This window comes from Gracilinanus agilis, chromosome 2 (genome assembly GCF_016433145.1).
Source record: "Gracilinanus agilis isolate LMUSP501 chromosome 2, AgileGrace, whole genome shotgun sequence".
NCBI lineage: Eukaryota > Metazoa > Chordata > Mammalia > Didelphimorphia > Didelphidae > Gracilinanus > Gracilinanus agilis.
The window spans coordinates 223338371-223410459 of NC_058131.1; the positions used below are offsets into that span (position 1 = coordinate 223338371).

At 36.1% G+C, this 72089-nt stretch overlaps 1 pseudogene; it reads right to left on the reverse strand.

The window, feature by feature from the left end:
* Positions 1-27189: 27189 nt before the first annotated feature.
* LOC123234963 lies at positions 27190-31381 on the reverse strand (annotated as a pseudogene).
* Between the last annotated feature and the right edge of the window lie 40708 nt (positions 31382-72089).

The following is a 72089-nucleotide window of genomic DNA, read 5'->3' on the forward strand; positions in this document are numbered from 1 at the left end:
TGCTTATTTTGCTCTGCATCAGTTCCTGCAGATCTTTCCAGCTTTTTCTGAAAAGACCTTGCTTATCATTTCTTATAGCATAATAGTATTCCATCACTAACACATACCACATTTGTTCAGTCAGTCCTCAATTGACAGACATCCTCTCAATTTCCAATTCTTTGCCACTACAAAAAGAGCTGCTATAAATATTTTTGTACAAGTAGGTCTTTCCTCCTTTTTTATTTTCACTTTGGGATAGTATTTGGGGATGGTGGTATTACTAGATCAAAGGATATACACAGTTTTATAGCTCCTTAGGCATAGTTCCAAATTGCCCTCCAAAATGGTTAGATCAGTCCACAACTCCACCAACAATGTATTAGTGCCCTAATTTTTCCACATGTGATGGTTTTTAAAGGATTTGAGATACCTAGGTATATTTGTAGGTAACAGGTAAGAAACAAGTAGAGAGTAAAAGGTAAGGAGATGATTATAGGAATACTACATCAAAAAAAGTAGGAAACTATAAAGGATGAGAGGGATTCTCCTATGCCGTAAGAAACTAAGAAGAAAGCACATTCAGGAAATAAGTGGGCATATTGTAGGAAGTAAGTGGAACTGGGAGAATAATCAATTGATAACACAATATTGTAAAAGTGAGTCATTTAGAAATATTTGTGTCAATATCCATTCATAGAGGTGATAGACAATATGCAGAATGAAATTTGAGCCATGGCCAGATGAAACTTTATATTGCTTGGCTATGCTTATTTGTTAAAAATGTTTTTTTTTCCTTTTTTTTCAATTAAGCTGGAGAGAAAGAAGAGGAAATAAATGTTCATTACAAAAAATTAATTTGATAAAAAGATTGAAAGGGCTAAGGATATAGGATAAAAGCAGAGAGGTTGACCTTGCTCAAGAAGAAAGTCTCCCTCTTCATCAGAGACTAGAATAAAGAAGACAAAGGTCTACTCCAATATTTCATTGTAGTATGGAGATGATCTTGGTTAGAGGAGGTCATACCAACACAGTGCTGGCTCAAACAGGTCATACTGAACTGAAAAGATATCATGCTCTATGCCTTCCTGAGGATCAACTTATATTAGGTGGGGAAGATTTCTGGTGTGGTAACTGAATGCTGAAATTTTTAATTATAGTATTTCCTATCACAGCAATTCACATGGTAAATTATGAGAATGGAGAAAACTATTACTAGAAGGAGGACCCATAGTTATGAAATTCTAGAGGCTCAAAAAAAGTGACTACCTCACAGTGCTATTATGAAAATCAACTGAGATAATAAACACAAACTGCTTTGTAAACCTGAAAGTTTTGTATAAATGTCAGATTTTATTACTGTTAAATATTGTTAGTTCCCAAACCTCTCATTATCTAATTTCCTTCTCTAATTAACAACCAGCTCTAATTGCTTTCAACTATATTCTGCTGGAGGCACAACTCCATAATTTCTTCACTTGATTGGTATCAAAAAGTTTCATCTTTTTTATGACTTTACTTCTCTGATTCATTTGTGTTAGTACTGATCCTATGTCTCTGGTCACTTTGAAGCTAATTTTTTCCTAGTGTTGTTGCTATGTTGTTTTAATCTCACATATTAAAATCTGACAGCCAGGGTCAGCTCAGTGGCTCAGTGAATTGAGAGTCAGGAGTAGAAGATGGAAAGTCTTAGATTCAAATCTGACCTGAGACACTTCCTAGCTATGTGACGATGGACAAGTCACATAAAACCAATTGTCTAGTCCTTACTGCTTTTATACATTAAAACCAATACTTAATATTGATTCTAAAATGGAAAATAAGGGCTTAAAAAACAACAACCTGACAGCCCAACACATAGAATAGTGTCAATAAATATCTGTTGGTTGGTTGATTTCAATAACTCACTCACCAAAATATTGAGGTGCTCAAATTTAAACCTACATATCAATCATGAGCCAATAGAAACTCGTTAGTCTAGCTGTCATCAGAATGTCCTGGGCAGAACTTAAAGGAGGAGCCAGTAGATGAAGATTAGATTATCAGCTCCAGGAACTAGCTAATAGCCATGTAACCTTAAGCAAAGTACTTATTTTCATTGAGAAGTACTTGCATTATTTGTTAAAAGGGCATAATATTATTTGTTTTTCATATCTATTCTGTAGGGACAAGGATAAAATAATACATGTAAACCAATTTACAACAAAAAGCATTATATAATTTTAAGTTGTTCTTGTCACGATAATAATTTTGATGATGAAAATAATGATAATTTTGGGATGAGGAAGAAGAAAGAAAACAAAGAAAGATGTAGCAGAGTTATACAAGTTCATCTATACTCACTTGTAGGTCAGCCTTCAACCTGTTACTTGACTTGTTTCATATTTAATTTCATAAACCTGAGCTCTAGAGAAATCCAGCAATAAGTGTGGATATTTCCTCACTAACTTGTAAACTAAAAAATAACTTTCAATTAATCAACTAAGCTCAGAGCACCCACCCCTAATTTATTAGATAAACAGGAAAAATCTCCTTCCCAATAGTACTTACTCATCTCTATATTAAATCTCTTAATCTGATAAAATTAAATAAATAAAAAGATTACCAAATACTCAATTTAGTAACCATAAAATTAGTAATAAAATATTGACGTACATATTTATAATGATAAAGTATTAGAAAAATCATAACAAGTCATCTCAAGTTTTCACCATAACAACAGATGACCTCTGCATTTCTGAGTACACACTCCATATCATTTAGCTCATTCAGAATAAACAACTAATATCTTCATCACAGTCCATCTCCATCCTCTTCTTGAGGTGATTATAAAAGCGTCATAAAGCTATATCAGTCTTCTTTCTATGTTCTCTAGTTTGCCTCTGTGATAAGAAAAACATTTCTTTGGGCTTTTACAAGCTTTCACTCAATATCTCTTCAGAAACATTCTTCATAAAAAATTTTTATGACATCTCTTCATGAAATAAGTTGTCGTTTCCAAATTTCCAAAGTTTTTACCTTCTTCCTCTCTGCCTTCTACCAATCCTATCTCTCTGCCTCCCTCTGTTCCTTCCTCCCTCCTTCCCTTCCCCCCCCTCTCTCTCTCTCTCTCTCTCACACACACACACACACACACACACACACACACACACACACACTCTTACATTTCCATCAAAGAAGTACCTCACAGAATGACAGTTATAACTATAACTCCTTTTTCTGTGTTCTCTGTTATATTCAATAATCTGGGAAGAGATGGATGCCACCTTGACTGACAGGTATGGCAGTTGAGAGACTCTGAATGTTCCCACATGCTGTGAGCCAGGGGCAAATGTTGGTTAGCCCTACCCTATATATACCCCTCACAGCTACATTGAAGGGAGTCTCTGGACTCAGAGGTCTCTGGATTCAGAGGCTGAGGATTGGAGATCACAGATCTCTGCAAGCATCTGTGGTTCTATCTGGGAGTGGGTGGCTGAAGGGTGGTAAAGGGAGGCCTGGAGGTAGAAGAAGAAGAGAGTAGGAATAAGCCTGAATCTATTTCCTGGCTGGACTGTGAGAGCTAGTGAACCATCAACACTAGTAGTGAGAGAGCTGAGAGAATAAAGACCATCAATACATCTGCAGCAATAGCCTTCCATATTCTTTGGCTTGGCTGTGGCCAGGTCTGGCCAGAGATAGAGGGAGAGAGTGAAATCTCAAGCCTCCACTAGATTAATAGCCTCCAGTCCTGATTGTTAATTAGTCTAATCAATAATAGGTCATTAGGGTTTCCAATCCCCAATCCTTGACCTTGTTATCCTTTCCCTACTTATAGATAAAAGAGTTTTCAACAAATACTTTCCTGAGTAGTCTTTCTATCAGGCCCTTGGGAAGGGAGTCAAATGCAGTGAGATCCTGAACGTTATCCAAGGTTGATCAATAGCCAAGTACCAATTTATCCAACCCCAGCTTGGACCTGGAAAGGTTACCCATCTATCTAACCTCTCAAGGGTCCTTACTTGGGCAACTGTTAAAGGAATTCTAACAGATTATCAACCAAACCTGTTAGAGAGAAGGGGATAAATTACAGAAGCAGCCAGGGTGATAGGTGTAGGTGTTCCTCCCACCAATTGCAGCTGAGGAGATCATAGGCAGATACACATCATCACCATCATTATACATATATCTCCATTACTCTCCACTTATTTCTTTAACACCATTTGACTCCTTGAGAGTAGAGACTATCTTACTTTTTTCTGTTAGTATCTTCAGCAATTAGCATAGTGCTTTGTATATTAATTAATGTTATTAATAAATGTTCTCTCTCTAATTTAGAGAATGAAGAAAAGAGAAAAGAATAGGGGGAAAGAATCCACGGAAGGGGAAGAAAGGAAAAAGAAACTGAAGGTCTGGATCCTGGTTCTAATACTTACTGGCTGTGTGACTTTTACTAATCACTTACATTCTCTCAGCTTGAGTTTCCTCATTTTTCAAATGAAGGTAACTATTCATGGAGTACCTACTTCAGAGGACTATTCTAGGAAAATCCCTTTGTCAACATTTTAAGATACTACAAAGATGTATATTTATTGCTACTATTATGTAACAGAAAGGGTAATACCTAAGAAAACTCAAATCTCTCCTTTGGGAGTAGTAAACAAAGTGCCAGAAGAAATAGGGGCTTTGCCCCTGGATAATAACAGCTCTGGAGTAGTGACTCTTCCTCTCAAAATATTTTCTATTTGCACAATCACTCTATTCCCTTCACTATTCCTTGGTTTCAACCCCCATCCTATGTAAGGATGGGTTTTTGTGCAGAAGAGAGGGAACAAAAGGGAGAAGAAGGTAGTTGTGGACAGTTGCTGACAGTTGAGGTGACCAGAAGGGATTCTGGGAATTTCTACAAGGAAGAGGAAGAAAAGAGGTCTTTGGTGGGAGGACTGGGAAGAGGGAGGAGGCGAACATCCCAACTTGTATCCAGTCCTGAGGGCTTCCTGAGGATCTTTCTTTTGGAAATTGAAACCCTGATTCCCTGATTAAAGCTATTCCATCACAACTTGCCCATCAAGACTTCAACCATAGAGTCAGCTAAGTTTTTGGACTCCATTTTGGGAGCAATCTTTTAGTCTCCTTTACCCATTACCCAATCTTGCTGAAAGACCCTTTTCAGTCAAAACTTAAAATTATAGAAAAGGATAGAAACAGAAAAATAGAAATAGAAGGAGAAGGGGTGAGGGGAGAAGCTTAGGAGTGGGAACCTTTAGCATTCCCACATAAGTGACGAACCCCATAGGAATAGCGAAGAGGACACCCCAAAATCCCTCTGCCCTTCACCCCTTTCCCCAATCCCTGATTTGCAAATAATAAAAAGTCATTCAAGAGTCAGATAGCCATTCCAGAGTACCTGGGTTACAACAAGGGAGAGGGAAACCACAGCTTGTTCTGGCTGCCTCCAGCTTGAAGCAAGATCACCTGCTGTGAATTTAACTGATTGGAGGGAGGTTTGTGTGAGCCTCATCCTTATTTAGGGTCAGATTGGGGTACCACATACCTCCTCTTATAGGGAAGCCTCACCCTCGACTCCTGTGGGGCAGCACAACCATTCAGGTCACCCAGTTTCAGGGTGACACCTCCTGAAAGTCTCCCAGTGTATATTTTCCCCCAGGGGAGTGCTGGAAGAGAGACTCACCACGTGGACTTTCTCTATCTCCCTTCTATCAAACATCCATTACTGGCCCTTTACATTGTTGCACCTATGACTCTTTAAAGCTCCTCTCTGTTTAAAAAAAAAACAAATAATGTGCACACATACACAATCCCCCTCCCTTCTAATGTAAGCCCCTTGGTGGGAGGGCTTATTCATTTTTTGCCTTTTCTCCCCAGAGCTTAGAGTAGAAGTAGAAGAGTTGAAGTCTTGAAGAAATTGGTAAGAGGAGATAGTACAATCAGCCTGCTTCCCTTTTTCCAATGATTCATATGTATAGGGTCCTCCAAGCCAGACTATTAAATCAATTAATAATCATTTATTACACTTCTGCTTACTTTATTGCTATTATCAATAGATTTCCAGATGACTTTCTCTTTTCCCAAATAAGTCCCATAACTAGATCACAGTATTCATCCCTATCTCAATTCCTATTCCCTATTGCAACATTGACGAAGAATATAATTAAACATGGGTGCCAGGCTGGCACAGAGGGAGCTGTTCTATTCCCCCTCCTCCCAGCGCCTAAGGACATTTTTTGCATGCCCTGCCCCTCAGCTCTCTGGGGTAGTGTGCGGAGCTCACAGGCAACTTGACATTGCAATTTTGGCACACAAACTTGAAAACACTTGCCAAAGCTGCTCTATTGTTACCTTCAACACCTTGTCCTCCAAGTTTTTCAACACCCATAGGTGCTCTGACTCCAACCTTCTTCAACCACACATGGGAGCACAGGAGTAAATCTGCCTTAGACTTCCCACCTTCCCTACATATGCGGTCAACTGAACTCATCCAAGATGCTGCAATTCCAGCACAATTCTGATATTAGCCACCATTAGCTTCAGCTCCCTGGGTCAGAAATAACTGTAAGTATCAGATCCTAGAAAAAACTGCTTCTACTTGTATGTGTATGTCTATGTTCCAACAGTAAATAGCTACCAACTAGAATGATGCCATTTGCATGAAAGAGAACAAGCATCATTAAATAAGGAATTTGTGAGATTAATTATATTCTGATTTGATTATCTGATGTAGTAGGGACATTTTTTAGGATTCAGGATCAAAATCTAGAGCTTCTATTTCCTTCTGCCCTATTGGATTAGGCTCAAGGGGCTAGATGGAATGAGCAGTCAACTATGCCTTTCCTTACCTCTTCTAATCCATTTTTTAAAAGGAGATGTTTCAGTGAGACACAAATATTCCCCCAGGGAAATATTCTGACACTCATTCTACTCAATTTGAATTAAGTGCCTTTTATGAGGAAACTTTCTGTTCTCAAGAAACTTACATTCTAATGAGGGAATAAAATGAGTATGCAAGTAGCAATGACAAAAAGTACAATATAATCAGTTCAAAGAAAAGATCAAAATTACTATTAAATTTTTAGAAAAGAGAGATCAATTAGCAGTTGGCAATTATCAATCTGAATTATGACAAGAGAGAAGGGAAAATTCCTGTCAGTGGAATAAAGAGGCAGAGCAACAGAGAATACTCTTCATTTATGCATCAGTATACCCAGTAGAGTATCATGGAGTTAACTTTGAAAAGTAAGGCAGGAAATAGAAACAAACAATGTTGCCAATACTAGCATAATTCCATCATTTATTAACCTAAGATCAGGAAGAAATGTGTCAAATTAATAGTAATTAACACCCCCTCCCGGAAAAGAAATCAGAAACACCTCCACAGAATGGAAATAATAGAAGAGGCAAACTATTCTCACTTCCTATCAACTCCCCCAGCTGGCCTGCCTACTAGACAATAACAACCTAAAAGGTTTGTGTGTCAAGCCCCAGCTTCAAAGCCAATATGAACACTTTAGAACTATTACACAACCAGAAGAAACCACGGGAGATTTTAGAATAGGATATTTCAAAAAGCAAAGTACCTCAGGATACTCCCCAGGACTACATCCCATGATAAAATGTCCTTTAAAGCTGAGCCTAATCATCAATAAATATTGAATTTCAACCAAAGAGAACTGCAAATCATTTCTCCAAAAGATACCAGATAGGAACAGAGCATCAGACTTGCAAACACAACACACAAGAAAAACAGAAGAAATACAAGAATACTCTAAGCTAACAAGAATACTCTAAGCAGAGAAATCAATCCTCTAGATCAAGATAAAGCTAGTTGGTTGTTGGGTTATTTTTTTTTCTTTTAAGTGTGATCAAGGGCTAAAGATAACTAAAAGGGATCATAATGAGAAAAGGTGTTCTACATAACTAAGGTTTTAAGAGGAATTTAAAGCATGAGGATGAAAGGAGAAAGAATTGAATTAAAATTTTATTCATTAAAATTGACTTCTCTCTATAGGTGAATGGACATTTTGGGGTTAGAAGGTTAAATAGAGGGAAGTCACTTAACTGGGGAGAAGAGAGGCAAGACACAGAGAAGAGTGAGATAATATCTCCCCTATTACCTTAATATGAGAAGAGAATAGATGGTGATTTTTTTTTCAGTCACTTGGTAAATGTGGAAGTGAGAAGAGAGTAGAATAAAAGTAGTAAAGGGGAAAGACTGCATCTAAGATCTTACCCTAGTGGCAAAATTATGGACTAGTATTGTAACATGATACCACAAGGAATTGGGGACTCTTAATAGAATCTCAAAAGTACTTTTGTTTATGGGAGACAGTATGGCATTAGGCACTGGGAACTGAATTTGGAGTCATGACAATCTGGGTTCAAATCCTACCAAAGACACTTTGTGGCACTAGATAAGTCATTTATTCTCTGTTCCTTAAGTTCGTCAATCCTAAAATCAGGGTTTAGACTCCATGGACTGACTCTAAGATTTCTTCCAGTTCCAAATCTATGAACCTATGACTTATGATCGATGAGTAGGAACCTTAGGAAAGTTTTTTCCAAGGACTGCATTGTACATTATGAGAGTGGGGAATAGGCTCTTGGGGATGGTAATTATGTAGAGGCAAAATAAAATTACAGAAGTAGGTTATATTGATCATAGGAAGGACAAGCAGTGACAGTAAGGGCAGACAATAAGTTTGGACCTCATGATTTTTACTCAAAATGATGATGCTCTGTGCACCATATGCCTCCTTTTCTTAACAGATATTTGTAAATTTAACAGAAGTTAACAATGAAAACAATTAAACAAAACATATAAAAAGGAAAATATGTATGAGATCCACAGATTCCCTTCTATAGGAAACAGAAAAGGAAACACAATTTTTGTTTTCTGAAAGCCTTACTTTTCATGAGAGATGGTTGGATAATAATGATGATGCATGAAAGTTAATAGTCCAAGAGTAGAAGAAAACTAGACTAGCCTGACTCTTTGGGCCCACATTCCTAAAACTTATAAGACTCCATGGGTTTGTTTCCATTTTATTTAATACTAGTAGAGAGTCACACCTATGAGGAGCATGTATGGCTGACAACTCATGCTTCTAATGATGCCAGGGCCTCAGTGTCCCTCCTTTTCTGGCTATCCTCATGTTTTTTCTCACTGGGTGCACTGTCCCTATTAAGATCACTCAGTTTGGCTTTCTAATACTGTTCCTCTCCAAAGCTTGACTCCCAACAGCCAGAGTTAAATCTCTCTTGACTCACAGATCTTTCTCATGTCTTAAATGACTAAAAGTGTTACATGCAGCATGAAGTATCTCTCACTGGAATAATGCCTTCTCAAGGTCTGAATCATTCATCCAAATCTGGCTCTTCTCTTGACTATCAGTATCTAGACTCCTGCCTGATACTCTCCAAAGAATTACTCAGATTCTCTTAAAGAGAATTACTCTTTAAATGGCACATGCATATGACCTACTTTGTCCAGCCAATGGCTAGCCACCCTCTAAATTTTTCAAGCTTGAGTGAAGAATTTCTTCACATCTCATAAAGAGATAACAAGGTTCATCTACTTCTTTCCACTTTCATATAAGACCTTAATACCTCATCTGCCTTCTGGCTTCTACAACTTCATAATCTGGGTTGAGGGAAACAAACTGATCAAAGATTTAATGTTCAACTCTTCCTATTATATATACATATATATGTAATAGTTCAATATATACACAAAATTCATTTGACGAATCATTTATGCTAAGAAAAAAACCTCATTAAATCCTGTCCAGGGAAGACTGTCAACCGAGTTGTCAGTAGTTACAAGTTCCAGAAGTAAACCTATAGGAAGCAATGATATAAGACATACAAATTCCAGGTTCTTATTCTTATTTCCCCCACTTTATTATTATTACTTCTTTATAAGTAAACAGAAGCCAAACTAACCAGAGTCTAGTCTAAATCTGGGCAGAAAGAGGAGTTCAAGGAACAATGTGACTGATAAAGCAGGAGACTGACTACCTTTAGACATTGGAAATTTAGAGCAAAAATAAATGCTTAAGATCCTCTAATTTTGGAAAATTTAATCTTAAAATGAAAACCACAGGAGAAAATGCAGAAAGATGCTGGTGCAATGAAAAGAGCACTACATTTAAGAATCAAAGGACTTGGATTCAAATCCCAATTTTATCACTTACTACCTTGGACAAATAACAGCCTCTCTAGAGATCAATTTCCTCATCTGTAAAAGAGAAAGGATTGCACCAGATAACTTCTAAGATCCCTTTGAGGTTTGAATCTACGATCCCGTAAAATTAGTTCTACCACCAACACTAATGGAGAGATAGAAAACCTCAAAGGCACACAGCAAGCAAGAGTTTTATAAGACGGTCAAACAGAAGCATGAAGAGAACTAAAATTCACTCTGCAGAATTACCCTTTGTTGGATTTGCAAGAAAGGCTCATGGAAAACTGGTGGGAGGGGAAAGAGAGAGAACACAGCTTTTGTATAGGGCTTTCTATCTTAATCAAAATCTGAGAAAGATCAGTTACTCTCTGAATTGTTGTTGTTTCAAATGTGACTCACCTTGAAGGTGTTACAAGGGCAGGTGAGCAAAAATACCATAATTCAAAAGCATTAAACTGGATTAGAAACACAAATAAGATATAGCCAAAGAAATTTCAGCAAGAAAAATTCAAACTCGTGATCGGGATGCTGATTATGGGCCACAAACCTAAGAAAACAGTACTGTTTCAGTAAAGAAAACCACTTAATGGTAAGAGATCCAGCCAAGACTCAGAGATGTTTATAATGCAAACTAGGTCATCTAATTTATATATCCACCATGGAACAAAATGTAAAGAAATTCGAGACAATAAAAATGATAAAGGAGATAATAAACTCATTTCTGAGGGGAAAAAATGAAAACATAATGGGAAAGGATAACAGAATCCCAGATTTTCAGGTGAGAAGAACCTAAAAGATCACAGAATTGGTGGTTGTGAAAGACCTTGGCTAACATCAAGTCCAATCTAAACAAGAAAAGAATCCCAACTAGAACATATCTGATAAATGTTCATTCATTCTATACTTTAGAGTCCTCCATTGAGAGGAACCCACTACCTCCTAACACTGACTATCTCACTTTGGTATAGGCTTAATAATCAGGAATCAGGACACCTCACAGCTTTCTCCCACTATTCCTGGCCCTGCCAAAAACAATGATTCTCATCACTCCTCCATATAACTGCTCATCAATTACTAGAAGGCAGCTGTCTTGTCACCCCAGTTCTTCTATTCTTCATGCTAAATATCCCCATTTCCTTCAACTAATCCCACTTCCAAGTTTATCAATGTCCTTCTTAAAGTGTGATGCTTAGAACTAAACACAAAATTCCATGATAAACCACAAAACCACATCTAAATCTTATCTGATCAGGGCAGAGTACAAAACAGTCTATTGCCTCCTTATTTCTGGAAGCTGTGCCTCTCAGTGAAGCTCAGGGCTGCATTCATTTTTTTTTTGACATTTGCATCACATTGCTGATTTATATTTTGCTTGTAATTCCCTAAGGCCAAGATATCTTTTACAAAAAATCTATCTAGCCAGGCCTCCTCCATCCTGTACTTATGAAGTTGTTTTGTTTAACTGTATGATAAAACTTTGCAATTTGATGTTTTCATCTTTTTAGCTTGACCTTGTGTCCTAGCCTGTGAAAATCTTCCTAGATCCTGAGTTTGTGATCCAGCATAGGCTATCCATCCTAGCTTTGGGTCATTTGCAAATCTGTTTAACATTACAAAAATGGCTTATCCAAATCATTGATAAAAATGTAAAGTAGGTTATCCAGTTCTGGCACCACAGAATTTAGAGTTGGAAGAGAATTGTAGGAAAATTCATTGAGTCCACATCATATCCAGAAGGATTTCTCACTATGACGTATTTGCCAAGCACTCAACCATTTCATTCTACAGATGAGGAAACTGAGACCCAGAGAGGTAAAGTGACTTGCCTAACTCAGACAGGTAGTAAGTGGCAGAACCAGGATTTGTCATCCAGCACCTCTGACTCTAAATACAATGCTAATTTCCAAGATATCCATATGTAGGGGCACAGGAGGGAAGAAATGGAGATTGATTTTGTCTTTGTGTTTGTGCCCCAAGAAGGAGTATAAGGGATACTTGTTGCCCATAATTGTGAAATTGAAATGGGAAGAGCTTAGTTAACAGTAAGGTTTCAAAGACAATAAAATGAGTCTATTGATATTTGAAAAAGAGGGAGTATTAATAAAAAAGGATATGAAGGAAGAGAAGGATCATTAAACAAAGGGAATATTAGTAAGGGGAAGGATAAATACAAATTAGGGGAAGATCTTGGGAAACAAAAACATGACAGAATCTATAATTTTGCTTACAGTTGGTTTATCTATCCATCAAGTTGGGATGCTGAGGCTGTACATGGAAAGCTTTTTTTTTTAACCCAAAACTACAACTACCAGAAGCTCTGTTTTCATGATTTATGAAGTTTAAAAAAACACCAGGGTGACTGCACATAAAAGAGCATAATTCCCAAAGGCTTCATTAACCCAGCTATCACAGTAATTGCATTCAGTCTTCCTGAGTTCTTCCTGAAGTTTCAGCTAAAAACAGTATTTTTCACTTTTTTCTCAAGCTATTGCACCATTTCTGTGGAATAACTATTACCTCAAAGAGAGAATTATGGCAGTAGACATAGTTACTGGTTCACTTCTAGTGTTATTTATCCTCTTCTAAAGGTTAACATCAGGAATAACTGAGGGAAGTGGTCTTCAGTTTTATTGAAAATGTGAAAAACACAATTGTGTACAAAAAAGTCTGCCTTCTGTAAATAATGAAATCATAAGCAAAATAGAATTGGGAAATACTTTAAATATTACCTCATCCACCTTTCCACTTAATCCGGAAATCTCTTCTACACAATCCCTGACAGGTAAATTTTACCTCTAATTCTTTCTCTGTTGATATGCCAAGGATGCTTATGGTGAGGAAGTGTTTCAGAAGAGACAGGCTTTCTTTAAAACCAGATAGAACTGGTACATTCTTTTTCAGACAAAGAAACAGCCAAATGGTACCTGCACTAACAGGGCTGGCAAATATCAGATACTGTGGGGCAATATTAAGAATTCTCCCCTGTGTTTTGTGTTGTGATGGTGCTTTGGTTCTAAAGACATACAGAGCTTTCAGATTTCTGTCTCACAGATTTGGTGTCACAGGCTAGTTTTCTCTTGTTTCTTCTACGTTTGGGGCCTGATTCTATCCATCCTAGATTCTATTTAATTGTTTAGAGTATATTATCCTGTTGGAAAGACAATAATTAATAAAATAAATCCACAATTAACACAAAGAAAAATAAATCAGGATTGGTCATTGTTTGGGATTGTTAATGTCCCTGATCCTTTCTTTGCTTAAGACTTCAAGGTATAATACAAGAAGCACTCATTGGCTGTATAATCAGAGGTTCAAATCCTACCACTGATAAGAACTTTCTGTGTGAATCTGGACAAGTTATTTAACCTCCTATAAAACAGTTTTCTCATTTATTAAATAAAGAGGTTAGTCTAGACTGCCTCCGGAAGTTACTTACAGTACTAGATCTATGAATTTGTAATAATGTTATTGGCCACTGAGGGTCCTGTCTTTGGAGTATGATCAAATTGGCCTATCCTTAATAGGGCCAGAAAGGTGATAAAATGAATAGAGCACTGAACCTGAGTTCAAATCCAGTCTCTGACACTAGCTGGGTGATTCTGGGCAAGTCATTTAAATTCTCTCTGCCTCAGTTTCTTCTACTGTAAAATGGGGATAAAGGTAGCCTATAACTGTCAGGGTTTTTAATGAAGATTAAAGAAAATAATATTGGTAAAATACTTAGCATAATTGGCACTAAGTAGGCCCTTAATAAATATTTGTTCCCTTTCTCTTTCTTTGCAGGTGGATTATAGATGATAGTCTTCCTTCCTGGTGCCAAAACAACACTTAAAACTTCAAAAGCTTATTTTGGTCATGATGGTGCAGGATTAGTACAATATAATGATGAAAATTCTGTCTATTTAAAGAGCCAGAAAGACTAATAATTCAGCATTGTTCAGGCCAAAATTAAATCTGTATACCAAAGCTTCTGGCACTTTGATTTTCATTCTCTTCCCTGGCAACTTTCAGGTAAGGAAGTCTTTTGTGGGCTGCCAAGTGGGAAAGAAGAAGACATATTTCTCCACATCTCATCCTGTGAGAATACCCTATAAATTCTCTTATAAATCTTCCATAGAGGTGGTAATCTCTCAATGATCTTTGGATCATCAATGATTTAAACTCTACAACTATGTTCCTGGTTGTGAATGACATCCTATTGATTACAGCAAGTTCCAGAAATCTACAGGTCCTCTTCAATGAGACTGAGGGCCACTCAAAAGAAATTGACTTACAATTCTGCACAGTACAAGCCAAATGAATGAAGTGTGTCAAACTTTCACATTCAGTTGAATGGGCAATTCATTGAATTAGAACATCAATAAGGGAATAGATAGATAGATAGATAGATAGATAGATAGATAGATAGATAGATAGATAGATAAAATATATACACAGTCTTACAGACCAGGATATATATATATATATGTGTGTGTGTGTGTGTGTGTATTCACATATACATTTATATTCATGATCTAGCTATTATAATTATGTAATTGTATTGTTAAGGTACTGACCCTTTCTTTATGAGCAGTTTGGTGGTTGAAGGTCAGAAATAGAACTTTGGAGCATGAAAAAATAGATAAAATTGTTTCATGGGGGAACAAACAACAGATTTTTAAAAATGAAAATAGAAAGGCATAGTTTGTTAGAACTGGATAGAGATATTTCCCTGAGATGAATGGACAGAGAGGCATCATTTGAGGGCAGAACATTTAAAGGGCATTTTAGTTTCTTACCTCATTTGCGTGTGGCTCTTTTTGGAGTTTGAGGGGATAAAATTCATAGAGTAGTAAATAAAATAAATGTTTGGACTCTGAGAAGTTGATAAGGACTGATGATTTTAATTGACAGAAAAGTGGATTCTATGAGTTTTACCTCATAACAGAAAAATTGGTCACTGACCACTAAGAGGTTCAGGTTTGAGGCATTAGCAGTAGAGGAAAAGCTAACAACTAACAAGAGGAAAATCAGACCATACCTGATTGATAAGCACACACACAAAAACTTTCAGCCTCTCTATTTTATAATCTGCTGACTAGAAACAATGCATTTCTTTGCCAGTTAGGTAAAGAAAAGTCTGGGAACTTGATCCCCAAAAGAGAGCTGAACCCTCCTACAGATGGAGCATTTGGCTATTGATCTTTACTATCCTTCTGTTTTGAGTATGAGAAATTAGCTTTACATTTGTTTTGCTGTAAGAAAGACCTTTGAATAAGATAGAACAGTATCCAATTGATTGAGAAGCTGGCCATTCTTATTTTGCACTGGCCAGAGTCAATCTGAGAATATATTTTGTAAGCGTCATGTTCCTGTAACAAAATACTGATTGCTAATCAGATGGCACCAGAATCCTACTGAATTAAGAGCTTCCCAGATTTATCTGCATTTCTCAGTAAACCAAAGGAGTTTTGCAGTTTTCTAAGCTAATGGAATTAGTTATCACTACAATAAAATAACACTTTCTTGATATCAATTTTTAAGAATAATTGTGAATTAAAAATTTTTACATCAAAATTTCTTGTCATTTTGAGAGTAAAGGAAGACTGCATTTGTCCTTCAGAAAAGTAATGATGATCAGGGAAAGAAGAAATTAGCAGAAAAATGTCTTGATGTGGTCCAGATTATTCCTCAAGATGCCAATAATACATAGGCCTAAAGTTCAACTTTATGAGTTGTTCTGAGCATATGAGTTTTTCTCACTTCTTCCTGCTAGGTTTCTGGTCCATTATTCCCCACAGACATTGAATACACTGATGGGAGAGTGTCACCCAGGTTTCTGTGTCAACTTTGACATTTTCATTATTATTATTTTGATTTATACTGAGTAATAGTGATGTTATGATTATTCTCGTTTTTGCTTATCATTAATTAAATGTTTTATGTATCACCTAATGATGCCATGGTGACCAATTTTATATTAAGCACATTGGTAGGACTTAATCAGCTCCAGTGGCAAGTGTACTAGTGGCACAGTGGATAGAGCTGAATTTGGAATTAGAAAAACCTGAATTCAAATCCAGCCTTAGACACTAATTGTATGACTCTGATAAAGTCACCTAATTCATGTTTGCCTCAGTTTCCTTAGCTATAAAATGGGAATAATAATATCATATAACTTGGAGGCTGTCATGAAGATCAAATTACTTACAAAAAGTTCTTAGTTCAGTGCCTGGCATATAGTAGATGATGTATAAATGCTTATTACCTTCCTTCCCCTTACTATTTTGCCATCACATACACACATATACAATAGTGTAATCCCAAGACCCAGAAAAAGTTTGAAATGAAGCTGCATATTAGCAGTCCATTTATGGAAATCCTAGAATTGCTAGTATAAGGACAGGCTGGGGTGAATAAACTGATCTAGAAACTAAGAATGCTCGGCCACTTCCATATAGGAGAAAAACGTTTTATCTTATCTTTTTTAGGTCAGAGAATGAACAGTAAGCTAGGCCCTTTATTAAAGAGAAGGAAGAACAATTTGTTTGAAACTGGTTTGCTTTTAATTATCCCCAAGCTTCTTCCCAAACTAGGGCTCATCTTTTTTAACCCCATAGTTCTTCTAGCAGTATTATATGGCTATGAGTCACAGAATAGTAGAGTCTACAAACAATTAAATTTGAGAATCACTCCAAGAGTCATGAAATTTATGCTTGGAAGACGTTAGTGGTTTATGACAATGAATTATACAATAGAAATAACATTAAAGAAGCAAACAAACAAATGCATAACTGACAAAAGCTGAGATATATGTATATACATATATATGCAAATATAGTATATATCTATAGATAGATAGACATAGAGAAAGAGAGAAAGAGAAAGAGAGAGAAAGAGGGAAAGAAAAATAAATTTCATGGTCTATTCATATGCTAACAATTTCAAGATAATATAAGGCAGGTTCTCATTTTGGGTCCAGCCCAGGCCCAGCATTTTGGGTGAATAAATTCTTATAAACTAATAGGAAGACATAGTCAAGAGGTTCATAGAATGAGCAGGACTAGATGGGCTGCCATCTGTATTGTTGGAGGGAATACTTGCTTTGATGAGAGCAGAGAGTCATTTGAGAATCCTCTCAATAATGCTACTTGGCTGCAATTCACAGAATATAATCTTTGAAGAACGAAAATTGCAGGCTTCCCTTTAGTAATTTGAATAATTAGGATAATTTTGAGTTCATAGGATCATAGGATTTAGAGTTGGAAGAAACCCAAAATCATCTAATTAGTTGACTGACCACATTTAATAAGTGTTATATTTCAGATCAGCAAGTACTATTTTGGCTGCTGATCAGGAAAAACTCTATATAAGAATATATAAAACTATATATAAATCTCAAGCAGGACATTTAAGGAAATTTGAGATTTGGGCTGATAGAGAGAAAAGAGAATGATATTCCAAGAGGAGAAAGCAGAATTTAGTTGAGAAAAGGGCATGGATGGGGGAATGAGAATAACTAGATACAGCTACAATTAGGAATTTTTCACCTGGGCAAAAACATTTTTATCAAGGGGAAAAAAGAACTAGAATAGGAGTGAGAGTTGCACAGAGGGACTAAACATGAGTATAATAGCAAGAGAGTGTCTCATTCAGCCTCCCACAATCCCAAAGACTCTCACTAAATCCTTCTATGAGATTTTTAGGGGAAAAGTAGTCCATAGAGAGCAGTACTGTGGGAACTTTGGGATTGGTAGGCTGGGCAGGTTGAAAGAATGAGGTCATGCCACTTAGCAAAAACAAGAGAAAAACCATGAGGCATAAGGATGTTTGTTTCTGTAGTGCCAAAAGGAGGAAGCTTACACTCCTGTCTGTATGTTCCCTGAAGCAAAGCCCCTGGCGTTCTTCCATAGTTACAGTTCTGTAAATAGTTGTCTATAGATTGTCTTAAAGAGGATAGTACAACTGGAGAAAAATTACTTTAGGGAATATTATAAAATCTCTAAATATGTGATTGCGATGAGTGATATATAGGGATAATGTAGAGCCAATTGATGGAAAGCCTTGACTTTCAATTCAATTTAATGAATGTTTATCTAAGCATGTATGATGAGCTAGGAGCAGACGATAGGGAATTTAATAATGAGTCACCCGAGGTGCTTATTATTTGGGGAATGTGGCGCATACAAAAGTGTGATATTATATATAATATAATGACGACAAAGGAGATATCAAAGCCAAATGCCCTTGGAAAATTAGAGATGAGAGATATCCATTTGAATCTCGGGATGATGCTGATATTTGCTAAAAGAAGTCATAAAGAGTCATCAGGAGATTCTTTTACAATAAGCATACATATATATATATATATATATATGTCTACCAAGTGCCAAGCCCTGAGCATATACAAGTAAAGATGAAACAGTTGAACAGTTGCTGGTCTCAAGAAGCTTGCATCCTACCTGGGAGAGTAGTGAGAGAACATGTACACAGAAAAGTAAACACAAAAAGTAAACATATTACAGAGTATTTTTGAGGAGAATATTGGGAGAATCAGGAAAGGTCTCTTCTAGGAGAAGTCATTTTACTGACCCCCAAAGTTGAGCGAGGGATCCCAAGATAAAAATGAGGAGGAAGTGTATTCCAGACATGACAAAGTCTATGCAAAGGCACAGACAGAGGAGAGGGAATGTCGTGTCTAGGAAACAGCAGCCTCAGGCAGGTCAGTCTGGCTGGAACAGAGGCGTGTATACTAAGGAGCAGGTAAATTCATTGAGAAAGAATAAATGGGATCTAGATTGAGAAGAGCTTTAAAGAACAAGCAGAGGGAGCTAGTGGAGCTTCCTGAGCAGGAAGGTGACAAGGGCAGAACTAGGCTCCAAGAATATCAATTTGTAAGAAAGTAAAGTTTAGGAGAGGAGAGAATCTGGAAATTACATAAGGAAAGGCATCAAATGTCAGAAAACTGGTAGATACAATAATCACAGAAAAAAGTCAAGAAATTTCAAGGTATAAAAACAGGATAAAACAAAAGTTAGAGTCGTTATGGCCAGACACGTGATAAAATATGTTAACCACCTCCAGTTAGAGAGCTGATGGATTCAAAGTTCCAACTGAAGGGAAAAGAGACAGAGACAGACAGATAGACACAGAGAGAAAAAGAAATACATATACATACACACAATCTCATATTAGAACATACGTACACATATGTGTTTATATACAAATATACATATACACATTATTCTTGTTCAGTCTATCTGTTGTATCTGATTTTTTGGGACCCTGTATGGGATTTCCTTGGCAACAATATTAGAGTGGTTTGTCATTTCTCTTTCCAATGGATTAAGGCAAACAGTGGTTAAATGACTAGACCAAGGTCACACAGTTACTGTCTGACACTATATTTGAGGTCAGTTTTCCCTGACCCATTCTATCCACTGAACCATCTAGCCACTTCCAAATACATATACACACACACAATACAAATGTATAGTATGAGTATATATAGAATTAAAAACAGTTATGCATAAATTTGTCTTGCTTCATTATACATTTAATAATAGGCCTGTTTCTCTTGCTTTATCAATAAGAAGAAGGTGGGAGAGAGAGAATTTGAAACTAATAGTGAAATAAAATTGAATTTTCAAAATAGCAAATGTAGTATAGGAGGAAAAAAAAAACAGGACTAGGAGTTGGGAAAATTCTATTCTTCTGCCAGATGTGCCATTAATTGGCTGGATGACTGGGGCAAATCATTTAACATTTCAGAGATTATTTAAGTTTCTTCACTGACTAAGAACTAGATGTCCTGCAAATTTCCTTTCAGCTCTCAAAATTCCAGAGCATCATCATGTGTATTAGAAAATCCAAGCAGTACGGTACTAAAGAAAAACTGCTGCATCTGACCAGAAGTTTATGGAGAGTAGAATTTAAGCCCTTTGGGCAAGGTCTGGCTTCTTTGCATGCCTTTTTCTGTGAGGCAATATGGTATAATGGCTAGAGAGTTGGCCTCTAAGTTTGGATTAGCTAAGTTCAAGTGTAACCTATAACGCATACTGGCTGTGTCACCTTGGACAAGTGATGTAACATCTTAATGCTTTTTACTGTCCCCTCAGTCAGATCTCTAAAAATAAAAGTTACAAAACAACTGTAGATCTAAACTAGTGATGGGTGTTTTTCCCCTAAGAATTCCCTATAAAATGAGATCACAGATCTAGTCCTAAGCCTAAAACTAAGTCAATAGATCCATGAATAGAAAGATACCCAGAGATATAACCCTGTCTAACTTAGTACGCTGCAAATAGTTGTTGCTTATTAAACATTGGTTGAATGTTTAATTATGGGTTTGATGATATTGGAAAGAGAAGTTTCAATGGAATGATGAAGCAGAAAATAATGGGAAAAGAGTTTACTTATTGCTTTTTACTTAGGATTTTAAAATTTGTGGTTAATACAAACAGCTGGTTAGAGAGTTTTTGGCGACACTCATCCAATGCAGTGCTGGTTTCATCTCGCTCTCTTGACTATTATACTGAGTGACTACCAAATGGCCAGATAGGAATGAACCATATTTTGCATTTATGTTGTTTTTACTCTCAAACCTAACCCTGCATTCCTTGCAATGGAGTCTAAACTGCTAAGAGTCTGAATAAAGCTCTTTTTGTCTTTGAATATTGTCTATCTGATATAATGCCTCTTATACAGTAGATAAGTGATTGTTGATTGAGATAGGATACTTGTTACAAGAAGTATCCTGTGATAATATTTATCTGCATGAGTGTTTTATTCTTCTATTAGACTCTAAGTTCCTTGAAAACAATAACCTCTGTATCTTGTCCTATGTCTAGCACAGGATTCTGCATACGTAAGTGCTCAATAAATATATTATTCACATATTGTATTTTAATAAAGTTAATATTGTAGATAACTGAAGTTTCATAGAACTTTAATGATTTGGCTAACTAAATTGAAGTTAAAATATTAATAAACAACTAAGATTTTTAAATTTCTTTTCCTACATTTCCACAATGGTAGAGTCAAATATATATCATTCATGGACCTTTATTAACTGTGTAATTGTGGCAAATCATTTAATTTATCTGAACCTCGGTTTCCTTTTCTTAAACATGGATAATAATGAACCAGTTCCATTATAGTATTATTGTTGAAGGAATGTGTTTTGTAGGCTATAAAACGCTTAAAATATGAACTATTTGCTTTTTTAAAGCAAATTCCTTCAAATATGGAAAGACAGGAGAGACACATTTTGCCCCTATTGTGATATAAAACAAACGAACCAAAAAACAATTGCTAAACTGACAGTTTCAAATTTTCCATTTCCATAAATTCAAACCAGAATTCATTGATGGGAAATGATAAAATGTAGCTCCATCCCAAGCAAAAGTTTTGGCCAAAATAATAAGAAAAACTGTAGGAAATAATAATCTAGGATACCAGGAGACATGAAAAATGACCAGAATTCTTTCAAAAAGTGAAAAATCTTGAGAACTGAAATCTTCACCTAGAATCTTTATTTTTTTCACTTAACTTCCCTGTATCAATATGTATAATCATAGGTATTGTGGCATAGCAGATAGAGTGCTGGACTTGGATTCATTAAGACTTGAGCAAATCAGTAAAATTTGAGCAAGTAAACCAGGAACAATTTACTTTAACATTTATGAACCTAAGGCAAATCTCTAAGCTTACAAATTGGAAACTTATAATGTTTGGCTTGGAGGAGACAGTCCTCAGTTCAAGAATTCCCATGCTGATGAAATTACATGCCTTTGAGAATTAAATGGCATCCCCTCAGTGATCTGGGAGGAATGAAAGGCACCTACCTTTCCTGAAATTCCTTGATTTCTTAGTAGAGTTAGACTAGGAGAAAAACTATGGTGATCTCAAACACTGATTTTACAATAATTTTTTAAAATGATAAATAGCAGTCCTTCTTTGATAAGTTCAATACATTCAAACTGTCATCATCATGATGTATATGGCCTAACCTGCATTCAAATCCAGTCTCAGATACTTATTAGTTCTGTAACATTGAGCTATTTATTTGGCTATGTTTATCTTAGTTTCCTCATCTGCAAAATAAGGATAATTGAGGTTAAGGGCCAACATAAAAGTAAACCAAGCTTGAGTTGGGATGTGGGAAAAAGAATCTAAAAGTTCAGTAAGGAAACTATCAGCATGCAGGTACAAAATATAATGCAAGGAATAGGCTCAGAAACCAGATAACCATTCATGGGTGAAAATCTAGGGCAATAGCACAAGGAAACATTAAGCTGAGGAAACCCCTTCTTGTTGCAAATACTTCTTTCTGGATTAGAAGCCAAAGACTAGATTCCCAAAGTGTGATCATCCATTACTCATTAAGAAAATAACTCACTAAAAAAAAGAATTTGACAAATGGAAAAAGAGTTACAAAATCTCAGTAAAGAAAATAATCCTTAAAAACTAGAAATTGTCCAAATGGAAGGCAATTACTCCATGAGACATCAACACACACAAACACACACACACACACACACACACACACAGAGAGAGAGAGAGAGAGAGAGAGAGAGAGAGAGAGAGAGAGAGAGAGAGAATTAAAAATAGGAGAAAATGGTAATTATCCAATCAGAAAAATACTGACCCAGAAAATAGATCAAGGAGAAGTGATTTAAAAATTATTGAACTATCTAAAAGGTATTATTAAAAAAGCCTAGATATCATATTTCAAGAAATTATAAATGACAATTGAACAGATATTATAGTACCAGAAAGTAAAGTAGAAATTGAAATAATTCACCAATAACTTCCTTAAAGAGATACCAAAATAAAAATTTCTAGAAATATTTTAGGCAAATCCTAGAGCTCCCAGGCCAAAATGAATATACCACAAGAAGCCAGAATGAAACAATTCCAAATGATATGAAACCACAGTCAGAATCACACAAGATTTAGTAGCTATCACAATATAGAGGAAGAAGGCATAGAATAAAATATTCTAGAAAGCAAAGATGTAATGATTACATAAAAACTACCCAGAAAATTATTATCCTATGAAAGAAAATGGGCACTTAGTGAAATAGAGGACTTCTAGGAATTTCTGGTGAAAAGATCAAAGCTAAATAGAAAATCTGGCATTCAAGCATAAGACTTGAGGGGAGGCATAAAAAGATAAACATGAGGGGAAAAAGCATGAGAAACTTAAAAATGTAAAACTGTTTGCATTCCCAAACTGGAAGATGGTACATGTAACTCTTAACAGCTTTATAATTATTAGGGATAGTTAAAAGGAGTCTACATAGATAGAGTTCATAGATGTAAACCTATTGACTTACTGATTTAATTATGTCCACGTATCCAAATGTTTATCAAATTCTATTCTAGTACTATATTTTTAGAAAAGAGAGAAAAATCAGAAGAACAATAGTTCTCTTAAGATTTTCGGAAGGGGTGTTATGTTGATCTTAACATAAATATTTGGGAATCTGAAGAGATGGCCAGATATTTATAGCAGCTGGACTCTCTCCTCCCCCACTGACAGGCTTGAGTGAGAAGGGAGGGGCTCAATCTAGCTCAGTGCTCCTTTCTCCCCCCTCCCAACAAGTAGTTAGAAATCAGTTGGAAATGGAGGCAGGATTGATAACTTCTGGCAAGACTCAGCAAGGCAATTCACTAATAATGTTGTCTTTCCTCAACTTATTTCCCCACAGGTTTGACTAGGGAAGACAGGAGAAGCTTGATGTCTAGTAGCTATCAGGAACAGAACAAGGATCTGACTTGTTGGGCTGGCAACTGAAAGGAACCAAGCTTTATGGAGGAAGTGAGTAGTCCCAAAATAATAGCCAGGCACAGCTACCTCAAAGATGAAGTTTTATTGATAAAAGAAGAAGGGGAAGAAAAGGAAGGGGTTTCAAGGATTTGGATAAGATCTGGGCAGCCCTGAAACTGTTAGATGAAAACAGCCCCTCCCCCCTCAGGAAGGAGTGGCAGACTTTATAACTAGCTTGCCCCCAAAGCCTATAATTATCACTTCTAATATCTAAAATAACTAAATGGTAACTATAATGCTATTGCAGGAAAAGGTCTAATTCAGCTAAAAAGGCAAACTGCAGAGAAGAACCAAAATGGCTCAATAACTGGGATCAGCAAGTAGAGAGATCTGCTCACCTCAACCCCCAAGAACCAACTGCCCCTCAACTGCTTTAAAGTGCCCCTCACCCAGAGTTCTCCAGGGTGGGGTCCCCTGGAACTCTGGGTGAGGCTTGACCCTGTGTCTTGCAGGAATTCCACCCGGCCATTTCCATGTTACAGGGGGCAACTGGGTGGCTCAGTGGATTGAGAGCCAGGCCTAGAGACTGGAGGTCCTGGGTTCAAATCTGGTCTCAGACACTTCCCAGCTGTATAGCCCTAATCAAGTCACTTGACCCCCATTGCCTAGCCCTTACCACCCTTCTTGACTCCAAGACGGAAGGTAAGGTTTTTTAAAAAAAAGATTTAGGAAAAAAAGATCATAAGATCATACATTTAGAGATGGATAAGATCTTTGAGGGCAAAGAAACAACCAAATCCACTATTTCACAGATAAGCAAATTGAGGTACAAAGAAGTTAAATGACTTTTCTGCAGTCTCACAACTAGTAGTTTTAGGAAGGATTTGAATCTAGTTCTCCTGACTTGAAGTCTACCAAAATGGTAAAACGGCTTAAAAAGAAATTGTTGGGAATAGTGGGTATTGAAGGCAAATCACTTCTTTCACCATTTAGACTAAAGGTCTGTGTCCCAGAAGGCCATAATAAAAGCCCACCTTTATATTCTGCTATAAATTTTACAAAGAGATTTATATAATTTGTTTCATTCAATCCTCACAATAACTATTATTTTGCAGATAAGTCAACTGAGGAACACTTGTTAAAATTCACAACGATAGTGAAATATCTGAGGTGAGATTTGAACTAGGTCTTCCTGACTCTGAGCTCAACATCCTCTAGCTTCTATACCACCAAAGTAGTTGAACAATGAACAGCCTGAAAGAGAAATGTAAAAATGTTGGGAGGAGGGAGGAAGAAAGGATAAAGATGACTGTCCAGTCCACTACCAAATACATAATTTTCTTTTCCTTCTTTTCCAGCATTCTTTTGAAGCCAAAACAGAAAAGTTTGTGTTTAGAAACTCAAAATAATTGAATGGGTGTCATATTCAAATTCAATTTTAAACTGTTAAAAAAAAACAATTTTATGTATCCAGAAAAGTGTCATTGTAATCTAAGCTTCAATGATCTTCACATATTTACAACCATGTTGATGTCCTTTGGAATGAAGATGGTATCCTTAATGTAAAATATTATTTGTTAGGTTAACAGTTATTGGAATGTGTGGGGTTTTGTCGATGTAAGGGTTCATTAAAAGCAGGGAACTGCTGTGATGATCTATGAAAGCTCAGGGACATGTAATATTACCTATCACACTCCTCGTTCTCATCCAGCCCTCTCAACCATTGCTCTGTGAAGTTCTATGGGGATTTTTATGTGATTTTTAATGAAGTGCATGAGTTTTGATGTTTATGAGAGATGGAAAAGGGATCCAAACTGAAGTATAAGCTATTAAGACCTTTTTAACTCACATCCAAAATTACTAGACTGCATTTGTAAAACCTCAAACGAATGTAATAATAAAACCAAATTAAGGTGTTTATTTCAAAGTTACAAAAAGTTAAAGGTAACTGAATTATATTTTTCATCCGTCACTGGGAGAAGATGGGGGAAATTGGTGTAGGATTAAGGAGGTAGGGACTAGACCTATGATTTCATTGGTAACAAAGCAATCATTCTCAAAGTGTGGTCTAGGGACCAGTGAGGGTCTGTCACCAATACACTGTGAGATATCAATATCTATATTTATAGATGTATCACACATAAGCAAGAGCTCTTTGGAGACATGAATAACCTTTAAGTGAGTAAAGTAATCCTGAGACTAAAAACTTTAGAACCACTGACAGAGAAGTGTAGAATGAGGAAACACCCTCTACCAATGCAGATCCACTCTTTCTCTTCAATAAAGAGTTGTCTCCAGCACTGATAGGATGTATGATTTCCTTAGGATCACACAATAAGTCTCTGTAAAAGAATGGCTCTCCAAGGGCCTTGACATAATTTACTATGTAATGATGCAGTCTGGTGAGAAACAATGAAGGGGTACAGTAGATAGAATGCTAGGCTCAAGTCAGGAAGACCTAAATTCAAATCCTGACTCAGAAAATTCCTGTGTGAACTTGGACAAATCATTTAACCTCTGCCTATGGATCAGTGATATACTAGAGAAAGAAATGGTGAACCTTCCAGTATCTTTGCCTAGAAAACTTAATTGACAGAAGCCAATGGGGTCCTGAAGAGTGGGACATAAATAAATGACTGAACAACACAGTCTGTTTGGGCCTAGGGGACAGAGACATAAATGAATTTTCCTTCATGGAATACATAAGAAAGATACTAGATTTCTATAGTTCTTTTTTCATCTTTAACTTTTAAATTATTTTCAATTACAGACAGAAACAATTTTAACAATTGTTATCTGATGTTTTATGATTCAGATTCTCTCCCTCCCCTACCATCCCCAAAGCAGTAAATAGTCTAATATAGTTATACCAGTTCTGTGATGCAATACATATTTCCATACTCCTCATGTTGTGAAAGAAGCCATTTATCACATTACAATTTTAAAAAACAGTGATGAAGGAAATAAAGTGGAAAATGACATACTTTGATCTGCAGTCAGACTCCAACAGTTACTTCTTTGACTGTATAGCATTTTTCATATTAAGTCCCTTGGGGTTATCTTGGAATTTTGTTGTGTTGATAATAGTTTAGTAATCAGAGTTGTCATGCAATATTTCATTGACTGTATAAGATTTTCTCCTGGTTCTACTCACTTCACTTTGCATCACTTTATATAAGTCTTTCCAAGTTTTTCTGAAATCCTGTTCATTATTTCTTATATTCTCTAAATATTTTTGTAATGTTGAATAAAAAGCTTGATTCAACTAAAAAATTATTTAGTCAAACAGCCCAAAGCCCATGTCATCATCAGACTCCTTGGATGCTGTCAAGATCTATTTATCATCTCCTTATAATCTGATAAGGACAGCTTAGTTGATAAAGAAACCGAACATGGGAGATGATCTTGACTGTTAACTCATAGCTGCTTCTCTGTAGTGCTATTGAGTCACAAGTTTATTATATATGAAAATTCAAACTCCCTTTCACCCACAAGCACAGAGAGAGTTTTACCGTTTCTTAGATATTGCAATTAGTTTAAACAGCACACAGAAACCTCAGAAACTTCAAGATGAAGATAAGAACCAGGCTGGACCTTCAGCTACATGATTATCAGCAAGATAAGTCTGAGAATACTTTTCTCAGAGGCGAAATGCCCCAGCTAAACTAAGGTTTTGGCCTTGGCTTGCCAAGCAGCTGCATTTCTGACCAAAGGGGAAGAATGTTAACCTCTTGAATACTGGTTTGCTAAGAGCTTAAAGCTTTTCAATAAATGTAATAAGTAGATAATGTAGCTAAATAATAGGAGCTGGGCCTGAGAGCCAATAACTTCAGTAGCAGGTGATTTGAGACTGTCAGGAATGTGTAGCCTGAGCTGTGATTCCCAGTCAGTCTCCCTGCTACCTATAGGCTACTTTAAGGTGGAGAGTGAGGGGCCCCTCCCTGCTGGAGTGAAAGCAGAACTCAACAGGAAGTGAAGGTCACACACTTCCTGGATACAATGGATACCTGCCCAGTACTTCCTTTAGAGTCAAGTGGTTGCTATTCTCCCCTCTCCTCAGCCCTTTAGCCCAAGATGATGTTATAATAACTACAGAAGCTCACAGTTTCAGGTTAAGGGTTTATTTTAACAGAAGGAAAAACTGAGGTAAGAGGGTTTAGAGCTCTTGAGAGGCTGTTTCTAGGGGCAACTGGCAAGTGTTAGCTATGGACCTAGAAGGTAAGGCCAGACTGAGGGAACCAGCCCTCAGCCAGAGATGAACTGTCACTGCCCTGGTATTGTATGATCCACCAGCTAACAGATATGATTGTTAAATTGGCTTGGGGGTGTCCCTATTGCTTGGCTGCCCTAATCTAAATCCTGCCCACGTTCCACAATCCAAACCTCCCTTCAACCTCCCTTCAACCTCCCTTCAACCTCCCTTCAACCTTCTGGGGTCCCCAAGGGGAAGTCAGGGGTAGCTGGGTGTCTGGGTGAGGTCAAGGAAATCAGAACCTACAGGTTGGTTCTGCAGAGTTTTGTTTTGTTTTTTAATGAATCAAGGTTCCTAATTTATTTTTTTTATTTTTTTTAATAATTTTTATTTTTTAGAAAAGTTATCATGGTTACATGATTCATGCTCCTACTTTCCCCTTCACCCCCCGACACCCCCTCCCCCATGGCTGATGCGCATTTCCCCTGGTTTTAACATGTGTCATTGATCAATTCCAAATTGTTGTTAGTTGCATTGGTGTGGTAGTTTCAAGTCTACAACCCCAATCATGTCTACCTCAACCCATGTGTTCAAGCAGTTGTTTTTCTTATATGTTTCATCTCCTGCAGTTCTTCCTCTGAATGTGGGTACCATTCTTTTCCATAAGTCCCTCAGAATTGTTATGGATCATTGCATTGCTGCTAGTATAGAAGTCCATTACATTCTATTTTACCACAGTGTATTGGTCTCTGTGTATAATGTTCTTCTGGCTCTGCTTCTATCTCTCTGCATCAGTTCCTGGAGGTCTTTCCAGTTCACATGGACTTCCTCCAGTTTATTATTCCTTTTAGTGCAATAATATTCCATCACCAGCATATAGCACAGTTTGTTCAGTCATTCCCCAATAGAACGGCATAACCTCGTTTTCCAGTTTTTTGCCACCACAAAAATCACGGCTATAAATATTTTCTTACAAGTATGTTTACCTATGATCTCCTTGGGGTACAGACCCAACAATGCTATGGCTGGATCAAAGGGCAGGCAATATTTTATAGCCCTTTGAACATAGTTCCAAATTGCCATCCAGAATGGTTGGATCAGTTCACAACTCCACCAGCAATGCATCAATGTCCCAATTTTGCCACATCCCCTCCAGCATTCATTACTCTCCCCTACCCTACACTCATTTTAGCCAATCTGCTATGTGTGAGGTGATACCTCAGCATTGATTTGACTTGCATTTCTCTAATTATTAGAGATTCAGAGCACTTTCTCATGTGCTTATTGATAGTTTTGATTTCTCTATCTGAAAATTGCCCATTCATGTCCCCTGCCCATTCATCAATTGGGGAATGGCCTGATATTTTATACAATTGATTTAACTCCTTGTATATTTGAGTAATTAGATCCCTGTCAGAGTTTTTTGTTATAAAGATTTTCTCCCAATTTGTTGTCTCCCCTCTGATTTTGGTTGCATTGTCTCTGTACAAAAGCTTTTTATTTTAGTATAATCAATCAACCCATTCACATTCAGAGTTGTAGTTATCAGTTGTGTATTCCCCAACATTTTGGTATCTTCTCTTAGTTCTACCCCTTCTTCTTAGGCTATTTCCTTTTAAACCAGTGATTTGTTTTAAACAAGTAACCTTTGTCCCCTCCCTTGATTTACTACCCTTTCTACCCCCTCTCTTGTTATTCCCCTCTTTTTATTTTTAAGGCCTAATGAATTCCCTCTCCCTTCTCCTCCCCTCTCTTTTTTGACCTCCCTACTCCTCTGCTCCCCTTGGTTTATCCCTTCTGACTTTCTCAGTAGGGTTAGATAGAGTTCTATATCCCAATGGATATAGCTACTCTTCCCTCTCAGGGTTACTTCCACTGAGAGTAAGGTTCAAATCTTACCTTTTAATGCACTCTTCCTCTCCTTATAATAATATTCATCCCCTCCCCTTCCCATGCCCTCTTTGTGTGGTATAGAATATCCTATTTTTCTTATTCATTCAAGTTTCTCTTGGTGTCATCTACCATTCAACCTCCCTATTCCCCGCCCCCCTCCATATCTTCTTAGACCATACTCCAACCTCTCCCTATGAATAATTTTTCTAATTACTATATAGTGAATACAGTTTTTGAAAATTACACATAACATTTCTCCATATAGGAATACAAATAATTTGATCTTGTTGAAGCCCTTAAAGAGGCAAATTTAAAAATAAGAGTTTTCTTTCTTTCCCCTCTATTTCTTATTTACCTTTTCATGTTTCTCTTGGTTTTTGTGGTTGGATATAGAACTTTCCAGTTAGTCCTGGTCTTTTCTGTGCAAATACTTGGAAATCTTCTAAATTGTTGAATGCCCATACTTTCTCCTGGAAGTATATAGTCAGTTTTTATGGGGTCTCAAGTCTTGCTGCTCTCAGGAACAGGCCCTAGTAACCCCTGGGTGACTTAATGGGTGCCCCAAACTTGCTCTAAGTCTTTTGAGCTGGCTTTGGCACTGTAGCTGGTGTGGGGGGGGGAGAGGGGGTTGCTCAGCTCTCGTTTTAGTGAGAGATTTTTCACCTCCTTATAGCATGAAAATGCCTCGATTCCACATACCTTCAATGCTGCGCCTTGATGTGAGGTCCCTTTGTTCATCTAGATTTGTTTTTATGTCTTCTTCAGGAGTCCTATATGTGTGGGTTAGGAGAGGTCAAGCAGCTGCTTTTTACTCTGCCACCATCTTAACCCAGAACCCCCTCTGCAGGGGTTTTTATAGTCCCAGCTCAAACTGTTAGCTCCTGGGGCTGGCACCTGCCAGGACAGAGTTCCATTCTCCTAACTGACAAGATTGCCTAGGGTAATTTTGCAAATGCAAGAGATCTTGCATAAATCCTGCATTACATAAGGCCAAGATACTTTTCAACAAGAAAGGGTGTGGATCACAAAAGGGGGCAAAAGAGGAGTCTCAGATGTTTATCTATTTGAGACTCTGTTTCTCTTATTACCTCCCACAGGATTCTTCTTTTTTTTGCTTCCTATTTCTTCTTCTCCTCAGCAGGGGCAGCTGTGCTAGCAGGAACAGCACCACCAGCTGGTGGGGCAGGTCCATCAACTCCTACATTGCAGATGAAACTTCCAATGTTTACATTGTTTAAGGCCTTTGCAAATAATCCAGGCCATAATGCTCAACATTTACACCTGCTGCTTTAATGAGAGCATTAATTTTATCCTCCGTGACTGTAACCTCATTGTTGTGAAGGATGAGAGCAGAATAGATGCAAGCTAGCTTGGAGATGGCCATTTCAGGATCTGGGTGAGAAGAGACTTATTTGTAGCAGTGCTAGTTGCCGGCTGAAGTGAGGGTTCACCCCAACACAGCCTTAGCTTCTGAAGAAGAACCAAGCACCTTATAAACAACTGAAGAGAAAGCCTCTAGTGGCGCTTGTTCTGGTCTGTGTTCAGTGTAGTAATTGTCCAAATCATGGCCAATCTTTTGCCAGATTTTTAAGGGAAACCATGGGTTACAAATTTGAATAAAATCAAGAAACTTAGTGAGCTGTTGTCTACTTATTTTTACTCCCAGGTTCTGGAGGGTGTGCTTAATTATACCAATGAAAAGATTTCTTTCTTTTGATCCACTATGTCCCATCATGTTAATCTATTTTTTACTTCTAATGTTCTCCCTGATGAGGAGGACTCCCTTACCTATGATTTATGTCCTCCCTGATGAGGAAAATTCTGAAAATTCTGGATTCCTTGCCCTGCTCATACCCACTCATCTGCCATACCTATGGGCAGAAACTAAACCATTGTCTTTGGGAGCATGTCTGAGGTGGGGCTAGGTCTTACCTGCCAGTCCCTGGATTGGGTGCCAATCACTGCTGGAAGCCAGCCAGAAGCTCCAGATGATCTGAGAAGGTGTACAGCTTAGGTGAAAAAGAAGAGAGAGTCAGAGACACAGTGGAGTGGAGAAGCTGTTCTTCGAACTTCCAGTGAATCTTTATTTTTATACCTTTCTTTCACAGTCACACAAATACTGCAAAAATTTACATTTCAAAATCAAAACATAGAAGAACTCAAGGTTATACCAGTTACAATAAAAGTTTGCACACAAAACATATTTCTACATATAGATTATACCTAGTCTAAGTGGTCTTCAAGGCTACCAAAATGCTACTTTATCTAAGTTTTATTTTAATAAAAAGAATCTTCAACATATTTCAAAAGATAGAGTTAAGTGTGAGAATGTTTAAGTTCCTGGGGTTAAACTCAGCGTGAGAAAGCCATCCAACAAGGGTGTTTTGTTTTGAAATACCATGCTGTGTCCTTCAGACTCTTGAGACAGACAAAGAGAAAGATTAAAGCAGATTCTGCTATTTTATTGAGGGTATGAACTATTAACTCATTAAATGCTGGGTTATTATAGAGTAATTAGGGGATTTCTATGAAGGGATTTTATAAGGGAATTTCTATAAAGGAATTTTTATATCTCTACTACAAGACTTGAGGCTATCCTAAAAATATAGGTTATAATAATTTAAATAATAAAAAGTATTGGTCAGAAGAGAGTCACCAAGAGGGGTGTGATTAAGTTATCCATCCATACTTTGGCACAATTTTCAGACAACAGGTATCAGTGCAGGGCTTTGCCATCTGCATTGACTTGATGGACCCTGATGAAGACCTTTATTTTTCTGAGGGGCTCTTGGCAGAATTTTGTTGTGCTGATAATAGTTTAGTAATCAGAGTTGATTATCATGCAATATTTCATTTACTGTAAAGAATATTCTCCTGGTTCTACTCACTTCACTTTGCATCACTTCATATAAGTCTTTCCAAGGTTTTTCTGAAAACTTGTTCATTATTTCTTATAGTACAAAGTATTCCATTACAACAATATGCTACAACTTGTTCAGCCACTCATTGATGTACATACCCTCAGTTTCCAATTCTTTGCCACTTCAAAAAGAACTGCTAAAATATTTTTGTACAAGTGTGTCCTTTTCCTCTATCTTTGATGTCTTTGGATTAGAGACCCAGCAAGAGTATTACAGGGTCAAAAGGTTTACATAGCTTTATAATTCCTTGAGTATAATTCCAGATTGCTCTCCAAAATAACTGGATCAATTTACAGTTCCAACAACAGGATATTAGTGTCTTCATTTTTCCACATCCCTTCCAATCTTTTTCATTTTGCCATTTTAACATTTTAGTCAATTTGATAGATGTGAGATATCTCAGTTTTTTTGATTTGCATTTCTCTAATCAATATTGAAATAGAGCATTTTTTCATATAGTTAAATATGGTTTTGATTTCTTCATCCAAACACTGTCTGTTCATATCTTTTGACCATTTATCAATTGGAGAATGGCTAGTTTTCTTATATATTTGACAAAGTTTTCTATAAACTTTAGATATAGGACCTCTATCTGAGAAACTGTCTGTAAAAAGTTTTCCCAACTTGTTTTCCTTTTAATCATGGCTATATTAGTTTTATTTGTACAAAAAATTTTTCAACTTAATGTATTTAAAATATTCTGCTTTATATTTCACAATGCTTTCTATCTCATTTATTAATAAATTCTCCACCTATCCATAAATCTGATAGGTGATATATTGAGTTTTTCTAATTTGTTTATAATATCTCCCTTTATACTTAGGTCATGTCTACTCCAATCTTATCTTTATAAATGATGCAAGAAATTAATTTATATCTAGTTTGTGTCAAATGGCTTTACAATTTTCCCTACAATTTTTACCACTAGTGAATGCTTATTCCAAAAACTTGGAACTTAATATTTGTCAGACACAAAGTTACTATAATATTTTATGACTGTTGTATGCTTGTTATTTTCCACTGATGGACTTTTCAGTTTCTCAGCCAGTGCCAGAGAATTTTGATATTACTCCTTTGTAATATAGTTTGAAATCTGGTACTCCAAGACTTCCTTCTTTAAAATCTTTTTTCTCAATTTACTCTAATATTCTTGACCATTTGATTTTCCAAATGAATTTTTCTATTATTTTTTTAGTTCAATAAAATTATTTTTGGTCATTTAATTGGGATGGCATTGAATAAGTAGATCAGTTAACATAGGATTGTGATTTTAATTATACTAACTCTACCTACCCACAAACAATGAATATGAATATGTTTCCAATTATTTAAATCTGACATTATTTGTATATTCAAGTAGTTTCTGGATTTGTCTTGGAAGATATATAGCTGGGTGTTTTATTCTATCTATGTTTAATTTTTTCTAAATGTTTACCTTCCATCTTGGAGTCAATACTGTGTATTGGCTCCAAGGCAGAAGAGTGGTAAGGGTAGGCAATGGGGGTAAAGTGACTTGCCCAGGGTCACACAGCTAGGAAGTGTCTGAGGCCAGATTTGAACCTAGGACCTCCCATCTCTAGGCCTGGCTTTCAATCCACTGAGCCACCCAACTGCCCCTTCTATGGTTAATTTTAATGCATTATCTCTTAGTATCTCTTCTTGCAGAACATATCTTAAAGGATATATGGATATATAAAATGTTGATGATTTATGTGGGTTTATTTTATATTCTGCTACTTTGCTAGGATTATTGGTAATTTCAATTAATTTTAGTTGAATTTCTAGGATTTTATGTATTATATATAATCATATCCTCTGAAAAAAGATACCATTCTGATATCTTCAATTTCCTTTTCTTCTCTTATTTCAACTGAAATTTTAAATAATATTAATGATAATGGACATCATTGTTTTCTTCCTGATCTTATAGAGAAGGCTTTAAAATCTTCCCCATTTCAGATGTTTGCTGATGCTTGTAAATATATACTTCTTGTAAGTCTAAGGGAAAATCCATTTATACCTTTGCTTTCAAGTGTTTTTTTAAAGGAATGCATATTGTATTTCATCAAAAGTTATTTCTGCATCTATTGATATAATTATATGGTTTTTGTTACTTTTTGTTAAAGTATTAATTATGTTAATAGATTTCCTTATCATAAACCATTTTTTTCATATCTGGTATAAATCCTTTTTGGTCACAATGTATAATCTTTGTGATATATTGTTGTAGTCTCCTGGATAATATCTTATTTAGGATTTTTGCCTCTATATTCATTAATGAAATTAGCCTATAATTTTCTTGTTCTGTTTTTGCTCTTTCTGGTTTAGTATCAGCACCATATTTGTTTCATAAAAGGAGTTTGGTAGGACTCCTTCTTTACTAATTTTTCTATTTTATTTATATATATCCTATATATAAATACTAATATTTCTATATTGTAAATTTTCTATATTATTATGGAACATATAATTCCATAATATGGAATTAGATAATCTTTAAATATTTGGTAAAATTCACTTATGAATCTGTTTGACCTTGATGTTTTTTCTTTGGCCCTGATGTTCTTTTATTGTCTGTTCAATTTCTTTTTCTAAAATAGGTTTATTTAAAATATTTTAAAATAAAGGCTTATTATTTTCTAAAATGGGTTTATTTAAATATCCTATCCTAAATATCCCAGAGATAGGTAGGTGGCTCAGTGGATCAAGGGTCACACCTGGAAACAGGAAGTCCTAGGTTCAAATCTTTCCTCAGATATTTCCTAACTGTGTGACCCTGGGCAAGTCATTTAACTCCCTTTGCCTAGCCCTTGCGACTCTTCTGCCTTAGAACCAAAACACAGTATTGATTCCAAGAGGGCAGGTAAAAGTTTATGTATATATGCATATATAATATTTTAACATATTATACTACATATTATTATTTTTATTAATATAACATATAATAAGATTAGATATGCCTAAACTTAAAAGAGGAAGAAATAGAATATATATATATATATATATATACTTTAAAAAATATGAATTACCTAGAAATAGAATATTTCTTCCTCTTTTAGTCTAGGCAATCCATGTTTTTATAAGTATTCAAACTTTTCACTTAACTTATAAAATTTCTTGGTGTATAATTGAAACATGTATAATCTTACAAGTTGTCTGAGGCACTGGGAGGTTACATTTCTTTCCATGGACCATAAAGATAATATTTACAAGAAGTGGAACTTGAACCTAGGTCTTCTTAACTCCAAAGTCACATCTCCATCTCCTATTCAAGATTGCAAGTTTTTCCTATATTCGATGTAATGTCACCTACTCTCTAGAATTCTTTCAATTGTAAATATATCAAAGATAAAGAGTCAGGTAGTCCACATGCTAATACCAACTTTCATTTTTTTCTTGCCTTATAATCATGAAATACTATAGTATCCAAAGAACTGAAAATGAATGTACCTTAGAGATCAAAGAAGTTTATGGTGTTGCAATTAAAATTATTTCAAGAGACTGAGTTAGAGTAAGAAATATTAGTTTACTGATTATATCCATTTATTGGTTAGATCAGAATCATAATTGATAAAGTAACATAGGTCAATTTCCCCTCTCAAATGACCAGAGATTCCAAATCCTGGTAAAGCAGCTTAATAAATCATTTTAGGAGCTCATTATTCAACCCCTCCCTTGAACATGCCAAGCCATTTCTATTTGAAGAATACCTAATTGGGAAGTTGTTCATCAGCCCTCAGCACTCCCCAACATGGTAAAGGTAAGAACACAGGAAACGAACCTTTGTCCCTTTCATTTATTAAGCAAATTCTGGTAAAAAGAACATATTTTTCTTTGGGCTTTCTAAAAGCAAAAAAAAAAAAAAATGAAAAAAAAGCAGTAGACTGAATAGAATCTCTGACCCAGAACCCAGACACAAGAATACATCATAATTTTCCCTACAATAGAGAACAATAGGGGCTTTATACAGCAGGGGCCTGATATAAGATGTGTCTATAAGATATGATAAATGATATAATAAGATATAAGATATGACAAATGAAAAATAATTTCTCACAATGAGAATGACCAGGCTGCAGAAAGTAACAAATAAGGAAATAGAAAGAAGATCCAACTTAAAGGATGTCATCAAAAAATTTATTAATGACAAGAATGGAATGGTCACTTGGTCAGAAAAAGAAATAATATAAATGGACCACCCATGTATTCAATCACTATCATTGAGATATTAAAAGAACAAGAGAAAAACTTCCAGAATATTGGATATATCTGTTGTTGCAAACTACATATGAGAATGTCTACTGAAGTGGCCCAGGATGGTCAGGGACAGATGGATTATGACCTAAATCACTGGAAGAATTAGACATAATAGCCAGTGGGGTGGAGTATTATGGAGAGACAATTCCCTCTCCTCCTCTGCTGTCTTCTCTCAGAGCTTCAATCTTTTAAGGGATCACTTGGATCATGGCCAGCTACCACCAATTTAATGGCACTGCCTCTTCCAATTCAATCAAGGAAAAATGTGTTCATGAATTGTAAAGGATTAATCAAATGTGGGTATATCTTTGGGTTTAACATCACATTATCTTCTCCATCCTTCTTATGACTGTATCAACTGGGTAGATATAGTTATATATATATATATATATATATATATATAGATATAGATATAGATATAGATATAGATATAGATAGATATAGATATAGTTAGAGATAAGCTACTCTGACTATATATCAATAGCTTGAGTAGGAAAGAACATTAGAGGTTGTCTAATCGACCCTTTCTTTGAGGAACTATAGGTTCAGAGTGTTTAATAACTTGCCTGAAGTTACACTGAGAGGAAGTCATAGAGCTTGGAATCCAACCAAGCCCATTTGATTCTGGAGTCTTTCCATTGCACCATGCTGCAAAGACCCATGATTCTATGGATGTTGGGATTTCCTCCACAAGTTCAATTTGCAACCTGTTTATAACTCATAGATAAGTCTCAGTGAGGCTAAGTGCCTATACTCATGACTACACATGTATTAATTTTCTAAGGCAGCATTTGAACTCAGGTGTTTCTGATTTCAGGTCTAACAATCTATCATTTATATGGACTTCGGAACAACTTTTACCAATACTATTTTAAAAGTGAGGAAATTGAGTTGCACCAGGAAACAAAATGGGTAGAACTTTGAAAGAGACAAATTTCTATTTATTTATAGAAAAATTTCCTAGCATATACAGTATTCCAAAATTAAGGGAGTTATTTTATTTTATTTTTATTTTATTTTTTAATATCTATCCATGGTTACATGATTCTTGTCTCCCTCTCCTCTTTCCTTCCCCCCACATCCACCCCAGAGTTGACAAGTTATTTATTTCCCTGGGTTATACATATGTTGTCACTTAAATCTTATTTCCATATTATTCATTTTTGTAATAATCTTTTAAAATCAAAACCCTACATCATATGCCCATGCAAACAAGTGAGTTACTTTAAATGGTAGTGGTTTCACTGTTTGTAAAGGTCTTCAATCAAATGATAAATTAATTTTTTTAATTATAAAATATATTTTATTTTCTTCTCACCTCTTCCTACTAGGAGGAACATTATCAGTTCAGCTTTGCCTCAATGATGCGGTTAAGGAAATTGGGGCTTCCTTCTTTTCACACAGACATAGCCCTTTGACATTGTCCGATGGCTTGTTTGCTGAAGGATGAAGGAATGAATTCAACTTTTTATTTACTAAGAACATTTCTGAGTATACCTTGGAGTTGAGATGGGTATATACTTGTCAGAGAGGAAATCCCATTGGTATTTCTTTGACTCTTAACAAGTGAAACCTCATATAGATTAATCTGAACAGAAATATGATTTTGGTGACTCCCTATTTTAAGAAAAAATGGAGGATAGAAGATTAGGAAGGAAAAAAGCAAGCATTTATTAAGTATCTGCTATATGTCAGGTATTGTCCTAAGCACTCTACAAATATTATCTCATTCTATCCTCAACCCTGGGAGATAGATGCTATTATTATTTCCATTTTACAGTTGAGGTAAGCAAAGTAAATAGGCTAAGTGCTCACATTATAAGTATCTGAAGAGGCATTTGACCTCATATTTCACTGATTCCAGGACCAGCATTTTAACCACTATGTCACCCAGCTATTCCTGATACAACCCCTGAATGCACAGAATGTAACAGGTAAGCACTGAGAGTGAACTACATGAATAAAAAGGACTTGAGCCACTCAATATTTTTTTTCTCCTGCAGCCCATCAAACTGAGGCTCTTTGTTGCTGCCACTCATCAGTCTTCAGGCCTTTGCCACCAGAAATGAAGTCAGAGAAATAATTAAAAGAGAAAATGTAGTAGAATTAAAAGGGATTTTAGAAGGCTTCCAGTAGAAGGTAGAATTTAGATGAGTTTCAAAGGAAGCCAAGAAAGCCATTAGACAGAGATGAGGATAAAGAAAAGAGAATTATAAGCATGTGGGACAGCCAGAGAAAATTTTCAGAGCTGAAAGATGGAGTATCTTGTTTATGGAAAAGCAAGAAGGTATGGGCAGCTTTGTAGCACAATGGATAGTGTTGAAATCCAGTCTAAGCCACTTACTAGCTGAGTTTTCTTGGGCAAATCATTTACCTCCCCATTGCCTAGTCTTTACCACTCTTCTGCCTTAGAACCAATACACTGTATTAATTCCAAGATGGAAGGTAAGGGTTTTAAAAAAGGGAAAAGCATTCAATGATCTTACATTTTGTTGAAGGGAAAGCAATATGTATCTGTATATTTCTATGTGTATATACATAGCTATGAAATGGATTAATTAAAACATTATCATTTGGATGAGGCTTTAGTTTAGGGAGTATGGCAGGGTTGCATAGATTAGAAAAGTTTTTATGTAGAAGGTAGACCTTGAAATGATCCTTAGAGGAAACCAGGGATTCTAAAGTAGGGGTAAAGAGGAAGCACATTCCAGAAATAGGGGACAGCCTGTACATGGAGACAAGAGATGGAGTGTCATGTGGAAGAGCAAGGACAGTTTGATTGGACCATAAATTTTTAGGGATATGAAGTACATTATAGTATCATTGTAACATAAATCAAGAGTGGAAAAGGATCCCAGAATGCAAGTCCAATTGTCTCATTTTTAACATCAGGAAATTGAGGCTTAGGACAGTGAAGTGACCTGTCCAAACATATAGCTTTCTTATACATTATTTCATTTAGACCACCTATAAGGTAGATGATGATATAATTATACAAATTTATTAATAAACTGAAGATCACAGTAGTGTTACATGACCAACTCAAATCCAGAACTTCAGTTAAAACTAGTTCTCATGTTGTTGCTAAATAGCATTGAATTTGATCAAAAATAATAATATAAATTAACATGGTTCTACTCTTTTTTCTTAGCTAACATAAATCTTTGTGCAAGAACATTGACTATTTTCATTTAACTTTGACCTCATGTTCAGATTTTAAGTTTCACACTAAGGACATCACTGTTTTGGTGCCATTATTGGACTGAAGTGCCATAACTTGATATCCATTATTGAATCTACTTTTGAAAAGGAAATGGCATATGCCCGTATCTTAGCCAGGAAAACAACAAATGAGATCACGAGTCAGACATGACTGAAAATGATTAAACAACAACACTGGATCTACTTAACATAGGAGAATTTCTTCAGATTCTGAATGCATTGAGAACCTAGCTGTCACTGTACTATCACTGGATGGCACAAATTCTGAGGCATTCCACACTGAGTCAAAAAACCTGTATTAAGTATCTACTATGTGCTCATCAATGTGCAAAACACTAAAAAGAAAAAGAAAAAATTAAACAGTTCCTGAAATGAAGGAGCTTTCTCACATTCTATTAAGGAAGACAACATGCACACAGATGTATAAATATTTGTAAAACATAAAAAAATCAATAAAAGATAACTTGTTTGGGGTAGGTAAAACTGGTAGGGAGTTATTCTTAATCTCTTTGGGTTTCTTAATAATTATTTTGTTCAAGTCAAGTATACTTGAGATTGGGGATAACTGGATAATTGCCTTTAGATATTGTACACGTGTGTACTTCTTTATCTTGGCTTTGAGACACTAGGGTCTAGAGGGGAATTAATGTATCTATAAATTATTTGAGATAAGGACTATTTCACTGTCTTTGAATTCTGAAGTTCTAGCACTTTGTCTCACACATAGTAGGCAATTAAGGAATATTTTTTGGATTGAATAGTGTTAAATAAAACATATTCCATTCCTTGGAGTTGAGGAGGGAGGACTAAAATATGTTTTAAGGGAACAAAATAGAATTTCCTCAGAGCTATTTCATTAGATAAAGTAGGTTCTTTGAATTTTTTATTCCTTAAGTCAGGCTCTGATAAAAGTGACTGAGCTTATATTCTTTGACTTCTTTGCCTATAGCTTTCCTAGTGCCATGTTTATTTTAGGTAGATATTCATTGAAAACCTATGAGCTCCACTGATTTCTTAGAGCTCACATGACATTCTCATTTTAAGTAACCAAACAATACAAATGCAGAATTCTACATGGGAGTCTATCAAAAATAAATAAATGAATGAATGAATGAATGAATGAATAAATAAATAAATAAATAAAACAAAACTATTAAAAAGAACTCAAAAGATATAGTAGTTGCTAAGCAACTATCATGAATAGCTCTACCACTCAAATGAATTAAAGGGCCACCATGCTGCCACCAGCTCAAGGATGCTGAGAAAATGAATAAAAGAAAATCTGAGGCACATAGAAGTTATCTCTTGTTATATTGAATCTCTCGGAGCCAGGAGTCCACACTGTGATTGACAGGGGGATCCATTGGATGTTGGAATGTTCCCAGAGGGGCTTGAGGACACAGGAAAGGGCAGTTGGCCCAGGAGGGTATAAAACCACCCTGGCAGCCGTGGCAGGGGTTCCTTTCTTTCCCTGAGACCTGAGATCAGTGGATCCTGGTCTTTTGTGGGATTGAGACTTGCAGACTCAGCCTTGCAAGATCCTCCTGTTTGTTCCTGTAACATCATCAACCTGTACCCAGACCATCATCTCTGATTCTACTGCCCCTAGATAGTAGGAAATCAATCATCTTAGTTATCTAGGTTTCCCAGGGCCCAGGAGGGATCCAGAAAGTGGGCAGGAGAAGAAGAAGAGGGTGGAAAGGGGTGGATATCTCAAAACTGGTTAGGCATATCATCTAGCAAATAAGAAGCTGAAACATCAAACAGCAGTTTGCCTACTCTGGTGTGACTGTGACCAGGCTGGACCAGAGAGAGGGCTAACCATCCTGATTCGTTACTTGCCTACAGTTTAAGGGTTTATCATCACCAAATTAATTAGGGTTTCCCAATACCACTATCCAATCCCATTATCTCCTCTTTGTTTAAATACAGTTAAAGCTTTAAAGGTACCTTCCTGGAGTGGTTATTCATAGCTTCTTTGGGAAGGGAGATACGCAGTCAGATACCAAACGTTACCAAGCTAAAGAGCCCATTATATAATATCAATCAACCCCAGGTGGGACCTGAAGGGATATCATCCTTTGACCTGCAAGATCCAGCCTGGGCACTGTTATAAAGGAGGGAGGTGTCATATCATTATCTCCCTCAACATCTACATACATCTAGTAGTATTATTATAACACTCTAAACTTTCCTCCCACAACACACAAAATGGATTTGAAAATATTTGATCAAATTTGTTTTGCTAACACAAAAATGAAAAAGAAAAGATGATTTTTAGTTTATCCAATGTTTATTAGAAATAGTATTAAACACTAATACAAAATTATTTATATTTAAATGAAATCATTTCATCATATATGAATTATAATATATTTTTGATTACTCTCTCTGAATATCTATCGGGAATCTTAGTCTAGTCAGTCTCAATCACATTTCCTCATTTGATCATGGTGAATGTGTCCTGATTTTAATTTTTTCACTTTGTATTAGTCTAAAATGTCTTTCTAGATTTATTTGTGTTCCCTATGCTTGTTAACAAGCAAGGTTTATTTTGTTTGTACTCAGTTTTTAAAATTCAGGGGATGCTAGAGAGAAATGGAAAGAAATAGCTTTCTAATGGCATAACTTCAAAGACTGTTATCCCTGGACAAGTGAGATTTCTCAGCTTTAGGATCTTCCTATCCTCTTCAAACTATTCTAGTAGGCCACTCTTTGCCCATTAGGTATGAGTTTGCATATACACATAGATGTATATGCAAACTCTGCAGTAAAATGTTTAAATATGAAAGGGGGACAGTTATTAAACATTCATTGTCTATGCCCTTTTGTTTATCTGACTATATATAATATATGATTGAAATAGTATTCTAACATTTTGAAAAAAAATAAAAGTCTTCATAGACATAATCAGTGACAAAAAAAGCAAAAAATGAGGTTGAGCAGATATGATTTGATTCATATGAAATAGGAAGCTTTGGGGATCAAAAAATTAATATAAAAATAGAAAAAATGGAGTGCAAAGACAAACTACTGCTATTTAAAAATATTATATATGACCGTACTTGTTAAATGGATTATCCATTTAAAGGCATAAGTGAAATGGAACCAAGATGGCAGATTAGAGGCAATCCAGCTGAATTCTTTCAGTGTTCTACTTTAAACAACTTCAAATAAAATTTTGGAGTAGTAGAGGCAACAAAGGTCAGAGGGAGACATTTTTCTGACCTAAGAAAACTTAGAAGGATGGCAGAGAAGTTTGCAACAAGTTAGAAAACTCTCTGGAGATTATACACATGACAACCTCAAGAGGAGCTGGGGCAGGGGAAGCAGCCACAGCACCTTTGGGTACACTTAGTCAAGAGATAGTGTATGAGTCAGAAAATTGGTTAAAAAGAGATTACAGAAAAACCATTTGTTGGCACTGGATACAACTAGCACTGATTGGAAATACTATTGCCAATACACAGTTCTGGCCTGCAGTTCCAGGATAGAGAGGAGGGTTAGTAGTTAATTACAAGGGAGCAAGGGTTCTTTTGATGATTTCAAAGCAAAGAAAATACTAGAGTTTGTGGTTACAGGGGATCAGAGATCATTACTGGGTAAAAATCAGAGTACAGATGAGGAGAGCAGTGACCATACCTCTTCCAGGATAAAACCACCTTAGAAGCACCAAAAACCTGCAAACTCCCAGAAGTAGCTCTGAAAAAGGCAGCACAAAACAACAACAACAACAACAACAACAACAACAACAACAACAACAACAACACGTTGAAGCTTAGGGCAGTGCCTCCCCACTTCTGGGTGAGAAGAGCCCAATTTTAACAAATTTCAGAGTAAAGAAAAAGGCTAGGAAAATGAGCAAAAGACAAAAAATTCATAATTTTTTTTAATGAAAAAGCTACTAAAATTGCAGAGAAGACCAAAATACAAAATGTGAAAAAATAATATAAAAACAGCTTCAAAGCCTCAAAGAAAAATGCTAATTGGACCTAAACCTAGCAAGAATTCCTGTTGCTTGCTCCTCTGCCTGAAGCTCCTTTAACAGTCTCAGGGTCTACCCAAAGTCTGTGCCTGCACTCAGGGTCCACTTTAGCGCCTGCACTCAATGTCCACACCTATGATCAAGGTCTGTGTTCAAAGCCCAGTTCTTTAGCCTCTTGGGGTCTTAAGTCTTGCTGCTCTCAGGAGCAGGCCCTGGTGATCCCAGGTAGCTGCCAAAAACTTAATGAATGCCCCAAACTTGCTCTAACTCTTGTGCGCTGGCTTTGGCACTGTAGGTGGTGTAGGGGGAGGAGAGGGTTGCTCAGCTTGCTTTTTAGTGAGAGCTATTTCACCCCTTCTAGCATGGAAATGCCATGATCCCACATACCTTCAATGCAGCGCCCTATTGTGGGGTCTCTTCATTCATCTGGATTTGTTTTTATGTCCTCTTGAGGAGTCCTATATGTGTGAATTAGGAGAAGTTAAGCAGCTGCTTTTATTCTGCCACTATCTTAACCCAGAAGTCTCTCAAGACAGCAAGAACAAATAAAGCAAAGTCGAAAGACTGATAAAATAGAATGAAAAATGAAATATCTAACTGAGAAATTGGCATATCAAGAAAATAGGTCTAGAAGAAACAATTTGAGAATCATTGGTCTTCCTGAAAAAGCAGAAATTAATAGAAATTTGGACTCCTGTGTAAATGGAATTAGCTCTAGCCCATTCATAGTCAAAACTCTACTACCAGTGATGATATCTCCCCACCTCCCTTAGTAGGGAGGAGAGATGAGTTACCCACACCTGACAATAAGTAACAAATCAAGAACAAGGGACTGCCCTTTGGGCAGTCCAAATCAGTGTAGAGGCTGCCATTTGTCCAGTTGAATTAGAGGTGGACCAACAGGAAGTGATGAGAGGCACTATCTCTTCAAGTATGTTGGTTACTTCCTGTTGAGGCAGTTCCCCCTTTGAACTTGGTGCTGAAGCATCTCAGCTGAGACCGCAGACTGCTTCCACTCTGAATTGTCATGTGCGTAAGTTAGGCTGACTTCCTTGGCCTACCTTAGCATTTTCCAAACTCTACCTTAAGCAGGCTTTTACCTTTCTGATTGCTAAGGTCTTTGTGGCATATAATTTAGTTTGATTAGCATTTTAACCCTCTCTCTCCATCCAGGCCTCTGCAGGCCTAGACTAGCCTCTCCCTCTCTCTATTTCCCTACCTTTTACCTTCCAAATTGTAAATAAACTACCTTAAATCCGATCCTGTCTTGGGACTATTTTAATTATGGAGTCAGTCTGAATTATTGATTCCTGGCAGCCACACTTTAAATATATATCTATAAAATACCTAAATTCTCCCTCTTACACTCCATACTACAAGAAATTATTCAACAAAACTGCACTGAAGTTCTTCAACAAGAGGACAATATAGACATTGAAAGGATCCATAGATCACCCTCTACACTAAACCCTGAAAAGACAAACCCCAGGAATATAATAGCCAAATTCAAGAGCTTCCAGATAAAAGAAAAAATTTTACAAGAAGCCAGAAAGAGACAATTCAGATATCAAGGAGCACCAATCAGGATCACACAGGATCTGGAACACTAAAAGATTGCAAGGCTTGGAATATGATATTCAGAAAGACAAGAGAACTGGGTCTACAACCAAGGATCACCTACCCATAAAAACTGACTATATACTTCCAGGAGAACGTATGAACATTCAACAATTTAGAAGATTTCCAAGTATTTGCACAGAAAAGACCAGGACTAACTGGAAAGTTCTATATCCAACCACAAAAACCAAGAGAAACATGAAAAGGTAAATAAGAAATAGAGGGGAAAGAAAGAAAACTCTTATTTTTAAATTTGCCTCTTTAAGGGCTTCAACAAGATCAAATTATTTGTATTCCTATATGGAGAAATGTTATGTGTAATTTTCAAAAACTGTATTCACTATATAGTAATTAGAAAAATTATTCATAGGGAGAGGTTGGAGTATGGTCTAAGAAGATATGGAGGGGGGCGGGGAATAGGGAGGTTGAATGGTAGATGACACCAAAAGAAACTTGAATGAATAAGAAAAATAGGATATTCTATACCACACAAAGAGGGCATGGGAAGGGGAGGGGATGGATATTATTATAAGGAGAGGAAGAGTGCATTAAAAGGTAATATTTGAACCTTACTCTCAGTGGAATTAACCCTGAGAGGGAAGAGTAGCTATATCCATTGGGATATAGAACTCTATCTAACCCTACTAAGAAAGTCAGAAGGGATAAACCAAGGGGAGCAGGGGAATGGGGAGGTCAAAAAAGGGAGGGCAGGAGAGGGGGGAGGCAATTCATTAGGCCTTAAAAAATAAAAAAAGGAGAATAATAAGGGAGGAGGTGGAAAGGGAAGTAAATCAAGGGAGGGGACAAAGGAGACTGGTTTAAAACAAACCACTGGTTTAAAAGGAAATAGCGTAATAAGAAGGGGTAGAACTAGGAAAGGATACCAAAAATATTGGGGAATACACAACTGATAATTATAACTCTGAATGTGAATGGGATCAACTCCCTCATAAAACGGAAGCAAATAGCATAGTGGATTAGAAACCAAAAGCCTACCATATGTTGTCTACAAGGCAGATGGACATACACAGGTTTAAGGTCAAGAGCTGGAGCAAGATCTTTTGGCCTTCAACTGAGAAAAAGAAGGCAGGAGTGGCAATCATGATTTCTGACAAAGGCAAAAATAGATCTGATTAAAAGAGACAGGGAAGGTAACTACATCCTGATAAAAGGCAGTATAAACAATAAGGAAATAACAGTACTCAACATGTATGCACCAAATGGTATAGCATCCAAATTCCTAAAGGAGAAACTGGCAGAGCTCAAGAAGGAAATAGATAGTAAAATTATACTAATGAGAGATCTAAATATTCCTCTTTCGGATCTAGATAAATCAAACCAAAAAATAAAGAAGGAAGAGATAAGAGAGGTGAATGAAATCCTAGAAAAATTAGATTTAATAGACATGTGGAGAAAAATAAATAAGGGAAAAAAGGAATATACCTTCTTTTCAGCTGCACATGGTACATTCACAAAGATTGACCATGTAATAGGGCATAGAAACATTGCAAACAAATGCAAAAGAGCAGAAATAATAAATGTAACCTTTTCAGATCATAATTCAATAAAAATAATAATTAGTAAGGGCACATGGACAGGCAAATCAAAAACTAATTGGAAATTAAATAATATGATTCTCAAGATATTCCTAAGAGGAGATTTCAAAGGTAACCCAGGAAACTTCAGAACTTATTGATAATTGCTGGCATTTTCTTATTTCTATAAAATTTTTAAGGAAAAAAATCTATTCACATTTTTAGAATAACCTTGCTGAAAATATGAGAATGAAACAGGCATTTTTTGATAATTTTCTGCAGCCTATCACATATTCATAGTCATGCAAGTGACTGAGAAATGTAGAAAATACAACTTCCTAATCAGTTTGTAGTTTTTGACAACAGAAAAGTGTTTGACTTGGTAAATCAAAATTCATCCTTAAAGACTCTTCTTTAATAAGCTGATCTTTTGCATGTGTAAGAATATGTATATCAATATGCTATGTCAATATCTATATCTGTATGCTTGTATATTTAAATAAATTTAGAGAGAGAATACTTAATAGATGGTAGCACAGAGATTATTTTTGATAAACAATATAGTCTTTAAAATAGAAAAGGTAATGATGATCAGAGACAGGAAGGATTTCTTGAATAAAATCCAAATGAAAGAGAAATTAGTAAGAGAAAATCTTTGCAGGTGTTTAATAATGTCTCTTCAATAAGGTTCACAGTCATTTATAAGAGGCTAGCATAACAAATCAAAACACAAAAAATGCATAAAGAATGCATATTGTTCAGATTATAACATGCAACTGGATCTTGGATTACAAATAACAATTAATGGGTCAAGAATTGAAAAGAAAATTTTTAAAGGGATTAAAATTAGAAAAATGAATAGTCCTTTCATTGATCTCAATCTGTTCACTGAGATAAAAACAAATATATTCAGTACCAGTATTTGTCTGATGATGTAATGTGGTTGTAAATTTTGGAAAGTCACAATCATTGTGTTAAAATTGCAGTTATCTAAAAAGCAATGGAAAGATACATGATGAAAATAAATAGGCTGCATTATATTACAAATATGATGTAATATGAAATAGCGTAAAATAGCATGAAATAGTATAAAAAGCCATAACTGAGGAACTATATGACCAGAAAAGGACACTGAATAGAACAAAGGTGATAGTTTATGAATATACTGAGTATTGCTCTATTATCTGGGGAAAAAAAATTTAAATGAAGGCCTTCAACATGCTGTAATAGATTTTTCTATAGAGAATTTTTTTTAGCCATAATCCCACAGAATGAAAAGGTATAGATAAGAAACCAATTTGAATTGGGTAGAAGCGAACTAAACATCAGTTAAAATCACAGTCATTGAAGTAGCAAAACATTGGGTCTGTTTAGCAATGGAACAGGTTCCCAATTAGATTGTGAGTTCCCCCTTAACTAGAAGTGATTAAAGTAGAACCTGGACCTATGAGAAGTTCTAAAGTAAGAGCTCCTACATTAGGTAAGTGACTAGAATAGAGGAAATCTATGGTTAATTGCGACACTAGTATTCTGTGTTTCTGTTTGATTAAACCCAAATCAGGGAGAGAGAATCAGGATGATGGAGAATATGGAAACTTAAAAAGAAAAATAGAAAATTCAAACACTGATACCCTACTACCATCAAGGTTCTATACATGGTTTCCTGGATGTATATTATAAAGTGAAACTGAAGCATGCATGAACACAGTATGGGACTTGGTTTCTAGAATGTACTTCTTTTAAAGCTAGAAGAATAGTAGAGAATTCTTCATATAGTTTTGCTTTGAAGAATACTAAAAATTGGTATTGATACTTCATTATTTTTTAAATATTCTAATTTTTGTTCTGTTAAAAATGAGTTAATTATTAAAAAAAATTTTATAAACAGAAAGAATGCTATCAATTAAAATATCTGTCTACTTACTAGATAAGAAAGATAGACTTTTAAATTGAGAATTTATTTAGACCCTACACTTATGATTTAGAATATGGTACAAGATTAAGAATATACAACATAGCACAAGTTTCTAGGAAAGTCACATAATTAGACCGCTAAGTGGTACAGTAAATGGATTGTGGGACCTCCAAGCTTTTTTCTAAATACAAACCTGTGAGAATTTGATCCTATGATTAAATGTAACAAGAGATAGTTAAATAAATGTTTATAAAGTAAAAAGAAAATATGTCAATAAAACTTAAAAAAGGGAGTGATGGTGGAGGTCAGAAATTATTACAAGATCATGAGCTTAGGGGACTGGGAAGATGATACTGCCATTAATAGAGACAGAAGAGTTGAAGGAAAGGCACATTTAATGGAGAAAGTGATTAACTCAGTTTAAAGTACATTTAGTTTGAGTTACTGAGAAGGCAGCTAAAAACAAGACAGTGAAGCACTGAAGGGAATTTGAGGGTAGAGATGCCAATATAAAAGTCAGAAGTAGATGAGATTACCAAGGGAGAAAGTAGTGAGGAAGAAAAAATCTAGAAAAGATTTTCTGTGTCTCTTCCTATCCAAAACTCCTCAAGCAGGATAGGTTCAAAAAAAGACTTCATAATCTTACAATTGCAGAAGGCAGGAACATTTTTATTCAAAGAATTCCAACTAATTCCACTACTTAGCACATACTCAGTGCTACATGTAGGTAGATTTCTATATCATTAAAGTACAATTCAAATTTTAGAAATTAGATAAATGACACATTTATTAGGTGCAGTCATTAAATTCTGTTTTGAAGAATATGCTTGATCCTACTAGTAAGAAAGAAGTAAATTATTCTCTTTCAGGAGTACATTAATGATAGGATACCATTTAGAAAATTACCTCTTCCAATGCACTAAATGATACCCTAATTTCCCAGAAGAATTATTGTACTTCTCCAAAGTGAGCAATTTATTCCTTTCTCACCAGTAGGATAAAGTCCAATTAGAAACAGAAGATAGCTTCATAGATATTAAAAACAGAATAGGTCAGGATTATTAAAGCAAGCTGAGTAATTTATATTGGGTTTTTTTAAATCTTCTAGTAATATTCCTTCATGATCAATTCAACTGACCCTTAGAGATTAATATTACATAAAATATCTGAAGACCAGTGTCTTGCTCCTGTTGATTCACATGTGTGTTCATGCATACATATGTAACAGAAAGCTACTACTTTCATTTCCTGAATGTTGTCTGGTTGTCAGCAAAATGAAATTGAGGTTTTAAATTAAGAAGTTATTTTTTAGAAGAGACAAGAGATAACCCAGAATTTCAGATCTGGAAAGGATTCCAGAGGTCATCTATCCCAAACCTTACCTGACAAATTAATTCCCCTCTACAATACCCACAGTGTTCCGTTAAATTGTAAGCTCCTTGAGAGTAGACTTGTCTTTTGTTTTCTTAGCACTTAACACAGTGCCTGAAACATGGTAGGTTCTTAATAAATGTTTGTTGATTGATTGATTGGTCATAGATCCTCTTCCTAAATAATTCCAGGAATAGAAAAGAAATGTTATGTTGGTTTTAACAGTCATATTTGTGGGAAGCTATAAAATGCCAGTGGTCTGTATCACTCAGGACTTAGTTGTCCCTTAGTATATGGAGAGCACACACACACAGGCTCTCAGCAGGTTTGAGTGAAAAGGGAGGGGCACAATCTTGGGAGCACTCCTTTACTTCCCCCTCCCACCAAGCAGTCAGGGATCAGTTACAGATGGGAGTTGAACTGTTATCTTCAGATCACAGTCAGGAAAACTAGGTAAGACTGATCCCAAAAGATATTTACTTTATCTAAACTATTTCCCCACAGGTTTGAGTAAGGAGGAAATAATAAAAGCTTGATGTCTGAAGCTTTCAGGTACTAAGGAAGGACCGGACTTTGGGCCACTTGGCTGGAGTTCAGTTTGAGGAGGTGAGTATATCCTTAAGTAATAGCCAGGCACAGTTCCCAAAAGATGAAGGGTTTAATGATATGTGGGGAAGGGAAGAGAGGGAGATTTGACAAGGATAAAATAAGGTCAGGGGAGCCCTAAACTGTTAGGTCTAAACAGCCCCTCCCCCCAGAAGGGAAAGGTATCTTGGTTAGCTATTTAGCTCTCTAACCTAATAGATAATCTTCTATGATCTAAATAATTTGAGGTAATGGTGAGGTTCATTGGAGGTCTATTTAGGCTAAAGCAAGGTTGACAGCTCACAAGAGCCCCAAGATCTGGGATCAGCAAACAGAGTGACCTGCTCACTTCAACCCCCAGGAATCAACTGCCCTTAACTGCCTTAAACTGCCCCCTCACCCAGAGTTCTCAGGGGTCTGCTGGAATTCTCAGCTGAGGCTTGACCCACTTTCTTGCAAGTGGAATTCCACTCTGCAATTTCTATGACACAGGAACTACATTTCAAGGCAGTCCATTCCATTATCCAGTTGCCATGGATTTAGAGCTGAAAGAAACAATTTATTTGTAACAAAACTCTTCCTCAAAGAAGTTTTCTCCTTGTAGTTTTGTCAATGGTGTCAAGGTAAAAAAAAAAAGAATCCCTTTCCCCCTAAATATACTTCAAATAGTAAAGGCAGCAACTTTACTCTGACCCTTCAAATCCCAAGGTTTTCCTTCTCTTGGATAAATAGTATCAGTTCTTTTAATGTATGATATCAGATATTAAATCATTAAGTGAAGGATAATGACTAGATTCATAGCTGTTTCAAAATAAACCATTATTTTTTATATAAGGAAATATAAATACATTGAACTACTTATTTTGATTCTCAAAGCTCATTTTCTTTTCTTTTTAACCCTTACTTTCTGTTGTGGTTCCAAGACAGATGAGCAGTAAAGGGTAGGCAATTGGGGGTCAAGTGACTTGCCCAGAGTCATGCAGCTATGAAGTGTCTGAGGCTAGATTTAAAGCCAGGACCTCCAGTCTCTATGCCTGGCTCTCAAACAACTGAGACACCTAGTTGCAAAACTCATTTTTCCAAATTCAAGCTTCATATACTGCTTCTTTCTTATTCTGTGAAGATATTCACAGCTCCCTCAAGCATATAAATTTGAACAAAATTGAACTCTCAAAATCTGTTTCTTACTTTCTTTGGTTACCAAAAGGAGATATAAAATTATTTATACTGGATTTTGTTTGGTTGTTTGTTCCTAGGGGTTGGAAAGGAAGGTTCCTTCTTCCATGATGAAGCTGACATTTTCAGCAAACTCTTATCCTATTAGAGCTTCAGTTTCTCCAGATGAAAAACCCAGGAAGCAAATGATATCTGCTATTTTCTATCTCAATAAATTTAAAGAAAATTAAATAATTAGAGAATAGAAATAATAGAAAAAATTGAATAAAGAAGTTTTCTATATGCCATGGAATGATTAATGAAAACTGATATAAATATGTAAACAAAAACCAAAAAAATCAATAATTTTTTAATGAGAAAAAAGAAAGCAAAAAGAAATCTAGAAGGGAACACAAAGAGGACGATTTTTTAGTTTTAGTACTCTCTTTTTCAATTAAAGACAAACCTTTAAAACAACCAAATAATGGAAGTTCATACTTTCAAATAGGATCCTTGTGTACAGGGGTGTTTTTGTTTGTTAATAGAAAAAATTAGATACGATATGTTTAAACAGAACAATTCCTATAAAATGCTCAAAGTAGAAACACAGATAAAAATTCTGATTCCCAGGTAGAGCATCCCAAAATATTTCAGAGCAAAGTAGCATAAAAAAAATTTTTAAGACAAATTCATTTGAGAAGAAGTCAGACCTCAGAATATAAGCCCCCATTCAGGTAGAGATCCAGGACACTATCCTGGTATGGGGAAACAAGAGTCTTACAACAATATGAAGCCCATTCTAAGTAAAAAAGCACCATGGGAGGCAGAAGCATGTGGCCAAACTGAGAAAGAATTCAGTTGAGGTGGTCATACTAGCTATTCTATTCTTGCAAGAAGTATTCATCTCAGTCATTTTAACTATTGGAGAAGAATAAGTACCAATAAGTACCTTCTAAATTTTGATATCCTCAAGAAAAGTTCAGTGGCCTTGCTCTGGTTGTTGTTCAGGTTTTGGGTTTTTTACAATTAATAAAAATGCTAAGAATATTCAGTGAGGGTTTTTTTCATGATAAAGTAGCATTTTGCCTTTTCCCCAAGATGGCCTTTATAAACATTAATTAGTTCCTTTCAATTCCTGTGGATAAGTAGTATTATGCTCATTTCACGAGTGAGAAAACAGATACTGAGAAGTTAAGTGGTTTGCCCTAAATCACATAACCTAAAGCAATTAGAGCAAAAAGATCCTGACATTCAGGGCTGTGTTTGACACTGGAACCATGCTGAGGCATCCCAATTCTTTATGAGCAACATGATGGTGCAGAAGTTATAATATGTGACTGGGCTAGGCAACCCAGCTAGTGAATTGTTTGTAAATTCCTTCAAGAATTTTATTTTTCCAATACTGTGGCTTTTCAAATTGAAAATAAAAAATGCTGAACAGCAGGCTTGAAATGATAATCCTTGTTTTTAATGGAAATGTGAATTCCTGGCTTTACCTCTTTTCCCCCTTCAGCTTGGAAACATTCTCCTGGGAGAATCTGCCTTCCTTCTATCCAGCTGCTCTAATGTTCTTTGTCTTAAACAGCTGTCTCAGAAAATACCCCTTTAATACACTTACAAACAAAACCAAGCATAAAAGAAGTCGTTATTGAAATGAAGGGTATGTGTTTTGGAATTAAAGTTAAATATAGTCTAACAAGAGACCTGGGAAGAACAAGGTTGGAGCCTCTTATCTGTACTAGCAAGAAAATCTCCTGTATTCCTCCTGGGAAATTTAATGGATTTTTCTTGATAGCTGAGTTGGCCTTTCTCTATTGCTGTTTCCTATTGTAGGCTAAGCTATAAGGCTAAACCCAATCAGGTGATGTATAAAGAGAGAAATCAAGAAAAACAGATCAACAGTGACTCCAAAAAGTTATCTTTGGGATTCAGAGTTCCCTGAGGGTTTTTAGTTTTGATTTCCCTATCCTTTGGCAAAATGAAATGGGATGAAAATGTGATTTGACAGGAAGCATTGAGGGTCATTTGCTCAACTACAGAAGTCACCTTAGATCAGTGATTTCCAAAGTGGGTGCCACCACCCCCTGGTGGGTGCTGCAGCGATCCGGGGAGGGGTGGTGATGGCCACAGGTGCATTTAGGGGCAGTGAATAACTGTAAGGGGGTGGTGATAGTATGTGACAGGGGGCACAAGGTAATATTTTTTTTTCTGGAAAGGGGGCGGTAGGCCAAAAAAAGTTTGGGAACCACTGCAGATCATTCATCAACAAGTACTGAATAGTGAATTTGAAATCAGATCAGAAAAATGGTAGCTTCGCTAGGGACACTGACTGTTTCATCAGATCACTATTCATTGGGTGATTTGTATAAACAGAATTTTTAGGAGTTTATTTAGGAATTTAAGAATTAGAAGGGGCCTCTTGATCATCAAATCCACACCATATCAAAAAAAAAAAAAAAGAATCACCACTAAATTACCCAACAAGTTGTCACCCAACTTCTGCTTGAAAGCAAACAGGGTTAAATGATCTTCCCTAAGATCACACAGCTAGGACATGTCTGAGGACAGATATGAACCCAAATCCTCCTGACTTCAGCTCTGGCAGTCGTATCTTCTGAGCCATCTAGCTGCCCCCAGCTAAGGTATTTTTCAGGACAAAATCCTAAAAGCATGTGAATTCTCATGAGGAAATTTTAATCCCTACTCAAGTGTTAAAGGAAGTTCTAGTCTTCCAGGAAATAGAAAAACAAATAAGAAAGTCAATCTATCTTTTGAAAAACTGGCAGATAAACTGAAGTATTGATCCTGGCAGAAGCCAAGAGGCTGTGGTCTTCTCACCTAACTTGGGTTACAAATGAAGTGGAGAAGGAAAGCTGCTAGAACCAGTCACATGTAGGTTGGACTTGAAATCATCCCATTGACTCCAAGGGCAGCCCTCTATCTGCTTTGCAATATTGCTCCTTGCTATTATTAATAATCCACTAAAATCCTACAGTTTTCCTCCCCATGCTTCATTGTGGTATGCAGGTGATACTGAATTCTTGGAGGCTATGTCAACAAATCTTAGTACAGATATAGCAATAATAATCATTCTTATTAGTATACGCACATATTCACACGTAGCATCTCCCAGATATCGTGTTAGGCTAAGTGTTACACAGTTTTTATCTCCTGTGATCCTCACAATAACCCTAGGAGGTAGGTGCTATCATCATCCTTATTTTACCCATAAACAAACTTAGGCAAAGGTTAAGTGACTTGCTCAGGGTCTGAGGCTGAATTTCAACTCAGATTTTCCTGACTCCAAGTCTGGCAGTCTGTCTACTGGGCCACCTAGCTGAACCAACTAGTTGATTTGGGACAGGCTCATTGATGGGTTTGCTTCAGATACAGAAACTCAGAGATTTTCCACTAAGTAATTAAAGGAATTATGTGTCATCAGGGAGAGAAGGGCACACTCACTGATGAAATGATAGGTTCTTAAGATACTGAAGTATCATTATTACTGTTCATTTAGCTGGAGAGGTGTACTCACAAGAGAATGGAAAGAATTATTGCAGAGAGATGTGGAAGCCCCTCTAACAACACAGGTGAACGGCCGACATCAGAATGTTGACAGAAGCAGTCAGACTATTCTTGCCATACATCAGAAATTAGGCAAATCATTCTGGCCAACAGTTCCACGTAGTCCCTGGAACAAGCCAGGAGACTTGAAGAAGGAGAAAAATGATGTCTTCCAAGCCAGGATTCTAAGACACTGGATACACTCTATTTATAGGAAACATTACCTGCCACAAGTCTCCCTGCGGGCAAGGACTACTTAAGTTTTGCCTTTGTATGGCCAGGTCCTAGCACAAACCTTGGCCCACAAAGTTGGCACTTAATTAAGATTTATTGATTTGAAATCATAGAATAGCAGAATGAGAAGGGACCTTAGAGACCAGGTAGTCCTGTTCCTTCATTTTATAGAGAAGTAAACCAAAGCCTTAAGGGGGAAAATGACTGTTTCAATGACTGTCACACAGGTAAAAAGTGTACTATATGGGACAAGAGGGAACACAGGCCCTCTGATTCCAAGTACAGAATTCTTTCTGCTATAATATCTAGCCTTATCCTTTGATAACCAAGAGAATAATTAATAAAGGATAAGAAGTTTCTACAAAGCTCAAGGAGAAAGTTACTTTTCTAAAATAAATCAAAAACATACCGAGTTCACAGTACCTTAGAGAGAAAGCTTTTTAATTTTAACAGCTCATTAAAAATGTTTGTTCTCTTTATCTTGATTTGGCTATAGATAATGTAAAATTTGATTAAAGTGACAAAATAGAATGGCATCATTTTATCATCCATATTTAGGCTAACAGGCACTGCCTCTGACCCCAAAGGGCACATGCTCTGTGTGATGGGAAAAGAATCACTACAGCTTAATGAGCTGATGCTAATTGTACTTCATTTCTCAGCTCCAACAATGGACCTGGGAGACAAAACTGACTTGTGGTCATTTGTTCTAAGCCTAGAAACTCAAAGGGAGGAAAGAACCAAAAACACGGTAGCCCAGGCACTCGGACTTCCAGGGGTGCCATTGCTAGAGAAGGACAGACTTTTGACAAGAAATATCAGAATATAAAAGACTAAGAGTGCAGGAAATGCCCACCAATTGTGTGGCCAAACTGTAAAGCCAGAGGTCTTAAGAGCTTGTTGCCAATGCCCAAGACAAACTTTTGTGTGTGGTTGTATGTGCATATGTGCATGCATGTATGTGTATTTTGTGTATGCATATGTATGTGTGTTTAATAAGGAATGTCCAGAACTGGGACACATTCACTCAGATCCATGAATAGGTAATAATATAAGCAGGATGAAGTTGTTCCAAGCTAATCTATGTAAGATATTTCATTAACCTTAAGTACAATACAAATGCCAACTCATTATGATTAATGATAACTTCACAATAAATAAAAATATATAAAAAGAAGAGGTAGGGGTGGAGAATTTTAACCTACTTGAGAGAAAAATTATATCCATCCCCTTTATCTACCATTCATTTTCACTCCATTACTGTGCTAATTACAAATTAATGTTACTGTGTATTAGAGATCTGCTGAAAGGCCTGATACTTAGCCATACTATTAACCAAGACCAAATAATATTTATTCACTTAATTATGTGTTTGAAAGGAATAATAATAGCTATGTGGCACAATGGGACATAGCAAGGGGTCTGGAGTTGATAAGACCTGAGATCAAATTTAGCCTCAGATACTTACTAGTTGTATAACCCTAAGCAAGTCACTTAACTTCTTTTTGCCTCAGTTTTCCCATCTGCAAAATGGAGATAATGATAGTATCTACCTCCCAGGGTTGTTTTGAGGATCAAATGAGATAATAATTGTAAACTGCTTAATACTATTCTAGGCATTTAATAAGTAATACAAAAATCCTGGTTATTATTACTAGCTTTGTGACCCTGAGAGCCACTTAATCTATGGCTGACTTAATTTCCTTATCTGTAAAATGTGTATAATAAAAGCATCTACCTCTTAGGGTTATTGTGAGGATCAAATTAAAAATTATAAAAATATAATTAAAAATAATTATTTTAAAAAAATGCTTGACACAGTGCCTGACCCAAAGTGTGATATATATTTATATGTGTAAAGCTGAAAGAAAACTCTATTACTCTGATCTCAAAAAAACTTTATTTAAAGAAAAAACACCAGAGTTCCCCTAGGCTGAAATTGACTATCCTGCTTAAACCAGGAATCTAGTCAGATTCAATGGTCCCTCTTTGGCCCAGGATTGGTCCTTATATAGACCAATCCCATGCCCAGAAGCCCCCCTATGCCCCCCATCCCTCCCTAGCACAGGATTGGTCCATTCAAGACCAATCCCACACCAGGAAGTTGGGGGTAGGGACCCCTGGGACATTTTGGGGGATGCAATCCCCCAGCCACAATATTTTTAAAACCCACATATGTATATATACATATATATAAATTATTATTATTGTTGTCACTACTATTATTATGACTATTATATCTCTCTAGCTCCTTAAGGAGGTTTTCATTCACCTGGAAACACTTGGTTTTAGATAAAACATCCTTTTTCCTTACTGGGCTCTTTAAGAAGATGGCCAATGAATTCATTTTATTGTCCCTTTAGTCCTCTGGTTCTAAGATATCTAGACAGTCTTCATTTATGATTTCTTGAAATATGTTAGCTAAAGTTTTTTATGGTTAGAGTTTCAGTTTGTCTGATGACATTTATTAAAGCTCCTTGACATACTTTCCAAGTTGGTTAGTTTTTGATGCTTGGTTCCTTAAATTTTCTCATTTTTTTCGTCTATTGATTTTGTTCTTTTTATTCATGTCTCATGAAGTCATTGATCCCTGCCCAGCCTAGGATGATTTCGAAAGATTCTGTTACTTATATAAAATTTTGCACCTCTTATACTAAGCGATTTATCCTTCTAATTTTTTCCTCTAGAACTTTCATTTTCTTTTTCTTTTTTTCTAAAACCTTTATTTAATTAATATGATCATTTTTTAACTCACTTCATTTCTTCCAGAAATGTCCATGTAACTTGTGGCAATTATTTTATTTCTTTGAGGATTTGCTTCTAGATTATTTGGAGTTACTCAATTCTAGTCATAGAATTTTCATCAGTATTTTCTTCTGATTATTCATTTGTCCAGCTTTCTGAATTTGTATCTGGGTCAGTTCTATGTACTTCTAGAAGGAATGGTGACACCTTCTTCAGGACTCATTTGTATGATCAGATATTAGGACATTGGACACTATATTTAAGGACCTGGGTAGCAAATGACCAGGATATTGCACATATATTAGCTAGTTAGAATACTATAGTTAGCATACTATACCAGGATCAGCACATGGGCTGGTTTATGTCCAAGCAGTATACACCAGGAAAATTTTCTTGGGACACTACATAAGGCCATCTCGTCTGTGCCCTACACCAAGTCAATGTATGTGAGGCAGTCTGATTCAAGGATTTCTGTGATAAGAGCCTTTTCAGGCTGATCTCTGAAGTCTCATTTCACAAGTTTGTAGTCAGAGAGATATAGCTGCATTCTTCTATAGTTGGCTAGACACTATCTGAACTTAAATCTCTCAGTTCCAGGTACTCAGCTTCAGGTTCTAGATTTCCCTAGATTACTTCTGGTCCCTATTCTGGAAAGCTTCCATGCACTATGCTCCCTGGCCAAGTTTTTCTGGCTAGGTCCACCTCTCTAGCACCTGTAGAATTTAAGCTTTCCCTTCATACTGACCTAGATTGGCTAAATATACTAACTATAGTTTCTCCTTGGATTTCTTATCCATTCCATATCTCACTCTGTTTTTATCCTTACTGGAACAACTGTAAAATAACTGGACTTCTGTGTTTCTTTTCATTCAGTCATCTTGAGGAGAGTCTGGATCTAGTAATTTTCAAGTTCTCTCTCTGTCTCAGTTTTCTCATCATTAAGGGGATAATAATAGTACCTATCTCACAGTAATGTTATAAGGATTACATGAGTAACTAGTAAGAGGTTTTGTAAATCTAAAAGTACTATGTAAATGCTGAATATTATTATTATTGAATGCTCTCATTTGGAGAATAATTTCAATAGTTTCTTAGTCCCCTGAAACCTGTTGGTTAAACTGGGATCCTTCCTCCGGAGGAAGGAAGAAAGATACATAGTGATAAAAAGGCATGATAAATCAATGAGGGCAGCACATGACACAGAAAGAATTCTACCAACCCTTAGGCTTATCCTTTTCTGACCTATTTATGATTAATATTTCTAGCTGTGCTCTATATTGGTCCCTTTATCTGACCTCAGTATAAAACTCTTTAGTTCCTAATATTTGTGGGCCATATAGAATATATCCACATTAATCTGAATAGAATTGATTTCTTAGGAACAATTACATGTACAGCTTTATTTCTCAGATCTGTATTAAAATTGAAATCCACAATCAGTAGTAAGGCAGTTAATAATAGCTAGCATTTACGTTGCACTTCAAGTTTTAAAAAAACTTTATACATATATTATTTCATATCTTCTGATCTCCTTATGTGAGAACATTTTATACAGTATTTTGTATATTATCAATATATGAATATTAATCAATAGTAAGTTTTCCTTGCATCAAACTACCACCTCTTTGTGCAGATCTAAAGTATGACTGTGTCTCTATTCCTTGAATTACCAAACGATTACCCTCTTTTCCTCGTATGATCATAATTCTTCATTGGAGGGCAGCATATAGATCACATTGATGTTTACTGAAACTAACAATGTGGTTTATTTGTTTTTTACTATTACTCCTCTTTAGTAAATTCAATGTTTTCTCTTGATTCACTGCAGAAATCTAGGAACCTTTAAATCAACTCATGAGCAAGTGCTTAAAACAATCAAGCATTCCCAGAGCAACTTTCTATTCACGAACTGGCATTCTACCCTGGTTCACTTTCATAATTCATTTTACTTACCACATCAAAGTGAACCAGTATAAGAGAACTCAGAAAAACTAGTTTCCCAAAAGTAACAAGGTGAATGATATTGTTCTTTAATCAAGTGTCAGAACATAGTAAAACATGGAAAAAAGATAACATTTTATTCTGTCATATCATTTTCTTCCCAATTTATATTGTGGGTTACCCATTTGGAGCATGATGAGATGATCTGGAACATTTTGTGATAAAATATATAAATATCATCTGGAAGATGAGAAAATAATGAATAAGAATAGCACTGGAAGCTCTACCAAATTGATAATGCAATTTTCAAACAATTTCAAAATTAGTGGAAGAAATAAAGTAGATGTAATGTGACTTTTTGTAGCTGGCATTTGTAAAGCATCTGACATGGTGTCTCCTGACATTTTTCTGGGAAATTGCAAATTGACTTGAATATGAGCACTATCAAACAGACTGAAAATTGGATTGAAGACTCTAGGCAAAAATAGATAATGAAAGTCAATGCATCTACACAGGAAAGAAAGAAGAATACAAATAGACCATAACAGGTCAGAAATATGTACAAAACATACAAAATAACATTAACTCAGGCAAACTTTTCTTGTATTTTACATAGTGAGTACATTTTAACCACTCTATATATAGCATTATACCAACTACAAGAAAGAAGGAAGGAAGGAAGGAAGGAAGGAAGGAAGGAAGGAAGGAAGGAAGGAAGGAAGGAAGGAAGAAAAGAAGGAAAGAAGAAAAAAGAAAGACGTGGAGATCCTCTGAATCAAATGAATGGAACTGGCCACAAATAGGAGGATTGACTGAAGCTTGATCATTTAACCAGTAGATCTAACCTGGCAGTTGTTTGAACATTTGAGAGTCAAAGTAAAATGTAAACTAATTTTAGTAATCCCCAAAACTGCTTTATGTTCAAGGTTTCAGAGATTACATGGTAACTCTAGTTATACATTGTTACCAAATCCTGTTTTGAGTCTCTCTGTCATTGTGGACTTGTGAGTTTTTTGAGTGTGTTTTAGCATTTCATGAATGTATAAGAAATAAATATCTGTTCCATATCTGATTCATGTTGCACATTGAATACCTTTCTTCTCCCGTTTTTGAGAAAACTGTAGGTATGAGCCTAAATTTGAGTGGTGTGTAGATAACCTTTAGGACATTGTAGTGAGAATTTAATGAGCCAAAGAAAAAAGGTTAGTCTGGTCTTTCCTCTCAATAAATGATCCTGTCCTCTTAGTGGAGAAGGGAACGGATCCAGCAGTAATTTTTAAAGGCTGGACACATAAAACATACACATATATAACGGAATTTATTTTATTTACTTGTTTACTGAAAAATTTAAAAACTGCACGAATATATTATTTTAAACTCAACATAATAGAGTTTAAACAAATGTTTACATATAACATTTTTGACTTATGAATTGGATTCTTCCTCATCCAAATTTTATCAATAGCACATTGGCCTTGATGCTATATGGAGATTCTGAGGAAATGAGGACTGAGTGACTTCCCATCAGTCCATAAAGTCTTCTAGGGAGGGAGATGAGCTTTCAAACTTTATTCCTTGGATAAGTCAACAGAATGGGTGGGGGTTGGGGCCAAAAACAAAGACTAAGAGTCACGGAACTGTTAGCAGATAGGAGCAAGTTTGCCCATCTCTCTGGAAGTCACCACCAATAAAACCAAATCAATGAAAGCCCTTTTAAGTTGGTTGGATCAGTGACCCAGAAAAAAGCTCCCCTGCAGAAAAGGAAATGATAGTCAATAAAGCGAGAAGTCAATGGGAAAAATCTATTAAAGAGAGTGAGATATCAGGAGACCTCTGGTGTTAACTGAGACCCTTTGGAACCGAGCCACAGAGCTGAGTGGGTTTTTAACCCTTGAAAGCCTGGAGGCTTAGCGAGTTCGAGTTCCCAGGGATATTCTATGAGGGAAGTGTTTGAGGGTGTGTTGGGGGGGAGATGGGGCCAGGGCATTTACTGTTCAAGTAGGCTGCTTCTCCAGGACTGTTTCCCCTCTTATTCCTAAGGCAATATTGTAGAATACTTGCTATATTCATTTCCACGTGTCCTTAGCTTTGTGAGAATTTAGGTTGTTCAGGGTGATGTGTAGAGGTGATTGTTTCTTGGCTAGATTGTAATCTCCTTGTGGGAAGTGACAGTATCTTTTGTTTATCTTGTGTATCCCTTGCAGGGTCTAGGATCAGATTTTGGCCCTCTGTGGGAGCTACAGTGTCGGATAATGGTGTGGGATCAGTAGGTCTGTGTTGAAATCTCAGTTCTGGCACTTATCAGCTGCAGGATTTTGAACAAACCACCTTTACCTCTCGGCTCCTCAGTTTCCTCCTTTGCAAACTGAGGGAGTTGAACTAGGTGATGACTCATAAGATCTCTATGAACTCCGAATTCCTTGAGTGCTTCATCAGTATTGCTGACTGGCTACCTGTCTTGCTGGAGTTTTCCAAGCAGAGGGACTTGGTTCTTGGGGAACCCTTTAGAATTTAATATTTAGAAGTTATTGGGAAATGCATCAGTCCAATCTATTATCCAAGTCATAGGAAGCACCCTGGTTTTCCTAGAGAGATTTGGACAAAACAAAAATAAACTAACTTTTTTTAGGGTTTAAGTACTTTTTTTTTAAACCCTTAACTTCTGTGTATTGGCTCCTAGGTGGAAGAGTGGTAAGGGTGGGCAATGGGGGTCAAGTGACTTGCCCAGGGTCACACAGCTGGGAAATGTCTGAGGCCGGATTTGAACCTAGGACTTCCCATCTCTAGGCCTGACTCTCAATCCACTGGGCTACCCAGCTGCCCCGGTTCAAGTACTTTTGAGGTGATCACAGAGATCATTTAGTTGAGTTCTCATCCTGTAGTATGTACATGTTTTACATTCATCTCTCTCCATCCATCCATCCATCCATCCATCCATCCATCCATCCATCCATCCATCCATCCNGAGGAGGAGGAGGAGAGATTGTGTAATTTGAGATCTTCAGTCAATGAGAGTCTGCAGTCAGAAAGTTCAGTAAGGAGAGGACCATTCCAGTGGAAGAGGATGTTCAGATGGAAGAGGACATGGATGAAGAGGATTCAGGATTCAGGATTTATCGACTTTGTATTAAGACTGATGAACTTATGAATTGAACAGATAAAACTTCATTTTCAAGGATTTTCTTAAGAGGATTAATCATGGACAATTTGAATTAAGTGGTTTGGAAGTATTTTGGGTAATGTAAATAGTATCACTACATACTCATATGCATCCAGCATTGCACATAAAACTATCAAGAACTTCGATGGAGAACAGTAGAAGAGGAAAAGGAGAGAAGAGAAGGTTTCCTTGAGAAATAGAACATCATAAGAAGAAAGGAGATCTGCAGGAGATTTGGAGTTTTGGTAGGTATCACACATCCATCAGTAACATGTTGCAACACAATATAGCAAAGAAACAACATAACAAATCAGATACATATGACACAAGCATATTAAGATACATTGTGTTCCTTATGGAATGAAACAATGTATAAATACTAACAAAATTAGAATTAGCTATAAGATAAGTAAGTACTAACAAAAGATAGTTACTAACAAAGATTAGCTAGTTATTTAGGTAGATGTAGTTAGACTAATATACTAATACCATAGGGATAGTTTAGAATAGCTTAGTGAAATAGATATATTATTAGATTAGGTTAGAGGAATAAGATAAGGTACTAATGTCCATTAAGATGCAGATACAACAAACATAACAAAACTGCATTGCATGAAGAACATATAACATGCTACAGATCACATATCACAAAATAATGTAAATAGATGTGTAAATAGTATGTGTATATTTTAAATGGTATTATAGTGTAAGTATTGTGCATATGTAAAGGGCATATATTTGATATGTATATATTATGTGTACATGCATGTATATGTGTACATCATACTTGTATATATTATGTATATGTTATACGTATCATATGTATATGTGTATAAATGTAAATTCTGTGAATACTTTGATATAATTGAGTTGCAAACATTTAAATGTAATTTGCATAAGGGAGTTTGATGTTTTGTTGTAATTTTGATGTAAAGACTTATGCAATGTTGTGTTAAAATGTTTTTTCCAAAATTGTTTGCATATACTAGTTAGTGGAATATTTCTGTATTAGAATAGGAGTTGTATTTGATGTTTGTTTTGACTTTTGTGATATTTCATATTTGCTGTTGATTTTGTTAATTTTGTTGGAAATTTTGTATTGTTACTTGTTGCTTTATGCTTTGAACTATGTAACTGTTCAATGTATTTATCCCTTTATGTTTCCTTGTTAAAATCCCTAATGTAGGATAGAGTAGGATAGTGTTCGATAGAATAGAGTTAGTGTAGATTGTTTGTTATTTGGGATTAGAATTTTAGTTTAGTTTGTAGTGCACAAATACCAAAATATTGTGTGGAACACTGTTTTGGCTTTGTGCAAAGGGGGGAACTGTTGTGAGGAAGATTATTATTTAGTTATTATGTAGGAGACTTAGCAGGAAGGGCTGGAGAATTCCACATGTAATGGGGAAGCAGGAAGTGGCTTGCTCTCTCTCTCTGAGAAGGACTCCATGGTGGTTGGGACAAGATGTAACTGACCCTGGGAGACCTCAGAGCTAGTGGAGTTGCACCCTGATTCTCTGGGATGTTGGAGAGCGGCGAAGTTTGAAAGCAGAGGACATCAATCCTGCAAGACAGCACTGAATAGGGAAGTGGCCTGTGATCTGGTGGACAGTTTGCAGACTTCAATCCCTACCTCGTTACATCAGTTCTGGAGGAGTTGGTTCCTGGCATCCTGTAACATCCCTGGAAGAGTTGTGAGATCCCAAGTTCAAGCCCTCTTCCCCCAGGTCCTTAGCCAAACTGTCAAAGCCTGGCAGGAGCCAAGTTGGCTAGGGATCTTACCCTTTTGACTCCAGTCCTGGGTTGTTAGCCATAGTTTACCTAACCCCCTTTCCAATCCCCTCATATTATTATTAAACTGATTCCCTGTGTGTTTTTAGTAATTTTAGGTCCTCATTGTGTGTATGTATTAATCTGCATTTATTCCAGGCTGGGTGGGGCTAAGTGACAATTGGTCAGGCTTTACTGCCATTTCAGTCAATGGTCTTTCCCTTGTAGTTAAACTTGGTTCCCTGGCTTGTAAAGTCTTTCCCATTGTCCCTTCCTGTCTCCTATCCACCCACAGATCCCATATTTAATATTTAAGGCACCTTCCCTGGTTTTTCCCCATTATACCATCCCATCATATTCAACTTACTCCTTACTCTCTGGCTACATATATGCTCCTGTTCATTGCCTTCAGTATCCTAAGTAATTTAGATACCATAGGTACTCCAAGTATCATAGATATCTTAAGCATCTTAGTTATCTCATTCTTACTAGTAATCAGTTTAATCCCATTGTTTCCCTTGATTTCTTTAATTATATTAAGTACTTTAGGTATCTCTTGTATTACAGAAATCTTAAGTAACCTAGTTACCACTTTCCCATCCAGATATGTGATTAGTTTAACTCCACTGATTCCCTTGAGCTTTTTTCTGGTTACCTTTTTATATGTCTTTTGAGTGTTGAGTTTGATCACTGAATTTTTTTTAGCTATGGTTGTTTTGTTAGGAATGCCTGGAATTCTTCTGTTTCACTAAATATCTATTTTTTCCCTCAGAGTATTATTCACACTTCCACTGAGTAGGTGATTTTTAGTTGTAAGCCTAGATCTTTGCCTCTTAGGATATCATATTCCATGCCTTCCAAACCATTATTGTAGAAGCTACTAAGTCCTGTGTAATCCCAATTGTGATTCCATATGTGAATTTTTTTCTAGCTGCTTATAATAGTCAAGTAGTCTTGATGATCATAGCTTTGTGTTATACTTTGACATTTACTGCTGCTAGGCTTCCTTCTTCCTTTTTTTAAAAATTTGATTCCCTTGGTATTCTTGATCTTTTGTTCTTTCAGATGAATGTTGTTATTATCTTTTCTAGCTCCAAAAGGAAATTCCTTGGTAGTCTGATTAACATACTACTAAATAAGTAAATTGATTTAGGTAGCATTGTCATTTTTATTATATTGGCCTGGCCTACCCATGAGCAATTAATGTACTTCCAACTATTCTGTCTTTGATAACTGTTTTATAATTATGTTCATATGGTACCTGAGTATGTCTTGGCAGATAGACTCCTACTCCATTTTAAATAGAATTTCGCTTTCTATATCTTCCTACTACTTTTTTTTTTTGTCTAAATGGCTATATGGAATCGCCTTCTTATCTTGTCAGTTTTCTTTCATATGATTCCCTTCCAGGTAATCTATGATCAAGTTATACTAGCCTACTTGCAGTTTGTCATATATAACATTCTGTCTCCAGTCCCCCTGCCTCTACACTTGATTGACATCCCTCATGTCTGGAATGCTCTCCTTCCTAACCTCTACCTCTGAGAATCCCTGGCTTCCTTTAACTCACGTGAAGCATGACTTCCAGAGGAGGCCTTTCCAAATCTTAGCAGCAAGAAGTGCCTTTTCTCCTAGGAATATTTTTTTTCTTTTCTTTTTTTTAATCTCTTTGTTTTCTCTTAGAAACAATACTGAGGGATAGCAAGTAAGGTTAAGTGATTTGCTCCCTGTCAGAGAGTTAAGAGGTATCAGAGGCCACATTTGAACCCAACACCTCCAGACTCAAGGCTTGTTGCTCTATCCATCTAGCTGACCTGCCCTGAGTATATTTTCAAACCACTGTATGTGTAGCTATAATGTATTGATATATACAAGCATGTGCTCTCACCCAAGAGAATGTTAAGTTTCGTGAGAACAGGGATTGATTTTGCTTTTTCTTTGTTGCTCAAGTACTTAATGCATCACTTGACATAAAATAAATTCTTATTAAATGCTTGTTTGTTGGTTAATTTATTGAACATGAGTCCTGAGCCACTGATAGTGATTTTTGAAATCACATGAAGGAGAGGCAACTAGGCTTCTCAAAGGATAGAGAGCCCTGCCTGGACTTGGAAGGTCCTGTGTTTGGACACTGCCTAGCTAGGTGACCCTGGGCAAGTCACTTAACCCCCATTGCCTAGCCCTTACCACTCTTCTGATTGAAACTGATACTTTGTAACTATTCTAAGAGAAAATAAGGGGTTTAAAATTTTTAAAAAGAAAGAAATAACATGGAAGTCAGGAGAGGTATTCAAGGATTAAAGAAAGGCAAATGTTTTCCCAATTTCCTCAAGGCAGCTACCTCCTAGGACTGTCCTATGGGTCAAATGAAATTTCTGTAAAGTGCTGAGCATACAGTCCAGTACACATATGATGCTTAATAAATGCTAATTACCTTTGATCTTTCTTCTGTTTTCCAAAAAAAAAAAAGAAAAGAAAAGAATAGAGTTTGTAAACTACAGACCTTGGCTTTGATTTCTAGCATATTATTAAAGAGATAGTATACATTTAGAAAACAAAAAAAAATCATCATTAAGAACCACCATGTCTTTTGCAATCAATAAACTGATCAATAAATGTTATCAAAATTCTAGACTAAGTAAACTAGTCATGTACTGGGTAAACAAAGCAAATGAAACATCCTTCCTTCAAGGAACTTACATCAAAGAAACACAATATGTACAAATATCTATACAAAATAAATATAAGGCAATTTCAAGGGCCAGTCAAGGGCTAGCAGCTGGTAGAAGAGAAAATGTTTCACATGGGAAGTCACGTTTGAACTGGAAACAAGATAATCTAAGAAACAAAGGCAAGGCAACAATACATTTCAGAAAGGGTGGTCAGTCTCTGCAATAACATGGTGATCAGAGATGGAACATCACATAGGAGGAACAGAAAGAAAGCTAGTTTGTGTAAACTGAAGCATTTGCAAGTGGAGTGATATCCAAAGACTAAAAAGGTACTTTGGATTTAGGTTAGGCTTTAAAATTAAAACAAGGAAGTTTGTATTTGATTCTCAAATAGGGAGTCACTGGACTTTACTGAGCTGGGAAGGGACGTAGCAACTTGGGGTTTAGGAATATCATATCCTACATGAAGAATAGGATGGAGACCAATTAGAATGATACTGTGACCTGCACAGGTGATAAGGACCTGAACTAGGGGGTGTCTATGTGAGTAGATGAAGAGATAGAGATAAAGAAAGAAAGACATTGGGGACATAAAATTGAAAAGACTCGGCAGCTGATTAGCTATGTGTAGTAAGAGATTGGCTGGAAGGCTGTTCCTGCCCTGGACAAAAATCAGAAATTCTAAAAAGAGAAGATTTGGGAAGCAAGGTAATAAGTTCTCCTTTGGACATAGTGAGTTTGAGATGTATATGGGACATCCAGTTTGATAGATCCAACAGATTGTTCTTTATGTAAGCTTGGATCTCAGGAAAGGGGCAAATCTCAATAATGAATCTGAGAGCCATCTGCAAAGGACTAATGACACAGAGACAAATGAGGTAGAGCAGTGTATAGAGAAAACAGAGAAGAGGGTCCAGACAGACCCTTAAGGTATATTCATAGTTAGGGAATGTAATATGGATGATGATCTAACAAAGGTGACTAAAAAAGTGTGATTAGACATATAAAAGACCAAAAAAGAATGGTGCCACTCTGAAAAGGGGAAGAAAAGTGTTTAGGGAAACAGTCAAATGATGCTGAGAGTTCGAAAAGGATGAATATTGATAGAAAAAACAGGTCATGCAAAATGAATCTTTTTTTTTCATTTTCTGATAGAAGTATTAATCCTAAAATAAAGAAATGTTCTAGATACAGTTTAATCTAGATTTTAGCAAAGCATTTGGCAAAATCTTTCATGCTATTCCTATGGAAGATATGGAAATATGAATCTTATATAATAGAAGTTAGGTGAATTTAGAAATTGTTGATTGGCTGGAATCAAACTATATTATCAATGTGATGTCAACCTAGAAGGTCTCTAATGAAGAATCTCAAGGATTTCTGTTTGGCCTGATGCAGATTAACATTTTCATCAAGACAATAAGTTTTATTAAATGTGTTAGGCATTGTAATAGGTGCTGGGAATAAAAAGATAAGGCAAAACAATACAAAAATAGACCCTGTTCTTAAAGTGCTCACAATCTAACTGAGAAGACTGCATGTACAAACTATGTACAAAGAAGATATATACAACATAAATTTGAAATAATCACAGAGGGGAGATTCTAGCACTGAAGAGGACCAGTAATGGCTTCTTATAGAAGGTGCAATCTTAGTTGAGTCTTGAAGAAGCCAAGGATATCAAGAGAAAGAAACAAGATGGTACAAAACTCCAGGCATGCTAGTAAAAATGCAGGGAATCAGAAGAGGGAGGGATTTGTATGGGGAACATCAAGGAGGCCAATATTGCTTTATCATAAAGTGGAGAGGGGAAGAAAGTGTAAGAAGACTGGAAAGATAGGAGGTATAAAATCAATAACTTGGATAGGGGTTCAGATGCAATATTTATCACAATTGCAGATAAAACAAAGCTAGGAGGCTGAGTTTGACAGAAGCAGGAAACAAAAAAGATTTCAACTGGGTAGGGCCAATATTAATAAGATGAAATTTAGTAAAGATAAATGCAAAGTACTCAGATTTTAAAAATCAGTTTCACAAATGCAAGATGGGGAAGTCCTGACGAGGTTACATTAAGAGAAAAGTAGATTCTAGGATTAAGGAGGCAATAGCCCCATTATACTCTGTCCTGGTCAGAAACCATCTGGAATACTAAATTCTGGAAACCACATTTTAGGATAGAGAATTATAAGCTAGAGAGTATTCAAAGGAAGGCAACCACATGATGAATCACTTTAGCCAGATAAAGATGAGTTAAAGGAACTGGACATCTTAGAATGAATACTGTGTGCCCTGACACCTTTCCTTCTTATTTAAAACCCTTACCTTCTGTCTTAGAATCAATACTGTGTATTGGTTCTAAGACAGAAGAGTGATAAGAGCTAGGCTGGTGATGGCAAACCTATGACACGTGTATCAGCACTGACACACATAGCCATTTTTGATGACACGCAGTCGTATGCCGAGTATGAAACATTTGCTGTAGTGTAGTGTAAACACTCTGTGCACTATAAATGACAATTCTACATATATTAATTTACCTATTTTGGTTTATTAAATAGTTATATATTACAATTATACATTTTGTTATTTAAACTATAAATATCACGAAATTATGTTTTTTTTTCTCAAAGTGACACACCAACCGAGTCATACACGGTTTTTTGGTGAATTTTGACACACCAAGCTCAAAAGGTTGCCCATCTCTGGGCTAGGCAATGGGGGTCAAGTGACTTGCCCAGGGTGACACAACTAAAAAGTTTCTGAAGCCACATTTTATTCCAGCACCTCCTTTCTTCTAGATCGGTCGCTCAATCCACTGAGTCACCTACCTGCCACTTTTCACAATTTTTTTTCTATATTACATGTCAACACAATTTTCAATAATCATTTCTAACATTTTGTGATTCATTTTCTCTCACTTCCTCCTATCCCTCCCTTCTCTCCAAGATGGCAGGAAATATGATATAGACTGTACATGCAATATTATACAAAACGTATTTCCATGTTCATCATGCTGTGAAACAAGGCATAACATTTATGCTAGAGAAGAATTCATGGAGTAAATAAAGTGAAAAATGGCATGCTTCAATTTGCATTTAAACTCTCTCAGTTCCTTCTATAGCAATGAATAGACTTTTTTGATAATGAGTTTCTTGGAGTAGTCCTAATGTGAAGTCATTCATAGGTGATCAACATAGTTTGTTGCTGTTACAATGTCTGATCTCCTGGTTCTACTTACTTCACTTTGCATCACTTTGCATAAGTCTTTCCAGATTTTCATAAAAATATTCATGAGTTCATATATATTACTTTTAAACTTAATCACATCCTAGAAGTCATATGGATCATGTGATGCAGCAGGAAGACTTTGCACTGGAATTAGGGTAGATCTCCATTTACATATTGATTTCTGTTGTGGTTATTTGAGCACAAATGAACCATAA